At 42.0% G+C, this 60,948-nt stretch overlaps 1 long non-coding RNA gene across 1 annotated transcript; it reads left to right on the top strand.

The window, feature by feature from the left end:
• The first annotated feature begins 2,134 nt into the window (after positions 1-2,134).
• On the top strand, positions 2,135-34,117 carry LOC131325435 (uncharacterized). The gene is made up of 3 exons (XR_009199704.1): positions 2,135-2,331; positions 31,279-31,389; positions 33,702-34,117. It is a non-coding gene; the product is annotated as an uncharacterized LOC131325435 (long non-coding RNA).
• The last annotated feature ends 26,831 nt before the right edge of the window (positions 34,118-60,948 follow it).

Below are 60,948 nucleotides of genomic sequence, written 5' to 3'. Positions count from 1 at the left end.
CTTCTCCAGATGCTTCACCAAACATATTCAAAATCTACTTTCCCTTCTCTCAATTCTTTAGATTTGCTTCCGAGAGTACCAACGAATCATCCGCAAAGAGAAGATGAGAAAGAACAGGCCCTCTATTCCTAACACGAATTCCCCCCAATTCTCTGTTTGAAACAGCTGGAGACAGTAAGGAAGATAGAGAATCTGCAGGAGGAAAAGGTAAGGAGAAAGAGGGTCCCCTTGCCTCAAGCCTCTAGATGGTGTGACCTCAGCTGCTTTTTTTGCCATTTGCCATAATCGAGAAATTAACTGTAGTAACACAGTGCATTACCCAATTAATCCATCTATCATTGAAGCCCACGATACGCATTGTGTCTTCCAGGAAACTCCATCTCACTCTATCATAGGCCTTACTCAAGTCCAGCTTCAAAGCCATGAGAGCTTTGGGGCCTTTCTTCTTGTGTTTAATGTAGTGAAATACTTCGTGAGCAATGATGATGTTATCGTGGATCTGACGGCCCTTAATAAAGGCAGATTGCTCCTGAGAAATGAGAGAAGGTAGTTGCTTGGCCTCTGAACCTCGCCTTCAAATAAGGTTGAGAAAAACCCCAAGCGTAGGGCTAGATCGTCGGTAGCATAATAAACCGGTAAGAGCGGGATCGTACCACAGGGAATTCGAATATAACTTAATCAGATTGTAGGTTTTATATGGTGGTTTGTGGCATTTAAGACGGTCAACTTGGTTTTGCTTTGAATGGTGGAAAGGCTAAAGCAACAGATTAGAAAAGAGCTTTATAAACTAAAAGAGGTAAGTCTAGGGATCGTCTAACCCTTGACTTAGGCCGTTACCGGTTCTCGATTATAACTCAAGCAAGAGTCACGACCGCGTGCTCACACCCGGAGAATTTAGCTTTAATGACTACATTTAACGAAAGATGTGATTAAACGGAGACGAACTAACTTGTTTTTAATATTTGTCGAACACATAGGAGGCCACGAGCCATCGGAAAGCTGCTTACCAAGACCGCTTGACTAAACATCTTATCAAGGAGTTAACACCCCTTGTTTAGACCAAAAATGCAAGTTAAGTTCTATTCCGAAAATCATGCTTTTAAGCCCGATGATTCAAGAACCAAATGACAACCTAAGTCCTCGAGAAAGAGTATATCCCGAGACTCAGTCTAACGACTACTCACACATATTTAAAGCATAGAAGAAAGCATAAAAACAAGACATGAAATTTAACCGAAGAAATCGAAAATAAACTTGATATTACCAAGGATCTAGTCCGTACAAACAACTTTAATAAACTAGAAAAGAACAAACGAGAAGTACTTACTAGTGTTCTTGAAGAAATGAACTAAGAAAGCTTGGAGACCATTAATGGAGTTCTTAGTTCATTTCTTCAAGACTGTATCAGCTGGTTCGTACCGGAATTTGAGGGTTCCGATTCGGATATAGGCCGGTACAATGGGGAGACTGTAAATCACAGGTGAACCGGCCGATTTCCGATACGTATCGGTCTGCAACGGATTTTTGTGGACCGGTTCGGGAAAAAAACGTTTCAGAATTTTAGCAAAATGTGGGCTTAACCGCAGTGCGTCCGCGAGGCTCAAATCCCGAATTTGCACCCCCCATGCGCGAATAACTCGTGACGCGCATCCGGTTAACTAGTTTCCGAATCTATTTTCCAAAATTGCCGTCCATTTTCCTGAGCGTTTGAGACCTCTCCTTGAATCCTCATTCACAAACCCACTAAAGTGCAAATTTATTTAAAGTAGATAGAAGTTTTGTAACTTGTCAATGTGGGACTAGAGAAAAACACCATGTTTTACAAATACACATGTTGCAATATTATTTTCAAATTTGTAAAATCTTATTGACTTGCGGGTTTTGATAAATTATCGAATATTTCACATGAAGAGAATGGGCTATTACATGTCTTAAATTAATTAAAATGTGATAATTTAAGCCAATGTTGGGGGCAAAAGCCGCAAAAGTATATTTTTCAAGTTTTATACATGTTGCTAATGATTTTTAAAAATTCACGACAGAGACACCCGATTCCCGCGACGTATCACCGATATGTACCGATACCGATATACCGCGACGGCAACCGATACCGCGATTTAAAACTATGCTCCCCACCGCTCCAAATGCAAACCCACCCAAACCCCATTCCGCCCACACCTCCATCTTCATTTCCATCTCCAAACACCCAAATTCCGCTGTACTTACCCGGATCGCCAGAGTTTCCGCCCCCGGACGACCTCCTGCAATTCAAACACCCACTATACCTCCATACCGCCTGACATTCGGCAGCTGAAAAGAATTAACCCGTAAGTGCAACTTAAACAATTGTCTAACCCCATCTCTATCTATATACATACACCCATCTGCATTTAACTTTGCTTTCCTAAAGAATCATAGCATAACGCACACCAACTACTCCATAGAATTACACAACTTTAATTGGTGTTGGATTAAAAAAACTTCCTACCCTCCTAAGTACCAAAAAAGGGGAGTTGTTGTATTTACATTAGTGACCTCAGTTTTAGGTATGAGATCAGTTCCACACAGTGGTGCGCCCAAGTTGGTTTCTATGGGAACTGAGACCATTCTCCTATTTTCTTCCATCTTCGATATGTCTATATGATCACAAGTGGTTGCATCTTTTTCTGGTATAGCTATAGCCGTGAGAATGGTTTGGGGCTTTTCACCCGTGTGAATTTAATCTTCTGAACTCTGAAGAATTTACTCAAGCCTCTGTTTTGTGTTTATTATATTTTGAATGGTCCTTTTGTATCCTAGGATAATTAAAGGGTTTATTATTGTTTTATTCCCGTGCTTCCAAATGGATGACAGCATAATGCACACCAATTGTACAGTGCAATTATGCAACTTTAGTTGGTGTTGGATTTTAGAACGTCCTGCCCCTTTAGGACCCACATAAAAATAAAAAAAAATTATGCGTGCTCGAACTATAGGATTTGAGGGCTTTTAAAACACCGACTGTCATGTGCACTAACTGTTTGATTTAATTTCTGAACAGTTTTGGGTGGTGGTTCCATTGTTTCATTTCATTGAAACATTTAGTACACTATAATATTGTGCCGCTTTGGCGATGAAGGAGTATCAGTTGCTATTTATCCAGGGAACATGTCAGAGTAATTTAAAATCATTTATCCTTAAGAGGAACTTCCTCTTTGTTAGAGTAATTCATTTCTGTATAAAATAAGGATTTAGAAATGCAAAAAAAAATAGTTTCCTTCAAAGCGCCGAACAACTTCTTTAGGTTACTTCATTATATGCATTTAAAACAACATTTCCAACAAGACAAAACTTTTTCCTAATCATGTAATAATCAAAAATGACTGATGTAGCACTATAGATTACTTTCTATTCATATTAGGTTGGTGCCTATTTGGGGTTGATTATAAGATGTGAATTCTTACAAATACACCATGTAAGGTTTTGATGCTATGGAATGTTTAGGGCTTCATATTTACTTGTCAAGATTACTTAGCCCGGTCAATTCAACTACACACAAAAATTGCTGACATAAAGAGAAAACACTGTGTGGGGGCTCCGTTCCGGATGGTTCGTACTTTCAGAATGTTGGTTCGAAATTAGCTCCTGGCTCCTGGCTCCTTGCTCAGTCCTGCAAAACGAAGCACGACTAAGAGACCACGCCGGAGGTTCTCCGGGATGGCCCTCCGGTGCAAGAGTCAGTTTGCTTGCAAGGAAGAGTTAGGAAATGAGAGCTAGGGTTTCGTTTGAGCGTACTCCTTCCAAATAGGCATAATGGGATATTTATAGGGAACCCTTAGCTTGGTCTCCAAGATTGCACCAACACTCAACACGCGTCGGCTGATGTCACTGTTGCATCACGTTTAGGATTTTACAACCGTTTTCATGATGAGCTGGCACCTTCACGTGCCACCATCATTGTTCCCATAACCGTTTGGATGATGTCACGACCATCATCATTGCCATGGTTACTGTTCTGATGCGGATGAGCTGGATCGTCGGCCAAGCTTCGCTCGGCACCGAGCATGTTGTGGGACCTTCGGCAGCTATCCAAATGAACGTATCCTCCACCCCGAGTAGGTGCAGGGAATGGAGCATTAAGGGAAGTGGTAATTAGCGGGACCCTCGGCTCCAAACGTCCAAAGAAAGATGTCTTGGAGTTGAAAGGAATACTGGGTCACGTCCGGAAGCTGCTCGAGCCATTTGCTCGGCCTGCTACAATAGCCCCTCAACCCATGCCGAAGCTCTTTAATTGGTTTGGGTTGATTTAAGATTTGGCCGAGCTTGAACCTGCGACAGATTAATCCGAGCCCCACATAAGGTGACAGCTGTCGAGAATTTGAACGGGTGTGTCAGTTGAAAGGATGTCTTGGCAAACGAGGAGACGGCTGGCATGGGTAAGGACTTCAGTCGCCACATGTCACGTAGTGGTTGGCGAGGGGATCGGCGGTGAAATGATGGGCGGGAAATTCGAAAAGCCCCGCTTCGTTTATAAATACCGGTGAAGGAGGAGAGAGAAAGTTCTTCTGCACTTTCTCTCTTTAACGCTTGGAGCTTCTCTCTCTACAACCCCGTTTCAAAATTCGATTCGAATCCAGAACTTCAACTTCAAGCCTTATTCCAACAGAAATCTTCAGGTATGTCATCGATTCCTATTGTTTCACTTTTTCCCTTTCTTTTCATGCACATTTTCTGGGGTTTTGGGGGGTTTTTTGTACTGTAGGAACAGTAGAATACTAGGAAAAATGATGATGTTCATCCCTGAACTCATCTTGTTCTTCCGAGCCCCCATAGGATGTCTAGGGCTCGCTGAACGATTTCTTCTGATGGGGATCAATAACCGAACGGTCCCCAATTCTCTGATTTGCCGAACGTAGGAAGAAATTCAGAGCCCATTATCGGTTAGCCTATGACTCGTGAGCCGATAAGATGAACCGAACTTCCAAACAGTTTTCTTTGCCGACGCAGATTTCAACTGCTTAATACCCTTCTATTCTTTTCCTAGGTCTGGCTCACGAGGTCATCGACGTGTCTTCAGACTCGGATTGCTTGGAAACCGAATCCGATCGTCAATTCATCAGCGAACTTCTCGAGCTGCGTAGGTTGAGAAGTGGCCGAGCGATTGAATCAACTTCAACAAGGATGTCGGCGACTTCTCCTGTATCCGACGACTCTAACGCCGAGGGCGATTATGAGTATGCCGCCGACGACTTCCTTACGGAGCCCGAGATAAGTTTCTCCCCAGAAACCCAATCTGAAACCGAGCCACAGGTGGGGCAAGAAGCCAAGTCAAGGCTTATGTCAGGAGCCGAAGCTTCAACATCGGCTCCGAGCGACGCCGACCTTTTTGACAAGGGCTTGCTATGTCCTTACGCTCACTATTTCAGTGGCAGCCCTGGGGAGTACGCAGCATTCCGAACGAAATACAATATTCCAGACGATGTTCTGATTCATAGAGTTAAGAGCACTGACATAAAAGACCATAGGGATCACCGTCCCGAGCATATAACAGTGCCTCTAATGGCAATCTGCGAGGCCGGACTTCGGTTCCCTTTACATCCTTTCCTTAGGGAGATCCCCTGGAAGTTCAGCCTGGCCCCTCACCAGCTTGCAATAAATAGTTACCGTATTATCATGTCGGTGATAGCTCTGATCGAGAGCCAGGACCTAGACTTTACCCCGACCGACCTGTTTTTTACATACACCATGTCCAGACATGGCAAATTTGGCCGTCGGTATTTGTCGACGCGTCCCAAAAAGGAACCACTGATAGACGGACTTTCGGATACCGACAAATGGGCTGATTTTTACCTCGAAGTGCATGGAAACTTCGAGTTCGGCGACGGTCTCCGTCGGTATGCTGTTTCGAAAGTGGCTGATACGAGAGGTAATAAGACCGAACGTGCTCAATTCTTTTATTAGGTTTATACTTTTGTCTTCTTTGCTGCTAAGGGTATTTCTTGATTGGTTTTTGTTGTGTTTGCAGAGCTCGGCCCAATTTCCAAGGTTCTCAACACCAACTCTCGGGGGAAGGCGAGCGAGACGCTGCTTGCTCAGGTTTGCCGTCACGCTCCGACCCTCCTTGATTATCGACCCTCCTACAAAGGTGTGCTGAGGAGGAAGGAAAAAGGGAAAGAGGTCGCTCCGAGCAAGAAAAAGACATCCAGTGCTCCAGCTGCCGAGGCTGTACAAAAGAAGAAGGGAAACTCCAACGCCGTCGGAATTCGAAAGAAGAGGCAACAGGGGGGAGTGAAATTGCCGAAGATTGGATTTACAGCAGAGGAGTGGCTTACTCCGTTCGATTCTACCGAACTTCTCTAACCTTCCTTTGAAGATATGTCAAGAAGGAACATTCCAAGGCCTGTGATCCCAACAAAGTCGGCTAATCTTGGCCGAAGCCGAAGCCGAAGCTCTTCTGAGCAGCAGGGTCAGAAGGAGAAAAGACAGAAAACGTCAGAGGACATTGTTCTGCCGACCATTTCTCAATCTGTGCCACTTGACACAGTTCCAGCCCCTTTATCAAAGGATCAGGGGAATCTTGTTGAACCACATATCGATCTTACTGATCCAGCCACCGAGGCCGCCGTCCGTCGCCAGTTCAGCCCTTCGTACACTATGCCTGATGGCAGGGTTCTCCTTCAGAACGACTCAGTCAAAGAAGAGCCGAACCTTGCTATCACACTTCTGAGGGGGCTGGCCCTGCCGAGGGATTATGATCAGGTTCCAACCGACCTCCTTCCAGGTCTTGGTGAGATGTGTTCTTATCTCGTTCAGGTTTGTTCCCTTCTTTCTCTTCTCTATCTTTTTCCTATTTATTTCCTCTCTTATTTCACTTTGCTCTTTTGATTAGGCTGGGCAAGCTGCGCTGAAGGCGTATGACAAAGCTTCCAAAGTCTCTGCCGAACGGGAGAGGTATAGGTCTGACCGAGATTCCTGGCGAACCAAGTTTAGGATCTCGGAGCAGCAGGTCAAGGACGAGGAGGTCGAGATGGAACGGTTGAAGAAGGAGCTTGCTGAGATGAGGGTCGCCGCCGAGACTGCTGAGGCCAAAGTGAAAAAGCTGAAGGGGGAGGAGAAATAGAAGATTACAGCTGCCGACGCCCGTGGTTATGAGGCCGGGATTCAAAGAGCCACCCTAGAGTACACCCAGGTTGCTCATAGGATGGTCAATGACGAGCTTGAAGCTCGGCTACCTGACTTCTTCAGGCTGGGATATGCTGCCGGTGCCGACGCAATGGCTAGTGTAATGGCAATTCAGCTCGAGTCTGGCTTCCTTAAGCAGCTGCCTGAGCCAACCGTGCCTGATCTTGACCTTCCTTATACTGAAGAGGAATGCCACCCCTTGCCTCCCGAGGATGAAGACGAAAAGATGATTGAAGCGCCTGTGGCCAATCAACAAGAGAAGGCTGGAGATGATGAGAGCCATCCCAAGGCTCAAGACAAAGTTGCTGAAGATACTCCAGCTTAGGATTTTCCTTAAGTTTTTATTTTGTTTCTGAGTATTTTGAACTTTGTTTTTTGGACTGGATGGCACCGAACATTTGGAATTTTGCCATGCCAGATGTAATAGTTTTAAGGGGGGTCGGCATCGAACGTTTTACCAAGCCGAGCCCTCTTGGTAGGAGTTTCTGAATTTCAAGTTTATGTTTTAATGACTTAGAAGAAATTCTCAACTTTGTTACTGTACTGAATATTTCTCTATGCCTTAGAAATATTTTCTGATTTTGGCCGCCGAAGGTCAAGCAACCTTGGCTTGTTTTCAAGGTTTTGGTAATTACTCATGATAGCCCCTACTTTGGTGTAAGGCTCGGCTCAAAATGCCAGTCTTATGCCAAGGTAATAGGTGGAGTAATTGTTTGATGTGGCCATTTAGTTCAAGTCAAATTATGAACATAGCCGTGCTGAGGACAAACTTTCAGGTTCATCTATTGTTTTGTGTTTGGACTTCAAGTTGTCCGAGTTGTTTATGATTTACTTGTAACAGCCCCTACGCTGGTATAAGGCTCGGCTCAAAATGCCAGCCTTGTACCAAGGTAATATGTTAAGTAAATATTTGAAGTGGCAATTTGTTCAAGTCAAATTATGAACATAGCCGAACCAATATGATTGATCGAGTCGTGGCTGGAAATCAAATTGTCCGAGCCATAACGTGTTTGTAGTAAAGAAATCCGAACGTAGCTGTAATTGTCAGAATACCGAGCTTATAGCGATCGAAGTTTGTACATTGTAATCAAATGTAGAGAACATTGATGCTTCAGAAGTAGGATAGACTTTCCATTAAATAAAGATGGTCAAAACAAGTACAGTATTTTTGAAAGAGAAAAGTAATAGACTTGAGGGCTGCTGTGATAGATTGAGACCGATGAGAGACTTCAAAGGTAGGCCTTCCTGAGGTTCAGAGCGTTCCAGAGGTTCTCAATTTCCCTTCCTTCTTTGTCTTCTAACTTATACGAGCCATTGCCGACCTCTTTAATCACCCTGTAAGGTCCTTCCCAATTCGGTTTGAATTTTGTCTTCTGGTTGGCTCGGATAACCTTCCGCCAGACCCAGTCGTCGATTCTGAACTTCTTAAGCCTTACGCTTCGATTGTAGCCCCGAGCGACTTCCTGCTGATAGTTGGCTAACTTGAGCTGAGCATCGTCTCGCTTTTCTTCGGCTAAAATAAGCTCGGTTGCCACTGCATCATTGTTGGTTTCTGAATCAAAAGTTTCAGTGCGCAGGGTTGGGAACCTTGATTTGAGTGGGATGACAGCCTCCATGCCGAAGGCCATTGCAAAGGGAGTTTGGCCAGTGGAACGTCTTGGAGTGGAGCGATAGGCCCAAAGGACCCGAGGCAGTTCTTCAGCCCATTTTCCTCGTTTAGAGTCCAGCCGACGTTTGATACCAGCGCAGACAGTCTTGTTCGTGGCTTCGGCCTGGCCGTTGCCTTGGGGGTAGGATGGGGTTGAATTGAAGAATCTAATTCCGAACTCAGCACAGAGTCCAGTTAACTCTTTGCCCACGAATTGGGAGCCGTTATCCGAAACGAGTAAGGCACGCCGAACCTCGTGACGATGTTCCTCCAAACGAATCGACGAACGTCTGCTTCAGTCGTTGTGACTAATGGCTCGGCTTCCACCCATTTTGAAAAGTAATCCGTTGCGGTGATCAAAAACTTGAAGTCCCCAGGGGCAGTTGGAAGTTTACCAACTATATCCAAGCCCCATAGGGCAAAGGGCCAAGGACTAGTGATGGGTTTGAGAGATTGAGCGGGCTGTCTTGGTATAGGGGAAAAAAGTTGGCAAGGCTTGCACTTTTTGACCACTTCTTCACAATCCTTCTTCATTCCTTTCCAAAAGTATCCTTGACTGAGAGCTCTTTGACAGAGGGAGCGCCCACCAGAGTGACAACCGCAGCTTCCAGAGTGAAGTTCGGTTAAAATAATTGGGACCTCGGTTGGATGAACCACTCTTAGATATGGCCCCGTGAAGCTTTTTCTGTAGAGTTGGCCGTGCTCAGAGATCCAATAGTAGGCTGCTTTACTGCGTACACGGTGGGCCTCCTTTTTGTCCGAGGGTAGCGTATCGTCTTTGAGGAACGAGACGATTTCATCCATCCAACTTGGGCCGAGGGAAATGTTGAATACTTCTTCCGAGACTTCGAAGCTTGGCTGGTGGATCTCGCCGAGGCTGATGTGTCGGTATTCAGATGCTTTGCTTGCCGAGGCCAAACTTGCCAGAGCGTCGGCATGAGCGTTGTTCTCTCTATTGATCTGTTCGATTTGGAATCCTTTGAACCCTCGGATTAGCTCTAGAGCGGTAGCTTGATACTTAATCATTCTTAGGTCCCGAGCTGTATAATCACCTGTTACTTGATTGATGATCAGCTGAGAGTCGCAGAAAACTTGTAGGTCTTCAACTTGTAAACTTGCCGCGGCTCGGAGACCAGTAAGCAGAGCTTCATATTCGGCTTCGTTGTTTGTGGCTTGGAAGTTGATTGTGATAGCACTTTCATGAAGGATGCCACAAGGGTTTACAAGGACAACCCCTGCACCCGCGCCATTGCTATTTGATGCCCCGTCAACGTGCAACTTCCAAACGTCTCCGCTGAATAAGTTCCAAGCTTTCCGAGCCTCTTGTTGTTCTACCATCCCATAATTAGGCTTGACCAATGTTTCCTTGTTCGGGCTTCCAGGGGTGAATTCAGCAATGAAGTCTGCCAATACTTGGGCCTTGATTGCAGTTCGAGGCTCAAAGTGGATATCAAAATTTGCTAATTCGACCGCCCATTGAGATACTCTGCTTGATAGGTCAGCCTTCCTCAGGAGATTTTTAAGTGGAAACTCTGTAAGAACTATGATGGGGTGCTCTTGAAAATAAGGGAGCAATTTCTGAGCTGCTGTAACCAATGCTAGAAGAAGCTTCTCCAATGGCAGATATCTAGTCTGTGCTGGGAGTAAGGTTCGGCTAGAAAAGTAGATTGGTTGGTCCTTAAGGCCTTCCCGTCGGACACGTGCCGAGCTTACGGCATGTGGAGAGACAGCTAAATAGAGATGGAGAGTTTCAAAAGCTACTGGTTTGACAAGAAGAGGGGCCGAACAAAGAAAAGATTTCAGCTCGGTGAGGGCTGCATCGTAATCTTCCGTCCACTTGAAACTTCGTCGGCTTTGCTTCTTAAGAGTTTGGAAGAAGACATGGCATTTATCTGACGAGCGGCTAATAAACCTGTTGAGAGCCGCTGCCATCCCTGTTAGCTTCTGAATTTCCCGAGGAGTGGATGGTGGTTTTAATTGCTGAATAGCTGAGATCTGGCTCGGATCCGCTTCGATACCACGCCGAGTAACAAGATAGCCGAGGAACTTTTCCGAGCTAACTCCGAAGGCGCATTTATCGGTGTTAAGCCGTAGCTTGTGCTTCTTCAATATTGCAAAGACCTCGGCAAGATGAGATAGGTGGTTCTCGGCTTTCAAACTTTTGACGACCATATCGTCAATATAAGCTTCCATGATCTCTCCGATGAGAATTCCGAACAATACGTATACCATTCTTTGAAAAGTGGCCCCCGCATTCTTAAGGCCGAACGGCATAACCAGGTAGCAGAAGAGGCCCCTGGGAGTGATGAATGCCGTTTTTTCCATATCGTCGGGATCCATGGCTATCTGGTGGTATCCTCTATAAGCGTCCAGGAAACTCAGCCGAGCGTGACCCGCCGTTGCATCTACCAATTGATCAATCTTTGGAAGGGGGAGGCAGTCTTTAGGACAAGCATCATTCAAGTTGGTGTAGTCCACGCAGACTCTCCATTTTCCATTCTTCTTCTTTACCACCACAGGGTTCGCGAGCCAAGTGGGGTATTGCACTTCTTTGATGGCGCCAGCCTCGAGGAGTTTGTCCACTTCTTCATTTACTGCATTGGCATGAATAGTGGCCGACCGCCGAGGCTTCTGAATCACGGGTTTTGCTGATTTTGAAACGTTGAGGGAGTGCTTGATGAGCTTTGGGTCAATGCCTGGCATATCATACGGCGTCCAAGCGAAAACTTCAATGTTGCTCTTGAGGAACTGCAAGGTTTCTTCACTCTCGACTTGGGGCAAACCAGCGCCGAGCATGAAATATCGTGATGCATCCTTGTTAAGTGGGAATTTGATAAGATCCTCAATTGATTTCTCTTCAGGAAGAGATCCGACGTCTTCGAGGACTGGTTTGTCAGGGACTTCAACCCAATGTACTCTTTTGGAGCTTGATGACTTTTCAATGGCCGAGACGTAACATTGTCTGGCTTGTAACTGGTCTCCAAATAGATCTTCTTGTTTGCCGTTAGCGCCGATGTACCGGACCACCTGGTGGTAGGTTGAGGCGACGGCTTTTATTGAATGGAGCCAATTTCGTCCAAGGTTTGCGTTGTATGGGCTCGGTGCGTCTACAACGACGAACTCTTGATTAGAAGCAACCGAGCCCGTAACAACAGGGAGGGTAATCCTTCCGAGAGGCCAAACTGGAGTGCCATTGAATCCAATTAAAGGGACTTCAGCCGGGAGAAGGCACGATTCTGGAATTTTGAGCTCCTTGAAGAGAGACAAGTACATTACTTCTACCGAGCTTCCTTGATCAATAAGCACCCTTTTAACAGAGTGAGTTGAGATTTGGATTGTGACCACCAGAGCGTTGCTATGGGGCGTTTGGACACGTTGTAGATCTTGCTCGGTGAAAGTGATTGACCAGGGACGCTCAAACAATTTGGTTCTTTTAGGAGCACGATTGATGGAAAAAATTTGGGTAACTTTCTCAGCTTTGACAAGCTCTTGACGAAGCTGTTTTGCTGCCTCCTTTGTTGTTGACCCATGAATAATGTTGATTACTCTGACTGGACGTGGAATAAGGTTTTGCCCACCAGCGTTCGGCTATCTCCTCAGCATTTTTGTCCAGTCAATATGATCATCAAGAAGTCCTTGTGCTGCTAGATTTTCCAAAAGTGCTTTATAGGGAGCGCAAGCCGTGGTGTAATGTCCGAGCTCATTATGGTACGAGCATCTCTTTCGACTGTTGTTATTGCCTTCTTCTGTGTTCAATTTGGGAGGGTTCGGCCAAACAAAGAACGGTTCCCTCTCTATCGTACGGAGGAGGAAATAAATTGGCTCTTTGAAAATGGTGGTTTCAGCTATATAGTCATGGGCTTTTGGACCCTTTTTGTCTGCCACGTTGACTGTGTTGACCTGCTTCTTCGGCTGGACAGCGACCACAGGCTTTGGTGGTGCGATTTGGGGCGTGGGGATATGAAGGCTTTGAGGTACGATTGAGTTTTGCCCTCCTTGGAGTTCTCGCTCGGCGATGAACTCTTCGTAGGAACAGAACTGTTCTACCGTCCTCATTAGCTCGTTCGTTCCATGAGGCGCCCTTATTGCCAGCTCATCCAAGATCTTGCTTCCTGTTTCCAACCCATTCTTGAAGTTCCTTGCTGCCCAGTATTGATCAACACCGGGTATTTCGTTAAATAGTTGCCAATAACGTTCGGCATATTTCCGAAGCGTTTCGCCAGGCCTCTTCCTCATCTGTGCCAAGGCATCTTCTTCCTTGGCTTGCTTATTGCTAGTAATGAACCGATAGTTAAAAGCTCTTTCAAGCTCTTTGAAACTATGGATCGATCCAGCCTCTAATTGGTTGAACCAAAGCAGGCTGAGGCGCCCAAGACTCGACGGGAATGCTTTGCACATGATGGCGTCGTCGTCGATGACACATGAAATGGTGCTGTAGGGAGGTATTCCTGAACAGGTACAAAACAAGCCCGAGCACGGTCAAAGAAAAAGTCAACACGCTATGGACCAGTGACATGAGAAGTCAATGGTCCAGAGAGGTTGTATGATTCTCGGTGCAATGACACGAGATGTTACTGGACCAAATACAAGGAAAATGACATGAGATGCCACTGTTCAAGAAACTTGTTCGGCAAGAGAAAGCCGAACAGGAGGAGAGCTCCTTAGAAGGGATATGGTCCAAAAAGTTTCCCTAGGACCAGTTACATGTGAAGTAACTGGTCCAGGCCATCTGTTCGGCCATGAGATGGCCGAACAAAGAGAGAAGTCCTATTAGAGGGAACATTCTAGAAGGGTCCAGAATCACTGGTATTCCATTAAGGGATGAGATCCCAAGAATATAGGATCTAAGAAAGATACCCAACGAGTATGGGATGTTCGGCTTGTTATGGAAAGAGTCCTACAAGGATTAAGGAAATAAACTGATAAGGGAACGAGAATCCAAGAGATCCTAGTTTTCCTATACGAGGTAGGAAACCTAGGGCAATATGGATACTTGGGCAGCAAGCATCCATAAATCTATAAATAAGAGGTAAACCTAGAGGTAAAAGGTACGCAATACATTGCATTATTCGTTATTTACCTATTGATAATTAGGGTTCCATTAGGAAATACTAACAAAGGCATCGGAGGGCCTTTGCCACGAGAGGCAAAGGTGCACTCACTCCTTGTCTGTTTTGCAGGATAAGGGTTTCATTGACAAAGTAGGGTTACGTTCAAGAGGCACGTGAAGCCGCTGCATTCCAGTGCTGTTCAGAGCACTACTTGAATTTGTCCACCTACAATTGGCGCCGTCTGTGGGAAACGAAAGAGTTCCCTTTCAAATACGACCATGGTGGAAATAGATCCAGCAACACCACACGATCCGAAGGACATGTTAATTGGAGGAGGGGATAAATCTCCACCCGGGGCTCCGAGAAAGCCCGAAGGAGGACACAAGAGGACCACGAGTAAGGGCCACCCCCTTACCATCCACGGCAACTCCAAAAATAGAGATGGAGAGACGGCATCGAAGTCCACGAGAAGGACTAAATCCCATCAAGGGGACGAATTGATTGCACACTCCAGGAGTGTATACCGTAGCGAAGACGTTTTGATAAAAAGAGACAAGAGATTGAGGAGTATGCTCGTTTGATCAAAAAATGAGAACATGAGATCAGTGAACTAGAGAGGATCAGGGAACATCCGGAGGACTCCGGACTATCTTGAAGAAATTCTAGAGGCAGTGAATATGCTTTGGTACAGTACAAAAAGGCTCTTTCACGAGGAAGAAGGAGCAGAAGCAGAAGTCTGACCCCAAGGCGACATAAAGCTTCTCCACGAAAAGGAAGGAGTAAGATCCGAACACCCGAGCAAAGGAGGGTATCTCCGAGAAAGAGGAGAAGCAGAGGTCGAAGCTCTACCCCCGAGGAGGAAGGGAGTAGGAAACATCATAGGGACAGGTACGAGAGACCTGATTCCGATTGGGAAAGAACTAGATCCAAGAAAGGACCAGAGAATGAAACCATGACTGCACGGGAAGCAGCACGGAAAGCACTTCAGAATATAGCATCCTCCCCTTTTGGAAAAAAAGTTACAGGAGGCTAGATTGCCGACCAAGGTAAAGCACGGAACGTTCATCCTCTACGAGACAGATGCTGATCCCGTGGCCCATATACAGCATTACCAGCAAGCAATGATTATGCATGAAGGAGATGATGCAATCATGTGCAAGATGTTTCCGTCGAGTTTAGGGAAGGTTGCTTTGTCTTGGTTCCACAAATTGGGCTCACGCTCCATCCGAACATGGGTGCAGTTGGCCGAGGAATTCACTGCACGGTTTTTGACGAGCAAGAAAGCTCCCAAAACCTTTGAGAGTCTTTCTTTTATGAAGCAAGGAGAGGACGAGCCGATTAGGACATATACAAACAAGTACTGGGAGACCTTCAACGAGATTGAAGGTTGTAGCGAGGAGTATGCCATTGCCACTTTCAAGACAGGTTTGCCTGTTCGGGGGAGCTACGTAAGTCATTAAACATGAGTCCGGTGCAGACGCTGGCAAAACTAATGGAGAGAATTGAGCAGCACGCCAGAAACGAAGATGATATTCTTCGGGAAGATGGCAAGCTGGCCGCCGAGCAAGTAAAGGGACCCACAAAGAAAGCAGAAAAGCCAGAGCCCAAAACCTATCGTGAAAGGAAGGATTATGGGCAAGCAAAGAAAGAGCCGTACAAGGACAAACAAGCTCCGGATCCCAAATCATTCTTTTCAATAAACACGGCCTGGAAAGAGCCCATTTACAGGATTCTTTATTGAATAAAGAATCAGCCTTATTTTAAATGGCCTCCAACTCTAGGTGGGAATAAAGATGCAAAACGTGCTACGAATCAGCACTGCAGCTACCATAAGGATTGGGGTCACATGACTGAGGATTGTGAAATGTTTAAACGGCATCTTGATGATTTGGTCTCACGAGGTTATCTCAAAGAATTTATCCAAGAAGATTCCAAGGATAAAGACAAGGCAATGGAGTTGGATTACGAACAGAATCCAAAAGGAGTAATCCATATGATACATGGATTAGCCGAACCTTATACGAGAAATGAGATGAGATTGCTTCAGAGACAAGTGAAACATGACCAACATGTAATGCAGTTGGGAAAGAAAAGAGGGCGCAATGAAGGGGCAAGCAACGAAGACATAGTTTTTACGAATGAAGATCTGGGAGGAGTCCAGGTACCACACAACGATGCTTTAGTCATAACCCTACGAGTTGGGGAATATGATATGGAAAGAATCCTGGTGGATTCAGGGAGTTGCACCAAAGTGCTATACTACGATGCATTCAAGAAACTGGGGCTCACTCAAGAAGATTTGGTACAATCAGTAACTCCATTGGTCGGATTTGGGGCAGGAGCAGTTTGGCCATTAGGAAAGGTAACTTTACCTGTTCGGGCTGGGACAGTGGTGCTACGAACCGACTTCCTAGTGGTGGATGTACCGTCCTCCTATAACGTGATTATAGGAAGAACATGGTTGCACAAGATGAGGGCAGTCTCCTCAACTTTCCATCAGATGGTAAAGTTCCCAGGGTCTAATGGGATTGAGCACATCAAAGGTAACCAAAAGATAGCCCAACAATGTTTGGTGTCCATCATAAAGAGAATCCATAATCCCCACCATGTTAATACTATGGAAATTCCGGATCTGCCGACCATTGAGGATATTGGAAAAAACCCAACCGAGAGGGTAGTTGAGGATTTGAAGAAAACACCGATCAACGAGATTGATCCAGATTGGTATTTTCTGGTCGGGGAATCATTGCCAGTAGAGGAAGAGAATGAATTGATAAGTTTCTTGAAGACTTATATCGATGTATTTGCCTGGACACCAAAAGAGATGCCTGGGGTAGATGCGGACGTCATCTGCCATCATTTGAACATAGATCCACAGCACAAGCCGGTCATTCAGAAAAAAAGAAGGGCAGCCATACAGCATGTTGACGCTGTAATTGAAGAAGTAGACCATTTGTTAGAAGCCAAGGCAATAAGGGAAGTTTATTATCCAGAATGGCTATCGAATACTGTTGTTGTCAAGAAAAAGAATGGAAAGTGGCGAGCCTGCGTAGACTTCACAGACCTAAACAAAGCCTGCCCGAAGGGTAGCTTTCCACTTCCAAGGATAGACCAACTCGTTGATGCCACTGCAGGGTACGAACGAATGAGTTTTCTCGATGCATATCGAGGATATCATCAAATTGCCAATGTTGGGCCAGATCAGGAGAAGACTTCTTTTATTACACCATGAGGGTTGTACTGCTACAATGTCATGCCCTTTGGATTGAAGAATGCAGGGGCAACGTATCAGAGATTGGCAACCATCATGTTCAGAAATTGCTCGGCAAAATTATGGAGGTTTACATAGATGACATGGTGGTGAAGAGTAAAGCTGGGCAAGGCCATATTGCAGATTTGACAGAAGCTTTTGAGATTTTGAGGAAATACAAGTTGAAACTCAACGCCTCGAAGTGTGCATTTGGAGTCGGTTCTGGAAAGTTTTTGGGCCATCTTGTAACTCTAAGGGGAATAGAGGCGAATCCCGACCAAATAAAGGCCTTACAAAATCTGGAAAGTCCTCGGACAATGAAAGAAGTCCAACGGTTGACTGGGATGGCAGCAGCTCTTAATCGATTTATTAGCCGGTCAAGTGACAAGTGCAGACCTTTCTTTCAGCTGTTAAAGAAAAGGGAAGGGTTCAAATGGGGAGCAAAATGTGAACAGGCCTTCCAGGATCTAAAGGGATATTTGGCCTCTCCTCCCCTTCTTTCGACTCCAGAGCCAGGTGAGTCCCTAGTTTTATACTTAGCTGTTTCTGAGCATGCTGTGAGTGCAGTCCTCTTGAGAAACAAGGGATCCGAACAAATCCCTGTTTATTATGTGAGCAAAACATTGTTAGATGCGGAAACGAGATATCTGCCCCTCGAGAAATTAGTCCTGGCATTAAGGACAGCAACCAGAAAATTGCCACATTATTTCCAGAGTCATAAAGTTGTGTTTTACACTGAGTTCCCGTTGAAATCACTGCTACGAAAGGCAGACTTCTCGGGAAGGATCTCAACTTGGTCCGTAGAGTTGAGCCAATACGACATTGATTATCAGCCGCGCACAGCAATCAAAGGTCAAGTGTTGGCTGATTTTGTGGCAGAATTCTCACCCACAGTAGCACCTTTGCCTCCTACGAGAAAGGAGCATGAAGCAACGCCACCTGTAACGAAGAAACAGGAATCAGTCGAACAAGATCCCTTGGAATGGAAAGCTGTTTGTTGATGGGTCAGCTTGCAACACCGGTTCAGGAATTGGAGTTGTTCTTTTACCCCCTGAAGGATCAATGTTGGAACTATCTGTTCGGCTAGGGTTCAATGCATCAAACAACGTGGCAGAGTACGAGGCACTCTTAGCTGGTTTGAGAAGTGCAAAAACCCTAAAAGCAAAATGTGTTAGGGTGTATTCTGATTCACAACTCGTAGTCCATCAACTGTCCGGGCAATATGAAACCCGGAGCGAGAAGATGGCGGCCTATGTACAAGTGACCAGAGATCTGCTCGATACCTTCGAAAGGGTGTATATTGAGCAGATAAGTTCTGGAAAGAATGCTCATGCAGATTCATTGGCATGGTTAGCCGCAGCTGTACCATCTGAGTTTAAAAGGAAAATAGCCGTAGAGTGTTTGACTGAGCCGAGCATTGGGAGAACCGTGGAAATGGTCTTGGACGTGAACTAAGGACCAAGTTGGATGGACCCAATTGTGGAGTTTTTACGAGATGAAACACTCCCTTTGGACAAAAAAGAGGCTCACAAAATAAGGACCAAATCTGCTCGGTTCTAGTTATCCCCAGAGGGAAAACTGTATAGGAAGTCTTTTACAGGACCCTACTTGCTTTGTGTGCATCCTGAGATGGTGCAAAAGTTCCTCCACGAAATTCATGAGGGAACTTGTGGAAGCCATGCTGGTGGTCGATACATAGCCCACCGATCAATCACCCAAGGATATTGGTGGCCGTACATGCAAGAAGATGCTAAGGTGTACGTTAAAATTTGTGAGAAGTGTCAGAAATTTTCACCAATGATTCGAACACCAGCCGAGGACCTGGTGCCGCTGACAAGTCCCTGGCCGTTTGCTCAATGGGGAATGGACATAGTAGGTCCACTACACAAAGCAACTGGGAATCGAAAATTCCTACTAGTTGCAACAGATTACTTCACTAAATGGATCGAGGGAGAGCCATTGGCCAAGATCACTGAACCTATGATAGAAAGGTTCGTGTGGAAGAGCATCATAACTCGCTTTGGGGTACCTTATTCGTTGATTACAGACAATGGGTCACAATTTCAGAAGAAGTTCAAAACTTTCTGTGCCCAGTATGGTATAAGAAATTACTATTCGACTCCAGCCTACCTTCAAAGCAACGGACAAGCTGAAGCTTCTAACAAAACAATTCTTGATGGGATCAAGAAGAGGTTGGATAAAGCAAAGAGGAAATGGCCTGATGAATTGCCATTGGTACTTTAGGCATACCGAACAACGCCTAGGAGGTCTACGGGAGAGACCCCCTATTCATTAGCATATGGAACAGAGGCTGTTATTCCATTGGAAATAGGTCTGCCGACCAACAGGACCACTTTGGTTGAAAGTGGAGGAAATGATAGAGCCTTGGAGATTGAGTTAGACTTTGTCAAGGAACGACGAGAGCGGGCCCTGGTGCACTTGGCCTCATACCAAGAGCGGCTCATCAAAGGTTATAACAAGAACGTACACCCACGAGAGTTTGGTGTTGGAGACCTTGTGCTACGAAAAGTGCTCGGCAATACTAAAGTGGCTAATGAGGGAAAGCTAGGGGCAAATTGGGAAGGCCCATATCGAGTTACAGAAATCGCGGGCATTGGGGCTTATCGATTGGCAGACTTGGATGGGAATCCAGTGCCAAGACCTTGGAATGTCCATAATCTGAGAAAGTTTTTTATATGAAATTTTTTTTTATGCACATCGTGATTGTGTGAGAGTTATGAATAAAACTCTCTTGTGTTCTAGTTTTGTTATTTTAGCTGCAAAGGGTACGAGTAATGCCCTCTTGAGTTTTACAGTTTATTAATGAAGTTACTTTTTTAGTATAACTGTTGTGTTCTAGGTATTTGTTTTAAATATGAACTACGAGATTAGTTTCCCTCATTCGTATTGGGGAGCAGGGTATACATTTAAAGTACGTGAAACTTAAAATCACTGCTTATGATACGAACTTGTGTGATTGTGAAACTTTTAAGTACGTGAAACTTAAATGCAAGTACGAAACACTTGTGAGAACGCAAGTACGAAACACTTGTATGATGTTCTAAGTACGTGAAACTTAACAAATACGAGTTTGAAAACACTTGTATGAAATTTAAGTACGAGAAACTTGGACAGACATGCATAAACTTTAAACAAGTATATGTTAGCCACGAAATATTCAAAGTACGAGAAACTTAAACCCTTGTGATGCATACGAATACATGCATAGAGCATACGAGAATATGCACAAACAGTTCAAAGCATATGAGAATATGCACGAACTTGGAAGCATAAAAATATATATGCATAAGTACGTGAAACTTCAAAAGTACGGGAAACTTACAAATCAAAGACAAGTACGAAATACTTAAAGAGTTTTCAGCACAGTATTCTGACATCACAAAACCACAATTCGAATAGGTGGCAAAACAGATTGTCAAAACACATAACGATTGAATTTATTCGTCTTCTGTGAGATCTTGGACAGCTGCAGGAGTAATTGTAGGAGCTACTGGTGCAGCCAGCTCTTCTATGGTATTCTCATCTTCAAGTGGACCACCACTGACTTCCTTTTGGCCAGGGTTGGTCATATCATTCTGTGGCTCAACTTCAGTAACAGGTGGCTCAGACGTCTGCACATCTTGTTCTTCATCTCCCTCCTCAGTAATGTCCTCATGTTCACCAACAGCTGCGCTTGGTAGTTCAAAGTTGGTCCAGAGTGGAGATGACTCAGGAATCTCAGCCTTAGCAAGGCAAGCAGTCCAGGATGCCACCCATATTTGGTCTTGAATCCCAGGCATCTGGTTCGTGTAGCTGTCTGTAGCTACCTTGATTCGCTCATTGTATCCCTTTTCCAATGCAGCTTTGGCTTCAGTCTGGCTTGTTTCAAGTTCTTTCAAAGTTTGTGCGAGACTATCCTCAGCCCCCTTCAGTTGTCCCTTCAAGCCATCTGCTACCCCCAGGGCCTAGTTTTCTTCTCTCTCAAGCCTGATGATGGTACGTTGAAGCTTGATGTTCTCACTTACAAGTTTGGCACGTTGGGGTTCGGATTGGCTGAGTTTCTGAGCCATGGCCACCATTTTTTGCATCACCTGGAATGTTCAAGAACAACTGTGATAAACATAAATATCAAACGCTATATACGCTATGGTTACAAAAAGAAACTTTACCTTGGCGTTATGGGACATGAAAGAGCTGAGGAGGTTGTCAGGAGACATTGCAACTTCTTTTTGCATATCCCCAGGCAACAGAAAGGCCTGGGACAATGCAAGTGCAGTCCCTTCAGTCTCAACAGTGTCCCGAGCAGTGATAGCTCGGTTCCCATGAGAGAAAGAGGGAGCCCATGCTGGAGCAGGAGATGAGGAGGATGGTGGGGGTCTTTCTTGGGATTCTTCCACCCGTTGACGTTTTTCTCTGTGGAGGGCTTCAATTTCTTCTAGAGAAAATCCAGGAGGAGCATCAGTTTGAGTCTGGATACGACGGCCACGACCTTGACCACCTTGGCCCCGAACAGTACCCCGACCCCGACCAGGAATGGTTAGGAGGCTGCCTAAATCAATTGGCCGGTTCATCTCTGGAGGTGAGAGGGTATGGCCGCTGGAAGACGAGTTGGATGTGGAACTAGAAGCTTCCTCAGCAAGAGGGATTGGTTCGTCAGAGATCGGAGGTGTCCGAGAACGCCTCTCTTCTTGTTCGGGGACTGGTCTTGAAGGACCAGCTACTGCAGGGTTATCGGCTGCTCGGGTTCGCCGATCAATAAACCCACCGTATGAAGCTTTGTAGCTGAGAAGTACTTGAGCTGCTCTTGCTCGGCCTGCAAGGTATGTCCCTTCGCCGTTGAATGCAAGTGCTCGTTTGATATCAGCTATGTGAACTTGTGGGGTTATGATGTTATAACCACGGTTAATATTTGATGCTAAAACAAAGCAAAGCACAGATAATTAGAAGCATGAAAAAGCTTTTCCTATGAAAAAGGACACAACATATGAATTAAGGGGAAAGCACTAACGTGGGCTCCCGAATATGTGAGGGGCATGGAAACCAATCACTTGGCTGTCCTCATTTCTGGGTTCGAAGTTGCCCGTAACGATCAGAAAGTCGTCATCATCCCCTCAAGCAGTGTCAGGGAGTTCAAGGACTAGCTTCTTTCTAGAATCCCTACTTTTCAAATAATATGTAAGGGCATCCCTGGTTCTGGAGATACTATATAAATGGTGAATGTCGTATAAACCTAGAGAAGTCCCTAACATCTGGTTTAAGGCATTTATGCCCATAACTACTCGAAAGAAATTAGCCGAAACCTGCATTGGCGAAAGCCTATAATATGCTAAGACTTGGCGGAGCAGAGGGGCTAAGGGAAACCTAACTCCGCCTTCAACAACGGCTACTACTGGAATGTGAAGAGTGTCGAAATCGAAGCTTTCACGAATGGCATCCTCAGGAGCCAAAACAGTAGCTACGTTGTCAGGAATCCCATATCGAGATCTGAAACTAGTCATGGTTTGAGGGGTATTACAGTGTCTCCGAAATCTTCCCATTTCCAGAAAGGTTTTTGGGGTTCTTTGAAGTATAAAAGAGTAAGGGGTGATGAAACCCTAACAAGAGATTGTAAACAATCCACCAAGAGAAATGGAGCAGTAAGGAGAGGAATGGTGACTTACGAAAATAGTCGATTGAATCCCTAAAAAGCAGAAAGCAGGAGGTCTTGAAATGATGAACAGAGCTTCAATGGCGGGTAAAACTTGAAATCGTCTCTTTCTGCAGAGGGAGTCTAAGAGAGAGATTGGGGTTTTTGAAAATGGGACGAAAACCCAAAAATACCCTAAAAGTTGGTGGCGTACGTGAAACGTCACCCCAGACGCCGTTTGAGCGTTTCGTTTTCCAATAAATACATCTGTTCGTATTTAATGTAAAGCAATACAATGATCGACACGTGTAAAGATTAGGGCTAAAAGCCTGTGACGGCCACACGAAAAGATGATTTTGCCTTAAGCAAAATGATGAAACATTGCACCAATATATGAAATAGGGTGTAGAAACAAAATGAATTTGCTCGGTAAAAGAGCTTTACTCGTCATCTGAGTAAAATATAAACGAGTAAGGCTGGGGAGCAATTGCAGGGAGGTATTCCCGAACAGGTACAAAATGAGCCCGAGCACGGTCAAAGAAAAAGGTCAACACGCTATGGACCAGTGACATGAGAAGTCAATAGTCCAGAGAGGTTGTACGATTCTCGGTGCAATGACACGAGATGTTACTGGACCAAATACAAGGAAAATGACATGAGATGCCACTGTTCAAGAAACTTGTTCGGCAAGAGAAAGCCGAACAGGAGAAGAGCTCCTTAGAAGGGATATGGTCCAAGAAGTTTCCCTAGGACCAGTTACATGTGAAGTAACTGGTCCAGGCCATCTGTTCGGCCATGAGATGGCCGAACAAAGAGAGAAGTCCTATTAGAGGGAACATTCTAGAAGGGTCCAGAATCACTGGTATTCCGTTAAGGGATGAGATCCCAAGAATATAGGATCTAAGAAAGATACCCAACAAGTATGGGATGTTCGGCTTGTTATGGAAAGAGTCCTACAAGGATTAAGGAAATAAACTGATAAGAGAACGAGAATCCAAGAGATCCTAGTTTTCCTATACGAGGTAGGAAACCTAGGGCAATATGGATACTTGGGCAGCAAGCATCCATAAATCTATAAATAAGAGGTAAACCTAGAGGTAAAAGGTACGCAATACATTGCATTATTCGATATTTACCTATTGATAATTAGGGTTCCATTAGGAAATACTAACAAAGGCATCGGAGGGCCTTTGCCACGAGAGGCAAAGGTGCACTCACTCCTTGTCTGTTTTGCAGGACAAGGGTTTCATTGACAAATTAGGGTTACGTTCAAGAGGCACGTGAAGCCGCTGCATTCCAGTGCTGTTCAGAGCATTACTTGAATTTGTCCACCTACAGGTGCTTCTGTAACTGATGAGATGGGTGTATGCCTCGGTCGTGCTGAGGTCAAACTTCTGGAACTTTGGGAGGTGGAGACCTAGCTTCGGCAACGTGGCTTGGATCTTCGTCGAGAAGGGTGATTCTGTCAGCTTTTTCAATTGGTATTCGTGGGTTGGCCGAGGGGGAAGACCTTCCCGAGCGTTCCGAGACTTCTTCGATGCTCAGTATTCTTGTTCCCTTTGTTTTCCTTCTTCCTCGTCTTGCTGTCGTTGAGATCCCCTCTCTCTCTTCTCTATGGGGACCCTTCTGTAGTCATTTTCTGGAAGATTTTCAGTATGATAGACCCTTCGTCGGCTAGGACGATTGTCTTGCCGAACGACCACGCTTACGCTTTTTTCACGGTGAAGCTTCCAAGCGCTTCCCGAGTTTGTTGCTCGTCCTTCATAGGCATTCTCCCGAGGGACTTCATCTTGACCAATATGCTGGCTCTGGGGACCTTTCCCTTTTCTTCGAGGCGTTCGGCTTCTTTGCCGTTCGGATTTGTACGGGACGAGAGCCTGGTCGTTGTCTCGAAATTCCACTGTATCGTAGCTTTGAGAGCCCTGGGAGTATTCGTCTCCAGCCGATGAACTTGAGAAAATAGTATGTGGGCTCCCTTCTCTTCGCCCTTCTCTGCCTTTAAGTCCCGCACCATTGCCGAGACGTTGATGAACTGGGGAAATTTGCTGCCTAAAGCGAGCGTTATCCCCAGCTCGGTGATCCGTCAATTGTGGGTCCAGGCGGTCGTGGACTGAGATTCTTTTTGGCCGTGAATCAACACCCAAAGGAGGAGGGGGTGGCAGATTTCCTCTCCGGCGCCGTCCCTGAGATCCAGAGTGGGATGCCGTAGGAAATTCTTTGGCCTTAATCTTTTCGATCTCCATTCTTAGAATGGCTACATCAGCGTTGGTCTGTTCTTGTTGCTGTTCTAGCATTTGTACGTATGCTAGAGCGTCTTCACTTAAGCCCACTGGACGTTGGATGGAAGAGCTCACGCCTGGTGGAGTAAATCCAAGAGGGTGAGATGGGGAGGCAGCGTTGATACCGGTTTCAGAGGTGATGTGCAAAGAGGAACTGAGGGGTTGAAAAAGAGGAGGTGAGGGTGCTCCGCCCATTTTTGGTTGGAGGAGACTGGTGGAGATCTGAAGGGGTGAAGTTTTTAGGTGCGAAAGAGGTGGTCGAGGTGGAGGAGCCGCCGTGGATCTGAATCAAATTGTTCACGTCGGGTTCACCAAATTGTGGGGGCTCCGTTCCGGATGGTTCGTACTTTCAGAATGTTGGTTCGAAATTAGCTCCTGGCTCCTTGCTCAGTCCTGCAAAATGAAGCACGACTAAGAGACCACGCCGGAGGTTCTCCGGGATGGCCCTCCGGTGCAAGAGCCAGTTTGCTTGCAAAGAAGAGTTAGGAATTGAGAGCTAGGGTTTCGTTTGAGCGTACCCCTTCCAAATAGGCATAATGGGATATTTATAGGGAACCCTTAGCTTGGTCTCCAAGATTGCACCAACGCTCAACACGCGTCGGCTGATGTCACTGTTGCATCACGTTTAGGGTTTTACAACCGTTTTCATGATGAGCTGGCACCTTCACGTGCCACCATCATTGTTCCCATAACCGTTTGGATGACGTCACGACCATCATCATTGCCATGGTTACTGTTCTGATGCGGATGAGCTGGATCGTCGGCCAAGCTTCGCTCGGCACCGAGCATGTTGTGGGACCTTCGGCAGCTATCCAAACGAACGTATCCTCCACCCCGAGCAGGTGCAGGGAATGGAGCATTAAGGGAAGTAGTAATTAGCGGGACCCTCGGCTCCGAACGTCCAAAGAAAGATGTCTTGGAGTTGAAAGGAATACTGGGTCACGTCCGGAAGCTGCTCGAGCCATTTGCTCGGCCTTCTACACACTGGTGAATTCATTTAGTTGTGCTACTTTTCTCACTTTCCTTCTGTTTTTTTTTTCTTGGCAAACGAAACTTTTATATAAGCTCGAAAGGGTACATCGAGAGGATTACAAAAGGAAAGAGAGCATAACTAGCCCATCCAACAAAAAGTTGAACGGACTCAACACCTCAACATGAGCTACAACTTGAGCTTACGAATACCATCAAGAAACACCTTAAACTCCTCTACCGAATAAATCTTGATTGCGAACTTGGACTTCATCCACATTGCAACCCTCGATTTTATCAATTCCCCCACCACCTCAACACTCGTGGTAGCATTGTTAAACACATAGTCATTTCGGGCTAGCCACAAAGACCACAAAGTGGCAAAAAAAGATGCTTCTCAGATATTCTTCTCTAGATTTCGAAATCTGGAGTCAAACCACCATAGAGCCAGATCAGACAACGAGTTCGGACAAACCCATGTAACATGCCACCAATCCATAATAAGGGACCAGATATTCCAAGAGAATTGACAATGCAAGAACAAATGATTCGGGGTTTCGAGATGTAGGGAGCACAAAGGGCAAGATAACGACTGGCCCTCTTGAAGAATATTCCTAGCGGAGAGCACCGATCTCATTGGAACCCTATCCTGAATCGCTATCCACGAAAAAATTTCCACCTTAGGAGGGCAGAGATTTTTCCATAGAGACCCCAAAACTTGGTTCCTGGACTGACCCATCTGTTCCCATTGGACATACACTGATTTTGATGAAAAACGCTTATCCACTGTCCACTTCCACTGGAGCACGTCCCTTCTGCCTTGATCGAGTGTCACCAAATCCAATCTTCGGTGCAATTCCTCTGATAAGTTGGTCTCCCACACATTAAGCCGCCTTTTCCTATATTGTAGTTTCCATAGCATATTCCCTGACCCTTCCTTCACCGCGCTGACCGTGCTCACTATTTGGTTAGATATAAGGAAAAGCCTAGGGAATTCTTCCTTGAGAGATCTATCCCTCAACCAAACATGGTCCCAAAATAATGTGTCCTGCCCAGATTGGACTTGAATTCTAAAACCCTCTGTGAGGACTGATCCAATAGTAGAATCCCTTAGAGAGCAAATATCTCTCCATATATTGGTTATTCGACCGGCCCTGGGTAATTGAGGTAACCAAGCCCCCTGTGCGATATTATACTTTCCTTTGATAACTCTGACCCATAGGGAGTCCTTGTCCTCGTTAAATCTCCACCACCACTTGGACAGCAAAGCAAGGTTTTGTTGAAACACTCTCCTTATTCCTAGCCCACCAAACTCCTTCTTCTTAGTCACTGTTTCCCACTTCAGCATATGCAACCTCTTCTTCTCCACTGTGTCTCCCCAAAAAAATTTTTTTTGAAGCTTTTCAATAGCCTTTGCCACAGTTATGGGAATCTTAAAAATGGACATGAAATAGGTTGGCAAATTGGTGAAAGATGAATTGATAAGTGTGAGCCTCCCACCAGTGGAGTTCGATCTCCTTCTCCATACATTAAGTCTCCTTTCCATCTTTTCTAGAACTGGTTCCCAGGTTTTAGTCCTCCTCGGGTTTGCTCCCAGGGGAAGACCAAGATACTTGATTGGCAGGGCTTCAACCTTACATCCCATAACCTGAGCGAGGGCTAACACATCCGGTTGTGGAACATTAACACCGCACAACGAGCTCTTGGAAAAATTGATTTTCAACCCTGACATGAGCTGAAAACACCTAAGGATCCTTTTAATATTGGTCATCTCCTCTCTATCATTGTTACAAAATAGAATAGTATCGTCAGCAAATTGGAGGTGGGACACAACTACCCCATTGGTCCCAATTCGAATTCCTTTGATTAAGTGCAGCTCCCTAGCTTTCTCCAGCATAATGTTTAGAGCTTCCACCACAATGTTGAAAAGAAAAGGGGATAAAGGGTCTCCTTGCCTGAGGCCTTTCTGAGTTCTGAATTCTTTGGAAGGAGACCCATTGATTAACACAGACATGGATACCGGTGAACAACACTCCTTTATCCACTCACACCATTTCTCCCCAAACCCCAATTTAGAGAGCAAATCAGGCAAGAATTCCCAGTTAACACAATCATAGGCCCTTTCAAAATCAATTTTCAACATTAAACCACCTTGATTTCTTATCTTCCAACTATGAATAATCTCATTAGCAATTAAGACCCCATCCAGAATCTGTTTACCACCAATAAAGGCAGCTTGGGACTCGCCAATAATTGAAGGTAAAAGGGATTTAATTCTGTTTGCTAAGACTTTAGACAATAGTTTGTAAACCAACCCACCATACTAATAGGCCGAAAATCTTTGAAAATCAAAGGGCAATCCACCTTAGGAATTAAAGATACAAAATTAAAGATACAAAGGTAGAATTAATACCTTTAGTAAGCTTTCCTTTGGCATGAAACTCCGAAAAGAACAGCAGGACCAAACTTTTCAAAAATTCCGAGCCTTTCTTAACAAAAGAGAAATTGAAACCGTCAGGACCCGGCGCCTTTATATTACTACGACCCTTCAACGCTGCCACAATCTCCCCCTCCTCAAACTATTTTTCCAGACAAAGAGCTACCTCCAGATTCAACTTCCTAGCGAATACACCCCCCAACGTGGGTCTAGAAGGTCTTTCCTCCATGAAATTGTTCCTAAAGTGCTCGACGGCTGCTTCCTTTATTTCTAATGGGTCTTCCACAACTCTTCCAGAGACCATAATTAAACCCACCAAATTTCTTTTGTATCTGTTATTAGCCACCGTTTGGAAGAATCTTGTATTTCTATCACCCTCCTTGAACCACTTAATCCTGGATTTTTGCCTCCACAACGACTCCGCTAGGCGAGAGAGCCTCCAAAACTCACTTTCCTTCTGTTTTCGATTCATCTTTTCACTTTGAGTTCTGTTCCAGCTATGTTCCTTTTTTTCCTTCTAAATTTTGGATTTTTGGAAGTTGGAATGTCACTACAACACGAAAGGCTTGTAGCGAGGATTTAGTTTCCTCGCCAAACAGCTGATTTCCTCGCAAAATGTATTTGCGAGGAAATTTTTCGTCGCCCGTTTTCCTCGCAAAAGGCTTGTCGCAAAAAGAATTTGCGAGGAAAAAAATTTCCTCGCTTATTCTGACACAATTAGCGAGGAATTTTTTCCTCACTATAGCTTTTCCTCAGTAGACTAATGCAATGTTTACAAAATAGGCGAGGAAATTTTTCCTCGCTAGACTAATTTTTTCCTCGCCAATTATAGTTTAGGCGAGGAAATTTTTCCTCGCTAAAACTCTTGAAACTAAAAAAAGATGGTTCTCCTGCTCGTTTGCTTCTGCGCGAATTCGAACCGTGGCCTCCTGTATGGAGGCATTCACTCCATCCATCACACCAACTTCCTTTCCAGTTCAAACCTTTGCCTTTTTTATATATAAACCTTTTGTACATCCTTTCACCTCTCTAAATTTGTTTTTTTAAACATTTCTCTCTAATTTTAGTCTTTTCGTAGTGTTTCTTTAAACTTATTTTTTAAATCATTAACATTATTCACTTTTATTGAATTTTTTTATAATTTAATATTTTGTTATATATCTTTAATAAATCTTTATACCTTTCTAAATTTGTTTATTTTAACTTCGTTTTAATTCTCTCTAAGTTTAGTAACCTTTTGTAGTGCCTAAATTAGTTTGAGCTGGCACTTTAAATTTCTGCAAATACGATATTTTTTTTGGTGGGTTAATCTGTTCTTACTGTGTATATGCGTCCATAACAATTTTAACTCAACTACAATATTACAATAGTAATAATTTGTTATGTTTCTTTTTAAATGGGGTTAACCTTACATATTTTGAAAATAGATTAGTGATATTTTGAAAATACATTTCGCAATTATTAAGTACTTTATCTTTTGTTTAGCTTTTCATTAATTTTTTTTGTATGAATTAATAATCAGTTATATCTCTATGAAAAGCAATCTATACATCCCATGCATTCTTTTTCTGAAAAGCATATCATTCATCCACAAACTTATAATCCCTATGTCCAGTCCTTTTTTTGGGTTTATAACAGTCAAACGAACAATACGATAGAATTAATGAATGCACTCTGTTACCAAGAGTGTTCTATTTCTTGGGTATTTATATACAAATACGGTTACAAGTGATAAGCTTTACAAAAGATATTGCAAATGATAAAATATAACCACTGAAATATTGGTTACATTATCAGGACTTGTTTTCTTGATCAACTGATTTGCACTGATTGGTTGACATCCCCCCGCAAGCTGATGGTCGAGGCATGACCTTCAGTTTGAAACGCAGTGTCCGAATGCGGGAAGACGCAAGTCCATTTGTAAAAATATCGGCAATTTGATCCTTGGTGCTAATAGATTGAATAGTTAAATCACCCCGAGCGACTTTGTCACGCACAAAATGATAATCAATTTCAACATGCTTTGTGCGGGCATGGAAGACGGCATTGGCTGTAAGATATGTTGCACCAATATTATCACACCACAGTAATGGAGTGGCAGAGATATAAAGACCAAGTTCGAAGAAGAGTGACTAAACCCAAGTTAATTTGGCGGCCACATTCGCAATAGCCTTGTACTTGGATTTAGTTGAAGAGCGAGCAATAGTGCGTCGCTTGCGAGAGGACCTCTTTTCTTGATCAACTGATCATTTGCACTGATTGGTTGACAATAACTATGGGATGAACTTTTTTTTAGCATGTCCTTAAAAATGTTTGTATTCAAACAATAAATTTTAGTACAATTTGAGCATACTGACGTTGTTAACAATTAATTTCAGTTGGGGAAAAGTGAGTTCATATAATTCGTGAGAAACATATTTTTTATTTCATCAATTCAATGCGATTGGTGAGGAAACTATTTTTTTCCGTTTCTCTTTTTTATTTTAATAAATTTGCTAATGATATTGAACTATGTAGTTGATTATCCCTTACCATCGTGATATTAAAGATACATGAACATAATTAATAATGACTTACATATAAAAAATTTAATGAGTCCTAAAAAAGGTGACAAAATATTTTCTCGCCAAAAGGTTACATTTAGCAAGGAAAACAGATTTCCTCGCAAAAGGGTTACATTTGGCGAGGAAATAATAATTTCCTCGCTAAATGTAACTTTTTGGCGAGGAAATTTAATTTCCTCGCTAAATGTAACTTTTTAGCGACGAAATTGAATTTCCTCGCAGATTGTGTACTTTTAGCGACGAAATCTATTTTCCTCGCCATATTTCCTCGCAATAGGCCTTTCGTGTTGTAGTGTGTGCTGGGTAGGAGAAAGCGGAAAAGGTAGTGATAGGAAAGCAAATTGTAGTGGAGGTCTATATTTCTTCTTTTTGGGCTCTAGACATGAGGAAAAAAACATGAACAGGTATCGCAAGAAATGTTTAAGATTGGTCAACAAGAGTTGCACCATTCTTTTTGTTTGGTTCAAAACTTAAAGAGCTGACATTACATTACATTAAATTATATGTTACTCGCGAGTTTTCCTCATTTTGTTTGATATATGTTTGATCTTTTCTTCCTTTTCATATTTTAGGTTGTTGAGAATATATGTTTGCCATGAAGTTTTAAAACTAAAATTAGCATTGGGATTGACTGGTTTTTGAAGGAGTAATGATGTCTTTAGCTTTGGTACTGTCTATCCTGTTCTGCAAGGGAAACATATCTTCGTCTTTGACAATTAAAAAAGAAAGCCTTTTTGATAAATTCCGAGTAAGATGATCGTGCCGCTTTGGTTTCTTAGATGAGTGCCATTCCTAAGACAACGAAGAAAATCCGCGCACCACTCTCACTACTGTTTCTTGATGAACTTGGGGTTTAGTTGCATGAAGACAACTTCTCACTTAGTTAAGCTTAGAATGAAGATTGGCCAATTAAGGAGAAAACATAGAAACAAGGCAGACATTGTAGGCATGGTGGAATTCTTGGGTCAACAGAAAGAATAGTAAATGGGCATATTTGTTTAATTAAAAACAACCATTTTAACTCATATTGTCCTTGAAAGAAAAAGTTAAACAGAGATGTATGTTTTTGCGATGTTGAAAAGAGAAATAGTTCAACTCCATTTTGCTAAAGGAGAGCTGCTTACCAAAAGGAAACAACAGAATAAGGGTCACAGTGTCTAAAGTAGAGGTCCTTATTAGGCAAAACATGAATTCATTTTGCACCTTTATTATATAAGGGTCACAGTGTCCGCTAACATCTACTTCCTATAATATAGGGTGTCTGGTCTAAAATTTAGGGTTTGGGCCCTAGGTTTTTGTAAGAGGAAGCTTGTAAATCGTATATGACCAAGAGAATCCCATTGATTAGTGGATAAATTTAGAAGTGCAACATGCAAGTAAACATTCATAGAGTTTAAGTGTGGGTGGAGCCTCATATTGATTCTCCATCTTCTTGCATAAACCTTGATTAAGCTGCAATAAGGACAAGAGGTAGTTATCATGATAAGATTGCATATCCAAGCCCTATGGTCACTTTGTGCAATAAAGAGCAAAACCAAGAAGATGGAAAAGTTAATGATTCGGATGAAATGATAGTTGATCTATTTCGGCACCCAAGAAACGGAATTGGTAGATGAGGTTGCCCATGGAATCATGAGGGCTTATACTTGGATGATTGGTGGTTTCAATAAGTTAAATTTGGTTTGACCTGCTCGGAAATTGCTTTGTGAAGATGATATATTAATAGAGATCATGTTGAGATCAGTGACTTTCCACGTATCCGAATATACGCACATTCTTTTTGGATTATGTTTAATGGTTGCACCCTTTTGGTTTAACGACCAGAACAACAGTGACTTTCCACGTATCCGAATATACGCACATTCTTTTTGGATTATGTTTAATGGTTGCACCCTTTTGGTTTAACGACCAGAGCAAGATTCGTGAGATTATTTGCCTAAAATATCTATGTCTATACGTTCCCGTACTACCTTAGAAATACGAAGGTGTCTGTCTTATTTTCAAGTTCAAGAATGTCGTTAGCTACTACTAAAAAACCCACAATGCATCCTTGGGTGGATACAACTCTTTAAATAATTGCATGGCGTGACATTGACTGTCAGTGGAACCGCTGCATGAAAATCAGACCAATTGGCAACATGCAATCTGTTTTTTCTAAGCAGTCATACAAACGGTAGTAAGATAAAAGCCTTGTACACTGCACATAGTACAAGCCTTTTGTGCACTAGAGATTTAGCACCAATAAAAACAGTTTTGACATTACTATTTCACATTCTGTTTCTAGAGCATACAGTTTAAGGGTTTGTTTCTTTTAATCGAAGTGTGAAGACATACTAATTTTCATGTATAGGCCAAATCACTGAACAACAATCATGTTTATAGCAGTCAGTATTTTCAAAATGCCTTATGCTATGGACTGGTTTTGCGAAGGTAAATGGCTTTTCATTTTCTGTTCGTTTTACTTTTCTTCTATGAAAGAGCATTGGCAGATGCCACATACTTATTTGTCATTGTCTCAATATGTAGCAGTTACAAATGGCAACGCATCTGTTCCGTAAAGAGATCACAAAATACAACTCTCTCTGGCATCCTCAAGAACAAATCTTAGTGCTTTTAATTGTGATCCATCCCCTGGTTTTGAAAACCACATTAACCTATTTCTTGGATTGTTTCTGTTGATTAGGTCACTTATTTTATCCTTAAAATTTTTTGGCAGCGATGTACAAGAATTGGAGGATACAACAATTAGCCTATTCGGTGGTAACTGATGTGCTAAAAGAAATATGAGAAGATTGGATGGAAAGCAATCAAGCGACCCAGTGTGAAAATTGATGGAAAACGACTACAATTCTACCAGTACCTAGGAAGATGAGAAACTTTTCACAGGGACTGTATGTAAAGCACTTTCTACTGCTATGCAGTTAACTATCAGGGTTCTTGGTGCTGAAAGTATGTTGTTTATCCTTAGAATTTTGTTTCCAATGTCTTGTATTCTACAGTAATGCTATTGGTAAGGAGTCATGAGCAGGTCCGACATTGTAGTCAACTGGGTTCGGTCTCAAGGTGATGTTTATAAATATGGGATTTGATAAGGAAACTTCATATGAATTCCATAGCTGTTTATGCTCAAAAGTTTGTGTTTTAATGTTCAGTAGAAGTTGTTGAAACTATGACACCGGGTTAAGGGTTGGATTAAAATATTTAAGAAGGGCTCGTTCATTTTGGGTTGTATTCGTCCGAGTGCCTACGAAACAAAATATTGCTTAATTCAATGACTTTCAATGTGTATCTAATCGGGTCATATAGATAAATATCACGTGCAAAGCACATGCACTTATAATAGTTTTACAAAATGGACGTTTATTAAGGGATAATTCAAAATGGAATACTGGACTCTAAATAGAGGACGGAAGGAGTATGTCTTAAGAGTTCTTCTACCACCACACACATTCACATACCCATACTCATACAAGAGTGGAGCCCGCACACACTACACACCTAGTGTGTGGGCCCCACCCTTGTTGTGAGTGAAGGTATGTAAATGGGTGTGGTGTTAGAATTATTGATGCCTTAAATGGTTAACTATACACATTTTTAATTCAATAAATAAACAACCAAGGGCAACATGGTAAAAAAATCAACCCATAATCCATTTTGATGGATACCCCTAAATATTACTTCTGTTGCAAAATGTATTACTCCCTCTGTTCGTTTTCGTTAATCTTTTTTGGAAGTCTGTGTTATTTTCAATTGTTTATATCTTTCAATATGGACTCCAAAAAATATACAATATGAATCTATCAAAATAGATCTCAATTGGTTAATAATTCTAAGTTTTTAAAATTATGAAAAAAATAACACTTTTCAAATTCACAATACTTGCCCTTACTCAATTTCAGCAATGCCCGAATTGAGGCCACCCCCAACACCACCCGCGCAACACCACCGCACACACACCACCACCCCCGACCCCCCCCCCCCCCCCCCCCGCACCAAATTGGTTAATAATTCTAAGTTTTTAAAATTATGAAAAAAATAACACTTTTCAAATTCACAATACTTGCCCTTACTCAATTTCTGCAATGCCCGAATTGAGGCCACCCCCAACACCACCCGCGCAACACCACCACACACACACCACCACACACGACCCCCCCCACCCCCCCAAATTGGTTAATAATTCTAAGTTTTTAAAATTATGAAAAAAATAACACTTTTCAAATTCACAATACTTGCCCAGATGTAACGATGTGATGTTTAAAAAAATTGGGGTACAATTTATAGAAAACCTAAAGATATACGTACATTATATATACCCCACATATATGCCAACGTCTGTGTACAATACATACATGTCTCTATAAAGATGCATTCATATGCATGGGCGGCTCCACAATATCCTGAGGGGGTTCACTAATTTTTTTTATACATTTGAATATAATTTCATTTTTTTTCCAATACTGTCGGTATTGAGTCATTCATATGTAGTCAAAGTAATTGAAAATTCACTAAATTTTTGGGTAGCTAGATAATATAGCTCAACAAAACAACCCAATAAAATTTTCAACCAAAAAAAATATGTTAGAGCTTTTTATACAAAAAAAAAAAAAAAAAATCTTTATGTTTTTGTCACCATTAAACTAAAATCTTGAGGCCGCCCCCTCTTCATATATCTAAATCTATCATGATAAAACCCACCCAAATTCCAATCACTCAAAATAAAACAATCAATTAGAATCAAACATACCCAAAATTTGAAGCCCTAATCTATCAATTAGAACCAACCAAAACGTAAATTTGCTTTCGAACGTGGCTCAGCAGCTCTGGTGATGAGCGGTATTCTTCTTTATCTTTGCCTTCGTCTTCATCCCCTCTCCCTCTCTGTGTGTGTGTGCAGTAGAGATGCAACACAGGCGAGGTACGTGAATGGGGGTAGAATGGTCTTTGTCTTCGTTTTTTAGTCCTGCTGCAAAAAAGGGAGGGATTACAAGTGGGACCAGGACTATATAGTTCCTGGATTATACCCGGGCTCTATGGAGCTTAACAAACGGGCCCTTAAAGTCATATGTGAAGGTTACCCGTCAATTCCTCCCTTAACCCTTTTGAGCTCCTCTTTGAGGGCCTCATTCTCCAACACCAGTTGCCTGACAGCTCTCTTGTGCTCCTCCTGTAGAACTCTAATATCTATCACCAGTTGCTTGTTCGTTATCTGTATCTTTGTGTGCTTCTCTTCAAATTTTTTTTGCTGCTCCCGAAGAGATGCCAATTCACGTCTCATGATGCCAATAGAGAGGTTTTTGACTTCAAGTTCCCTCTCAAAGACCGCAATAGCCTGTGCATGATCTTCGTTACGGGGTGCAACACTGGAGCCTAGGAAGTTGAGGAACTGGGAAACTACCCACCATATAGCCTTTTCGTCGGCTAGTGCTCGCTTCTCGCCATCCAAGGCAATTTTTGAATCCTTTATGATGCTGATGTAAAATAGTCTAACATTCACCGCAACATTAAGTACCCATATTAAGACCCCAAACCAATTTAAATTGGTCTCCAACTCCATAACTTTCCTTGCGACAAAGTAGAGTAACCTCTGAACAAACACTAACAGTTTCTTGATTGCGCACCAAAAAAATTTGAGCACGATTTTAATTAACCAGCACATCAAAACGAACAGAGACATTTTTTCTGTGCAGAAAAAAAAAAATACAAATGTGTCAATGAATGAGAATTGATAGGACATGTGGAGGACATCGTGAATAAGATAATATATATTGCAAAAATCTATTTGCAGTGAGGTCAAGTGTCTACAACACTTTATAATGTGTATTTCATGCTTAGTAATGGTATAAAATAGTTCTTACACTATAATAAAAAATGGTAAGTGGATATTTAGTCATATTTTATTTGAATGTAACTTCATTTTGAATTGACCCCAACGAAGGACATTGTTTCACGTCGAAGTTGATGATTCTAATGATACTTTTATTTTTAAAATGTCTCTCCCTAACTATAGAAAAAGATAAAATAACAAAAAAAGACACACAAAAATCCCCCCACTCAGAAACCTCAAAGTGCAAAAAAAAAAATCTCATAGTGCAAAATTTTCACAACCGATGACAAAAATGAACAAGTAAATTCGTAGGGTGCAAAACCCAAACTAATGAATGTACAAGTTAAAGTCCAACTAAATTGTGAACCAACTTCCACTAGTTCTGGGCCTTGGCTTTCCTTCTGACTATGCTTATTTCTGCCTTTGTACAAGCTCCGCCCTTGCATGGGATTAGCTATTTGTGTTAAAGTACTAGATAAGAACTTAGGCCATCCACAGTGGTATAATAGAAAATGAATAATCAAAAGTTGATACATCAGCTTTTGACTATTCATTTAAGAGGTTACTAAGCTTAACAATGTTGAAATCCACAATAGTCACTTCTAGTCCACAACCAAAATAAGTGATCCACTGCAATTTCACTCCTCCCCCCCTCTGTTTCCCGCTATTCACCTCCCTCCATTACGTTTTTTTAGGAAAAAATATATCGATTCCCTCTCTTAATTTTGTGAAAAAAATCAATGACTTCCTTCCCTCTTATTATGAATTTTTTTGGATGATCGAGAAATATGAACTTCACTTTTGGAGGAAAAAAAGAGAAACAGTTTGTGGGTAAAGAGAAGAAGATATAGAGCAGGCAAAGAACAGAATAAGAAAATACCAATTGAAACACACGTCTATCCAAATTTTGGAACCAGTTAACTTATGTAGGGTGGGGTCAACAAATTTTAATTATTGAAAAAAATTGCTAATTTTGATTATTCAAAGCCCAAAATTTGATTATTTATAAGGATGTAGCTAAGTTTGATTATACCATTATGAGCCATTTTTTACACTAACATTGTTAACTTTAAAAATAATTGACTTTTGATTATACCACTGTGGATGACCTTACATAAGAGAAAATTAGAAATACTATTTTTTACAATAAATAGGGAGGATAATTCGTAGGAAAACAAACCACTTGTGGAGGAAATAATGAAGCGTAGCCGTTTTAAATAAATGGGCATTTTAGATAGTCAAAATCAAGGTTCTCTCTCTCTCTCTCTCTCTCTAATATTGCTAATCCATCCAAAGTTCTAACACACTTATCAAACAGACCCCAAGTTCTATCAGACCAGGAATAAAAACACATGGTACTCTTTAGAAAACTTTATGAGATTGCCCACTCTATCGCTTGTTCTCTAACTTCCAAATTTACTTTTTATCATCAACATTTAAGAGTGTTAATTTGTGAAAATGTAGATACTTGTTTCTTTGACTTTTCAAGGAACACAAACAATTTGAAATATCCAAAACTAAGATTGGTGGGAAAAAAGAAAAAGAAAAAGAAGGAACGGTATCAAAATTAACAAGAAGATCGAATAACTACCTTGATTTCTTGGTCTTCGGAAGTGGTTGGGCAGAGGGATTTATTGCTGGGATATGATTATATATCTTTTAGGGGGGGAGGGGGGGGAAGGAGAGAGATTATATGTTTTTGCTACAATGTTATATGTTAGTGAAGAATATATATATATATATATATATATATATATATATATATATATAGAGAGAGAGAGAGAGAGAGAGAGAGAGAGAGAGGAACTGTGGAGGAAGTTGCGGCTGGTCCACAGTCGAACTGTGAGGAGCTTAAAAAAAAAAAGGAAAATAATTTTAAATAGGAAAAAACTTTTATGTGGTTGATAGGGTAGCGGGCTTATGGAGAGAGAGAGAGAGAGAGAGAGAGAGAGAGAGAGAGAGAGGGTGTATGTGTGTGGAGATCCAGAGAAAGCTGCGGAGGATCTGCAGTCGAATTGCGGATTGCTTGAAGAAGGAGTTCTAAAATTTGGGAAACTTTTATGTGCATGGCAGATATTTTAGCGGGCTTCTATTGACGATTTCTCAATTGTTTCCATACCCTTATTTCATCTAATGGGGTGCTGTAGTGCACCATTCGCACTACACCAATCCGACCGTCTATCTTCGCAATGGACGACTCATATTTTAATCTGAATTATGGACATTTAAATTTATAGGAGTTCGAATTAAATTTGAATCGCTCGTGCAGGCCGGATCACCCGCACTATACGACGTAGTGCGACAGCACCCCCAATCCTATTGATATATGCAATTTATCATAACATTTCTCCTTTTTGTTGTCATATAATCCCTCTATACGATTGAAAAGTTTGTTGTGTTTGGATGAATTTTTACAAAATTTTTTGAGAGTAAATGAGAATAATGATTGGAGATAAGGGGAATGAATGAAGAGTAATGATTGAAAGTATGAATAATGAGTATTTTTTAGTTGAAATTTTTTTTTTTAAAAGAAAAACGAACAATGCATTGATTTTCCAAGAATTCTCCTCACCTCCTAGCATTAAATGAGGATGATACGTTCTCCAATGAACAAATTTTATAAAATGGACAAAGGCACTAACGGAACTTCTATGATTCAACTTACTACTTGACAAAAAATTGTGACAAAAAAAAAAAAAAATCAAAAGGAGGATAAACAAAGAAGGACCGAGGGAGTAACATATTAAAGGCGTGTTTGCTATAGTTGTAGATACAAATTTTAAACTTTAGTTTCAGATTCTGCTGTAGATTTTAGATTTCAGATTTTAGTAAAAGTTGAAAAACATATTTGTTGTAGCTGCAAGTTTATGATAATTTCTCTCTCCTATTTAAAAAATTGTGTTGTAGAATCCAAAAGTTATTCAAATCCAGCTTTGGATGTTTGAGAATTTCTTTCCTTTTTTAGGTTTCTCAAAAGTTGTAGATTCTTAAAATCAGTTTTGTAGAATTTTTAACAAACTTTCTAAACTGATTTTTAGAAGATAGAATCTAATAATCTGTCAAAATAATTTTTCACAATCACCAACTAATAAGTCTTTTTCTTTTTAATTATAAGACAAAAACGATCATCCCATATATAAAGAGTTAACCAACATTCATAGCTACTCTGGCCAGTTCATGAGCAGCTTTTACATTGTCCCAGGTACTTTCACAACCTTAACATGCAGAAGTTTAGAGCATAAAGCAACAAAGTCCAAAAGAATCGGCCTAAGAAAGGGATTAGCTTGACAAGGCCTCCTAATCCTTTTTACAAGCTCTAAGATGTTGATCAATCCCTGCCAAAGCCTCTACCATATATCTCGAAGTTAGATCATCATAAATCTATTTTCAAAACATCTATATAAAATACACTATTTCATATCTATTGTGCATTCATGCTGAAAAGATTTCTTTTTTTGTAAATAGTTATTTATTTTTATTTAAACCAACTTAGGTGATTCTAATGGCATTTCTTTAATTTATAACCAGATAAAATAGGTTAAACATTAATTTCAAATGCAATTTTGTAAGTATCATGCATATTCATTCATATATATATATATATATATATATATATATATATATATATATATATATATATTTATTTATTTATTTAAACCAACTTAGGTGATTCTAATGACATTCCTTTAATTTATAACCAGATAAAATAGGTTAAACATTAATTTCAAATGCAATTTTGTAAGTATCATGTATATTCATATATATATATATATATATATATATATATATATATATAGTGTGTGTGTGTGTGTGTGATATAGGGCAATTTAAAATTTTAAAAAATTTGTTAAAGATGAAAAAATTTAAAAAGGAGTATTTAGTGCTTTTAGGATGATCTTATATAAATATTTACAAATTTATTCATATTATTAAAGCGATGACGAAAAAACTTTAAAAATTAACCAAGAATCTATAATACTCTTTGTATTTGGCAAAAAAAGAAGGTCAAACTCACTTTTAAAATTAAAAAATAAAAGTGATGCCTCTTGTCATTCAAAATCTAATATTAAATATATCTCAAACTTATGACGACAAAAATTTCATTCCATAAAAGGTAGGATAATTCCATCAAAAAATTAGAATAATAACACATATTATTAATCCTTCAAAAGAATCTGTTAGATACAATATAGAATATACTCCATTCGTCCATTTTTAAATGTCCACTACAGTTCCGCATGCCATTTTCAAAGGCTTATGTCTCTCCACGTATATTATATTTTTAAAATCATTGTCATGTAGAAATGATTGAGACCTATCAAGCAAGATTCATGTGACATATTTTTAACAATACACATATATTGAGAGATATAAGCAATTGAAAATGACACGCAGAACTGTAGTAAACACTTTAATAGGGACAGAGAGAGTAACATGTTTCAACAACAAAAAAATGTTGTGCTAGTAAAAAATTAAAGAAGAAATTAAATAGGCCTAAATGACAGACTTATTTAGGTGTCTATCCATATGAGTTTAAATACTTATGTTCACATCTTCGAAATGCGTTCTTGGCGTACGAAGCTTTCTAGGGAAGATCCAGTTTATCAGTAGATTCATCTCCAAGCTAACTCTAACCTGCGAGCCGTTATTCTGTTTGCTCAAAAAAAAGGGTCCCGTTCGAATGGACAGAGAAATGCTAGGTCGCCTTCGAATCTATTCAGAGGTATTTGTAGAGCCCCCCAGTACTAATGCCGCTTGCGCCAGGCCGACCATTGATTCTTTATCTGTCGGTCTCTCCAACAGCCATGGGATGTCTACTAGCGCAGGAAGGGAGCAATGAGGTCGAGAAAGCTGTTTACTATCTGAGCAGGAAAATGGTAGGGTCTGAGGAGCGCTATACCCCTCTGGAGAAGACATGTTGGGCGCTGGTTTGGGCTACCAAAAAGCTTAGACACTACATGCTAGCCTATTCGGTGAGACTGATTTCTCGGATGGATCCTATCAAGTATTTGTTTGGGAAACCCGCGCTCACCCATAAGCTAGCACGTTGGTTGCTTCTGCTGGCTGAGTTCGAACTCCAACACGTCACGAGAAAGTCTGTAAAGGGGCGTGCCGTGGCCGAATTTTTGGCCGATCACCCGATCGACGGCCCAAAAGACGCGGATTTCACTTTTCCTGACGAGGAGGTGCTGACGATGGTCGAGAAAGTATGGACGCTCTATTTTGATGGAGCTGCTAACCAAAAGGGGTTCGGGATCGGAGTGTTGTTGATCACGCCCGCCGGCGCTCACATTCCACTCGCTTTCAAGCTGAATTTCGATGTTACCAATAATCAAGCTGAGTACGAGGCCTGCATTATCGGAATGGAAACTGCTATGGCTTTAGGGGTCGATAAGCTCGAAGTAATTAGAGATTCAAACTTGGTGGTCTCCCAAGCCAATGGAGATTGGAAAGTTTGTGAGGAAAAGCTAAAGCCTTATCACCAAGATTTGGGCTAGTATTTCTAGGCGTTCAGGGTGAGAGTAAACCCTTGGCCAGTGGAGACAATCCTCCTTGGGTGCAAATTTTCCAAGTTCAAGTAGTGACTTCTTAAGTTAAAGTTTCATCCACCCTTAACCTTACGCCTTTGATTTTGACCCAAAACCCTCCTCAAAAGAAATGTGGGTTCCACTCTGATTTTGACCCAAAATAATTTAGTTTTGACTCAAGTAAGTGTTGTGCGGAAGCCGAACAAACAGACGGTGATTACGAATATTGAATTGAAGAAATAAAAAACAGATTTGTGAAGCAAACCAAGCTAATCAAACCAAATATGAGAGAATGAGAGAAAAACCAACAAAAGGAGAGAGAGACACACAGACATATGTGGTTCGGCCCTACTTTGGAATGTAAGTCTAGTCCACGGGTAGTTGATCGATGGGTTCACTAAATAGATACGAATGCTCAAAGAGCTACAAAGAAAAAGTCTGCAAAATTCTTCTACCAAAAGCCAAAACAAAGAGGTAACTCTCTCAAACCCTAACCCAATACCTAATATTTGCTCTCACACCAATAAAGAGGTATAACAAGTGTATTTATACTCAAAGACAAGTTGCCTTATAAGTCTCCTAACCATATTGGGACTTTGGAGCCCCCAAAAAACCCTAAAACAAAGTTAAAACCCACATATTCGTACTTGTTGGTCCGGACCAACTCAGATCAGCTTCGGACCACGGAAGCTGCAAGCACTCCGACCCATACCGAACACTGGTCCGGACCAACCAAGCTATGAACTCCACATCGAGCCAAAATCCAACAAAGCCAATCATCACTGGTCAAATCCTCATATTTTAAAGCTTGTCGAAAAGATTACTCATGTCAAAAAACAAGTAAGTCGCATATCGTTTCATATGATTTCAAAACACATTTGTCTTTAAACATAACAATATTACCACACCGAATCAGAATCCATCCATTCATCTCAAGAAAAATGCTTTCTGAAATTATATTAATCGATATCCAATTAACCTAATATTTTATGTGGTTTTGTTATCAATGAACTCAATTTGAATCATCAAAATGGGCTCAAAAAAGACCAAAAATGGACACACCGGACAATCAAATATATTTTCATGAACCAGAGAAGATCCTCTCCCCATATATAACAAACACTTTTAAAAATAACTAATCAATTTCAGATGCTCTTAATAGTTGGGTTTTATATCGTTGTTCTAATTCAATGTTTTTAATTTGACTTTTGTATTATTTATCACATCAATTTATACTATCTATCTTCTATATATATACAAATGTGTTTTCCCTTTAAAAGCGGGAATCGATTTCAACACTCCCCTTTTTGATATACACACTCCTTTAAAAGCATCCAAATCCTGGTTTTTTAGATTTTTAGTTTTTTTTTTTTTAAGAAAATTGAAGAGAGAGAGAGGGAGGAGGGGAGGGGGTATCAATATAGAGGAAAAATTATTCTATGCCCCGGCGGTGCCCCAAACTCATTCTCCAACACAAATATGTCTTTCATTACACACAATGAGAACAATACTGGCTTGCATCGAATGAGTCAAGAAAAAAATTAAACTGCCTTTTTTATCAATTAACCAGCATATATTGTTTCCGTTCAATACACGGGATGAAAAAACAGTCAATGTAATTTTTTTTAACCCCTACATCGAACGGGCACTACGCGAGTATAAGTGATAATAATGGTATGCAAGTAATTAACGTTAGAGACATCAGGGAGTGGTTGGCTGATAACCACTTTGAAGAAGTCTACTCTTTTTTCTCCTATAAATGAGATCATTACCTTTTTATGCGTAACGAACTAACGTTACATTCGGATAAAAAAAAAAAACTGACGTTACAATTACTGGCTATATATTATCTGGCTGTGCTCTACTCGGAAAATTAAAAGCTTTTGTTGCTTATTTTACTGGCTATATATTATCTGGTTGCTTTCTGTTGATTATTTTGAGTGTAGGGAAATTACAATGGTTCGTGAGCTTAATTCGTCACAAAAAAGAGAACTAGAAGGTCGTTGTATTTTGGAGAAAGAATATCATTCAACCCCGTGCAAAAGAGGGTGTATATATCCTTATGAAGGAGAGCGCAATCGCGTGCCTCGACCACCTCACAGGCTATTCTAACCTTTCTCTACTAATATTTATTTTCTATATTAATTTGGTTGATTTTAATTATTGTTAAGGCATTTGTTTTCTAGCAGAAATTTCTTAGCTAACCATATAATTTAGTAATTTACCCAACAAGACTCAGCGATTGCAAGTCTTTTTCAAATTGATACTATTGTGATACTTGTAATAACAAAGCAGAGGTTTCGGCTGTCTCTTAATTTCACTCTTAAGACTTCAAATCACATCTTAAAATGTATCTTATGCAAAGCAAATGACATCTACGTATATGTGTATTATGTATTAAATGCATAGAATCACCTTCTTGTAAACATCAAAAGAAAAACTACATGCAATCAGACTCCAATCAGACAATCAAACATATTTTCATGGATTGGAGAAGATCCTTTCCCCATAACTAACATTTTTAATACTTAAAAATAAGTAATCCATTTCAGATGCTCTTAATAGGTGGGTCATCGCTGTTCTAATTTAATACTTTTAATTTGACAGTTGTACTATTATTTATCACATCAATGAATTATCTATACATCAATCAATCAATACATACCCTATACAAATGTGTTTGTACCTCTCAAGTTTCAAGACTCCAAAATCTCATTCATAATTTTCTAAAAAAATTTGGAGAGAGAGAGAGAGATATTTTGGGAGAATTGAGAAAAAATTATTCAATGCCCTAGAGACATTTTCACGTGGTAGCCTATTTCATCTCTACACTATACATTTGTGTGGTTTACACTACAAAGCGTCGTGACCCCACAAATGAGATAGGACGTGGTTGGTACGTTGATAACCACTTTGATGAAGTCTACTGGTTTTTCTCCTAGGAATGAGATCATACCGTTTTTGGAATAACGAACTAACGTTACAATTACTGGCTATATAACCACTTTGATGAAGTCTACTGGTTTCTCCTAGGAATGAGATCATACCGTTTTTGGAATAACGAACTAACGTTACAATTACTGGTTATATATATATATATATATATATATATTACTCGGCTGTGTGCTCTACTCGGAATATTAAAAGCTTTTGTTGTTTATTATACTCCATACTTGAGGTTGCTTTCCGTTGATTATATTTTGAGTCTAGGGAAACTACAATAGTTCATGAGCTTAATTTACTGTACAAAAGATAACTCAAAGGTCCTTCAATTTTAGGGAAAGAACACCATTCAATCCTATGTAGAAGGGGTGTATCCTTCCGAAGGAGAGTGCAATCCGCATGCCTCAACCACTCCACAGGCCATTCTAACCTTTTCTCTATTGATATTTTTCTTTTCTACATTTGGTTTATTATTATTCTTGTCCAGGCATTTATTTCATAGTATAATTTACCCAACAAGACTAGGAGTGATTGTGAATTTTTTCCAAATTGATATACTACAATTCTGATACTTGTATCTCCTACCTCTTGTTATGCACAAAAGAATGACGATCACCACGCGAGGCAAAGGTCTCTGCTGTCTCTTAACTTCACTCTTCAGACTTTAAATCGCATCGATCTTAAAGGATTTTTATGCAAAGCAAAGGACATCTACGTTAATGTGGGTTATATATTACATACAGAGAATCACCTTCTTGAACAATTCAAAAGCAGAAACTACATGCAATCGGGCTCCACAACTACATCTCCATATTTTTTGGGCCTTAGGCGAACTTGTAGCATAGAGTCCTAAGATTTTTTTTAAATAATAAATAAATGAATATGAAATAGGAAAGCATTTATGGTCACTCCTCCCATATGTTGTCTTTTTCTGTAAGTCATGTCATTATTTCGATAGAAAATAATTTTTGCTCAGAATTTTTTTTCCAGCAATAAACAAATCTCATTGAAGGTTTTAAATTGATGCCAAAAAATTAAATATATATATGTTATAAGCATTTAAAGAATAACATGAAATACGAAAAAAGAAAAGAAAAGAAAGAAAGACAAACAAAATGGAATGGGAGAGTACGTCATTCTCCAGAAAATATGTAATCTCTCACATATAACCTCTCGCACATGGTCTTTGTCTCTATCTATCTCTCTTTTCCAAAAGATATCCACATCCCAGCAATAAACCCCTGTGCCTTAACCACTGTAGAAGACGTACAAAGCAATTAAGGTAGTAATACTAGTTGTTTATTATTTTTGAACAACCCAAAATTCGTTATACTTGTTGTTTATGGCTTCATAATATTAGTACTCCTTTCATGTCATAGTTCTTGTCCACTGGTCTATTTTGGTTGGGTACTTCAAATCTTTGTTGAAATGTGTTAGAAATTGACGCAACAGAAACTCAATTTCGGATTACCTCTAAGTCATTCCTATGGAGGTTGACCACCATTCCTGCCATCGCAATCTCCATCTCGACCCATAACCAAAGAAGTGGATGACTCCGGGGTTTGACCTCCGTTGGTCGTTGTCTTTTTCATGGTTGTTCTCGTAGTCTTGGTGGGTAGAGTTGTAAGCAAAATCTTACAAATCTCAGAAATGGAGCCCCTGGCTAGCCAAGAAAACCAAGTTCATTGAACTTCTTTTTGTCTCTACAATATCTCTTCGTCTCGAATAACCACCAAAGAATACATAAACTCTCAATTTCACAAAGCCTCTGAATTGCATTATTGTGTTCTACGAACGTAACAGTGCAATCAAGAGGTTTTGTTACATTGAAAGTAACCTCTCCTTTCGTGCTTATTTGAGACAAGGAGATATTTTGGACGATAAACAGAGGCTGAATGAACTTGGGATATTTGGTCTAGCCACGAGCTCCATTGCTACGAGAACAACAATAAAAAGGAGAATGACCAACGAAGGTAAATCCCCTAGGTGATATTCTTAGGTATTGCGTCGAGGTAGAGGTCGCGATGACAGAAATGGTGGTCCACCTCGAGAGCAAGTGAGTGGTTCGAGGCTGGTTGTGTCTATGGTAATGGTGGTGGAGTGGGTTTGGAGGCGGTGGAGTCTTTGGTGGTGGTATAAGTGGTCGTGGTTGAGTTGTTGCTGCCAATTTATCTTATTTTGGTCAACCTCAAAAGAAGAGTGAGTCCCTCTTTTTAATTTATTGCAGTAATCGAGACTTCAAATACTGAGTTTGGTTGCTGATGCCATTTCGGTAGAGGAGAAAGAAAGCTCTCTCTCTCTCTCTCTCTCTCTCTCTATCTGGAAGAAAAGAGAAGTCCAGTGTATCGGAAGGAGGATGTGGGGTCCATGGATTAAGTCTCTTCTCTCTTCTTGTTCTGCTCATACCGTGCACTCATTCCTTCCACCTCCCCGGCATTGCCCCTCACGATTTCGAAACGGTCTATGTAGGTGGACAAATTCAAGTAGTGCTCTGAACAGCACTGGAATGCAGCGGCTTCACGTGCCTCTTGAACGTAACCCTAATTTGTCAATGAAACCCTTGTCCTGCAAAACAGACAAGGAGTGAGTGCACCTCTGCCTCTCGTGGCAAAGGCCCTCCGATGCCTTTGTTAGTATTTCGTACTAGCAATCAAACCCTAATTATCAGTAGGAAAGCAATAAGAATGCAGTATCTTGCGTACCTTTTTCCTCTAGGTTTACCTCTTATTTTTAGATTTATGGATGCTTGCTGCCCAAGTATCCATATTGCCCTAGGTTTCCTACCTCGTATAGGAAAACTAGGATCTCTTAGATTTTCGTTCCCTTATCAGTTTATTTCCTTAATCCTTGTAGGACTCTTTCCATAACAGGCCGAACATTCCATACTCGTTGGGTATCTTTCTTAGATCCTATATTTTTGGGATCTCATCCCTTAACGGAATATCAGTGATTCTAGATCCTTCTAGAATGTTCTTTTCAATAGGACTTCTCTATTTGTTCGGCCATCTCATGGCCGAACAGATGGCCAGGACCAGTTACTTCACATGTAACTGGTCCTAAGGAAACTTCTTGGACCATATCCCTTCTAAGGAGCTCTCCTCCTGTTCGGCTCTCTCTTGCCGAACAAGTTTCTTTGAACAGTGGCATCTCATGTCATTTTCCTTGTATTTGGTCCAGTAACACCTCATGTCATTGCACCGAGAATCGTACAACCTCTCTGGACCATTGACTTCTCATGTCACTGGTCCATAGCGTGTTGACCTTTTCTTTTGACCGTACTCTGCCTCGTTTTGTACCTGTTCGGGAATACCTCCCTACAATTGCTCCCCAGCCTTACTCGTTTATATTTTACTCAGATAACGAGTAAAGCTCTTTTACCGAGCAAATTCATTTTGTTTCTGCACCCTATTTCATATATTGGTGCAATGTTTCATCATGTTGCTAAGGCAAAATCATCTTTTCGTGTGGCCGTTACAGGCTTTTAGCCCTAACCTTTACACGTGTCGATCATCGTATTGCTTTACATTAAATACGAACAGACGTGTTTTTTGGAAAACGGAACGCTCAAACGGCGTTTGGGGTGACGTTTCACGTACGCCACCAACTTTTAGGGTATTTTTGGGTTTTCGTCCCATTTTCAAAAACTCCAATCTCTCTCTTAGACTCCCTCTGCAGAAAGAGACGATTTCAAGTTTTACCCGCCATTGAAGCTCTGTTCATCATTTCAAGACCTCCTCCTCTCTGCTCTTAGGGATTCAATCGACTATTTTCGTAAGTCATCATTCCTCTCCTTATTGCTCTATTTCTCTTGGTGGGTTGTTTACAATCTCTCGTTAGGGTTTCATCGTCCCCTTTCTTTATACTTCAAAGAACCCCAAAAACCTTTCTGGTAATGGGAAGATTTCGGAGACACTGTAATACTCCTCAAACCATGGCTAGTTTCAGATCTCGATATGGGATTCCTGACAACGTAGCTACTGTTTTGGCTCCTGAGGATGCCATTCGTGAAAGCTTTGATTTCGACACCCTTCATATTCCAGTAGTTGCCGTCGTTGAAGGCAGAGTTAGGTTTCCCTTAGCCCCTCTGCTCCGCCAAGTCTTAGCGTATTACAGGCTTTCGCCAATGCAGGTTTTTGCTAATTTCTTCCGAGTAGTTATGGGTATAAATGCCCTAAATCAAATGTTAGGGACCTCTCTAGGCTTGTACGATATTCACCACCTATACAGTATTTCCAGAACTGGGGACGCCCTCATTTACTATTAAAAAAGTAGGGATTCTAGAAAGAAGCTAGTCCTTGAACTCCAAGACTCTGCTCGAGGGTATGATGACGTCTTTCTGATCGTTACGGGCAACTTCGAACCCAGAGATGAGGACGATCAAGTGATTGGTTTTCATGCCCCTCACATATTCGGGAGCCCACGTTAGTGCTTTCCCCTTAATTCATATGTTGTTATCCTTTTTCATAGGAAAAGCTTTTTCGTGCTTCTAATTATCTTTGCTTTGCTTTGTTCCAGCATCAAATATTAACCGTGGTTATAACATCATAACCCCACAAGTTCACGTAGCTGATATCAGACGAGCACTTGCATTCAACGGCGAAGGGACATACCTTGCAGGTCGAGCAAGAGCAGCTCAAGTACTTCTCAGCTACAAAGCTTCGTACGGTGGGTTTATTGATCGGCGAACCCGAGCAGCCGTTAACCCTGCAGTAGCTGGTCCTTCAAGACCAGTCCCCGAACAAGAAGAGAGGCGCTCTCGGACACCTCCGATCTCTGACGAACCAATCCCCCTTGCTGAGGAAGCTTCCAGTTCCACATCCAACTCGTCTTCCAGCGGCCATACCCTCTCACCTCCAGAGATGAACCGGCCAATTGACTTAGGCAGCCTCCTAACCATTCCTGGTCGGAGTCGTGGTACTGTTCGAGGCCAAGGTGGTCAAGGTCGTGGCCGTCGTATCCAGACTCAAACTGATGCTCCTCCTGGATTTTCTCTGGAAGAAATTGAAGCCCTCCACAGAGAAAAACGTCAACGGGTGGAAGAATCCCAAGAAAGACCCCCACCATCCTCCTCATCTCCTGCTCCAGCATGGGCTCCCTCTTTCTCTCATGGGAACCGAGCTATCACTGCTCGGGACACCGTTGAGACTGAAGGGACTGCACTTGCATTGTCCCAGGCCTTTCTGTTGCCTGGGGATATGCTAAAAGAAGTTGCAATGTCTCCTGACAACCTCCTTAGCTCTTTCATGTCCCATAACGCCAAGGTAAAGTTTCATTTTGTAACCATAGCGTATATAGCGTTTGATATTTATGTTTATCATAGCTGTTGTTGAACGTTCCAGGTGATGCAAAAAATGGTGGCCATGGCTCAAAAACTCAGCCAATCTGAGCCCCAACGTGCCAAACTGGTCAGCGACAACAACAAGCTTCAACGCACCATCATCAGGCTTGAGAGAGAAAGAAACCAAGCCCTGGGAGAAGCTGATGGACTTAAAGGACAACTAAAGGGAGCTGAGGACAGTTTACATCAAACTCTGAAAGAATTGGAAGCGAGCCAGACGGAAGCCAAAGCTGCTTTTGAGAAGGGGTATAACGAAGGAATCAAGGTTGCCACTGAAAGCTACACAAGCCAAATGCCTGGAATTCAGGACCAAGTTTGGATGGCTTCCTGGACTGCTTGCCTTGCAAAAGCAGAGATTCCTGAATCATCTCCCCTGTGGACCAATATGGATTTACCAAGTGCTGCTGCTAGCTATGAGGAAAATATTGCAGAGGAGAGGGCTGAAGAGCAGGTGGTGAACTTGTCTGAACAACCTGTTACTGAAGTGGAGCCACAGAATGATATGACCAACCCTGGCCAAAAGGAAGTCAGTGGTGGTCCACTTGAAGATGAAAATACCACAGAAGAGCTGGCTGCTCCAATAGCTCTTACAATTACTCCTGCAGCTGTCCAAGATCTCACAGAAGACGAATAAATTCAATCGTTTATGTGTCTTGACAATCTGTTTTGCCACCTATTCGAATTGTGGTTTTGTGATGTCAGAATACTGTGCTGAAAACTCTTTAAGTATTTCGTACTTGTCTTAAACTTGTAAGTTTCCCGTACTTTTGAAGTTTCACGTACTTATGCATATATATGTTTATGCTTCCAAGTTTTGTGCATGTTCTCGTATGCTTTGAGCTGTTTGTGCATATTCTCGTATGCTCTATGCATGTATTCGTATGCATCACAGGGGTTTTAAGTTTCTCGTACTTTGAATATGTCTGTCCAAGTTACTTAGAACAATTCACAAGTATTTCGTACTTGCGTTCTCACAAGTGTTTCGTACTTGCGTTTAAGTGTCACGTACTTAAATGTTTGAAGTTTTACACAAGTGTTTCGAATTTGTGTTTAAGTGTCACGTACTTAAATGTTTGAAGTTTTACACAAGTGTTTCGAACTTGTGTTTAAGTGTCACGTACTTAAATGTTTGAAGTTTTACACAAGTGTTTCGAACTTGTGTTTAAGTGTCACGTACTTAAATGGATATCCTATACCCTGCTCCCCAATACGAATGAGGGAAATTAATTTCGGAATTCGTATTTAAAATAAATACCAAGAAAACAACAATTATACTAAAAAAGTAACTTTATTCATAATCTGCAAAACTCAAGAGGGCGTTATTCATACCCCTTGCAGCTAAAATAACAAAACTAGAACACTAGAGAGTTTTATTCGTAACTCTCACACAATCACGATGTGCATAAATAAAAATTTATTCATATAAAAAAACTTTCTCAGATTATGGACATTCCAAGGTCTTGGCACTGGGTTCCCATCCAAGTCTGCCAATCGATAAGCCCCAATGCCCACGATTTCTGTAACTCGATATGGGCCTTCCCAATTCGCCCCTAGCTTTCCCTCATTAGCCACTTTAGTATTGCCGAGCACTTTTCGTAGCACAAGGTCTCCAACACCGAACTCTCATGGGTGTACGTTCTTGTTATAACTTTTGATGAGCTGCTCTTGGTATGAGGCCAAGTGCACCAGGGCCCGCTCTCGTCGTTCCTCGGCAAAGTCTAACTCAATCTCCAAGGCTCTGTCATTTCCTCCACTTTCAACCAAAGTGGTCCTGTTGGTCGGCAGACCTATTTCCAATGGAATAACAGCCTCTGTTCCATATGCTAATGAATAGGGGGTCTCTCCCGTAGACCTCCTAGGTGTTGTTCGGTATGCCCATAGAACCAATGGCAATTCATCGGGCCATTTCCCCTTTGCCTTATCCAAACGTTTCTTAATCCCATCAAGAATTGTTTTGTTTGAAGCCTCTGCTTGTCCGTTGCTTTGAGGGTAGGCTGGAGTTGAGTAATAATTTCTTATCCCATACTGGGCACAGAAAGTTTTGAACTTCTTCTGAAATTGTGACCCATTGTCTGTAATCAATGAGTATGGGACCCCAAAACGAGTAATGATGCTCTTCCATACGAACCTTTCTATCATAGGTTCAGTGATCTTGGCCAATGGCTCTGCCTCGATCCACTTAGTGAAGTAATCTGTTGCAACTAGTAGGAATTTTCGATTCCCAGTTGCTTTATGTAGTGGACCTACTATGTCCATTCCCCATTGAGCAAACGGCCAGGGACTTGTCAGCGGCATCAGGTCCTCGGCTGGTGTTCGAATCATTGGTGAAAATTTCTGACACTTCTCACAAATTTTTACGTACACCTTAGCATCTTCTTGCATGTACGGCCACCAATACCCTTGGGTGATTGCTCGGTGGGCTATGGACCGACCACCAGCATGGCTTCCACAAGTTCCCTCGTGAATTTCGTGGAGGAACTTTTGCACCATCTCAGGATGCACACAAAGCAAGTAGGGTCCTGTAAAAGACTTCCTATATAGTTTTCCCTCTGGGGATAACCAGAACCGAGCAGATTTGGTCCTGATTTTATGAGCCTCCTTTTTGTCCAAAGGGAGTGTTTTATCTCATAAAAACTCCACTATTGGGTCCATCCAACTTGGTCCTTGGTTCACGTCCAAGACCATCTCCACACTTCTCCCAATGCTCGGCTCAGTCAGATACTCTACGGCTATTTTTGTTTAAACTCAGATGGTACAGCTGCGGCTAACCATGCTAATGAATCTGCATGAGCATTCTTTCCAGAACTTATCTACTCAATATACACCCTTTCGAAGGTATCGAGCAGATCTCTGGTCACCTGTACATATGCCGCCATCTTCTCGCTCCGGGTTTCATATTGCCCGGACAGTTGATGGACTACGAGTTGTGAATCAGAATACACCCTAACACGTTCAGCTTTTAGGGTTTTTGCACTTCTCAAACCAGCTAAGAGTGCCTCATACTCTCCCACGTTATTTGATGCACTGAACCCTAGCCGAACAGATAGTTCCAACATTGACCCTTCAAGGGGTAAAAGCACAACTCCAATTCCTGAGCCGGTGTTGCAACCTGACCCATCAACAAACAGCTTCCATTCTAAGGGATCTTGTTCGGCTGATTCCTGTTTCTTCGTTACAGGTGGCGTTGCTTCATGCTTCTTTCTCGTAGGAGGCAAAGGTGCTACTGTGGGTGAGAATTCTGCCACAAAATCAGCCAACACTTGACCTTTGATTGCTGTGCGCGGCTGATAATCAATGTCGTATTGGCTCAACTCTACGGACCAAGTTGAGATCCTTCCCGAGAAGTCTGCCTTTCGTAGCAGTGATTTCAACAGAAACTCAGTGTAAACCACAACTTCATGACTCTGGAAATAATGTGGCAATTTTCTCGTTGCTGTCCTTATTGCCAGGACTAATTTCTCGAGAGGCAGATATCTCGTTTCCGCATCTAACAATGTTTTACTCACATAATAAACAGGGATTTGCTCGGATCCCTTGTTTCTCAAGAGGACTGCACTTACAGCATGCTCAGAAACAACTAAGTATAAAACTAGGAACTCACCTGGCTCTGGAGTCGAAAGAAGGGGAGGAGAGGCCAAATATCCCTTCAGATCCTGGAAGGCTTGTTCACATTCTGCTCCCCATTTGAACCCTTCCCTTTTCTTTAGCAGCTGAAAGAAAGGTCTGCACTTGTCACTTGATCGGCTAATAAATCGATTAAGAGCTGCTGCCATCCCAGTCAATCGTTGGACTTCTTTCGTTGTCCGAGGACTTTCCAGATTTTGTAAGGCCTTTATTTGGTCGGGATTCGCCTCTATTCCCCTTAGAGTTACAAGATGGCCCAAAAACTTTCCAGAACGACTCCAAATGCACACTTCGAGGCGTTGAGTTTCAACTTGTATTTCCTCAAAATTTCAAAAGCTTCTCTCAAATCAGCAATATGGCCTTGCCTAGCTTTACTTTTCACCACCATGTCATCTATGTAAACCTCCATAGTTTTGCCGAGCAATTTTCTGAACATGATGGTTGCCAGTCTCTGATACGTTGCCCCTGCATTCTTCAATCCAAAAGGCATGACATTGTAACAGTACAACCCTCGTGGTGTAATAAAAGACGTCTTCTCCTGATCTGGCCTGAACATTGCAATTTGATGGTATTCTCGATATGCATCGAGAAAACTCATCCGTCCATATCCTGCTGTTGCATCAACCAACTGGTCAATCCTTGGAAGAGGAAAACTATCCTTTGGGCACGCCTTGTTTAAATCTGTGAAGTCTACACACACACGCCTTTTTCTGTTCTTTTTCTTGACGACAACAGTATTTGACAGCCATTCTGGATAATAAACTTCCCTTATTGCCTTGGCTTCCAACAAATGATCCACTTCTTCAATTACAGCGTCAACGTGCTGTACGGCTGCCCTTCGTTTCTTTTGAATGACCGGTTTATGCTGTGGATCTATATTCAAATGATGGCAGATAACATCTGCACTTACCCCAGGCATCTCCTCTGGTGTCCAAGCAAATACATCGACGTAAGTTTTCAAGAAACTTATCAGTTCATTCTCTTCCTCTTCTGGCAGTGATTCCCCAATTAGAAAATACCTATCTGGATCAGTCTCGTTGATCAGTGTTTTCTTCAAATCCTCAACTACCCTCTCGGTTGGGTCTTTTCCAATATCCTCAATGGTCGGCAGATCCGGAATTTCCACAGTATTAACATGGTGGGCATTATGGACTCTTTTTATGATGGATACCAAACATTGTTGAGCTATCTTTTGGTTACCTTTGATGTGCTCAATCCGATTAGACCCTGGGAACTTTACCATCTGATGGAAAGTTGAAGAGACTGCCCTCATCTTGTGCAACCATGTTCTCCCTATAATCACGTTATAGGAAGACGGTACATCCACCACTAAGAAGTCGGTTTGTAGCACCACTGTCCCAGCCCGAACAGGCAGAGTTACCTTGCCTAACGGCCAAACTGCTCCTGCTCTAAATCCGACCAAAGGAGTTACTGATTGTACCAAATCTTCTTGTGTGAGTCCCAGTTTCTTGAATGCATCGTAGTATAGCACTTCGGTGCAACTCCCTGAATCCACCAGGATTCTTTCCATATCATATTCCCCAACTCGTAGGGTTATGACCAAAGCATCATTGTGAGGTACCTGGACTCCTCCCAAATCTTCATCCGTAAAAACTATGCCCTCGTTGCCTGCTCCTTCGTTGCGCCCTCTTTTCTTCCCCAACTGCATTACATGTTGGTCATGTTTCACTTGTCTCTGAAACAATCTCACCTCATTTCTCGTATAAGGTTCGGCTAATCCATGTATCATATGGATTACCCCTTTTGGATTCTGTTCGTAATCCAAATCCATTGCCTTGTCTTTATCCTTGGAATCTTCTTGGATAAATTCTTTGAGATAACCTCGTGAGACCAAATCATCAAGATGCCGTTTAAACATTTCACAATCCTCAGTCATGTGACCCCAATCCTTATGGTAGCTACAGTGCTGATTCGTAGCACGTTTTGCATCTTTATTCCCACCTAGAGTTGGAGGCCATTTAAAATAAGGCTGATTCTTTATTCGATAAAGAATCCTGAAAATGGGCTCTTTCCAAACCGTGTTTATTGAAAAGAATGACTTGGGATCCGGGGCTTGTTTATCCTTGTACTGCTCTTTCTTCGCCTGCTCATAATCTTTTCTTTCACGATAAGTTTTGGGCTCCGGCTTGTCAGCTTTCTTTATAGGCCCCTTTACTTGCTCGGCGGCCAACTTACCATCCTCTTGTAGAATGTCATCCTCGTTCCTGGCGTGCTGCTCAATTCTCTCCATCAGTTTTGCCAATGTCTGCATGGGACTCATGTTTAGAGACTTACGCAGTTCCCCCCAAACAGGTAAGCCTGTTTTGAACGTGGCTATTGCGTATTCTTCACTACATCCTTCAATCTCGTTGAAGGTTTCCCAGTACTTCTTTGCATAAGTCCTGATCGGCTCGTCCTCTCCTTGCTTCATAAAAGAAAGACTCTCAAAGGTTTTGAGAGCTTTCCTGCTCGTCAAGAACCGTGCAGTGAATTCCTCGGCCAACTGCACCCATGTTCGGATGGAGCGTGAGCCCAATTTGTGGAACCAGGACAAAGCAACCTTCCCTAAACTCGACGGGAACATCTTGCACGTGATTGCATCATCTCCTTCATGCATAAACATTGCTTGCTTGTAATGCTGTATATGGGCCACGGGATCAGCATCTGTCTCATAGAGGATGAATGTTCCATGCTTTACCCTGGTCGGCAATCTAGCCTCCTGTAACCTTTTTGCAAAAGGGGAGGATGCTATATTCTGAAGTGCTTTCCGTGCTGCTTCCCGTGCAGTCATTGTTTCATCCTCTGATCCTTTCTTGGATCTAGTTCTTTCCCAATCGGAATCAGGTCTCTCGTACCTGTCCCTATGATGTTTCCTACTCCCTTCCTCCTCAGGGGTAGAGCTTCGACCTCTGCTTCTCCTCTTTCTCGGAGATACCCTCCTTCGCTCGGGTGTTCGGATCTTGCTCCTTCCTTTTCGTGGAGAAGCTTTATGTCGCCTTGGGGTCAGACTTCTGCTTCTGCTCTTTCTTCCTCGTGAAGGAGCCTTTTGGTACTGTACCAAAGCATATTCACTGCCTCTAGAATTTCTTCGAGATAGTCCGGAGTCCTCCGGATGTTCCCTAATCCTCTCTAGTTCTCTGATCTCATGTTCTCGTTTTTTGATCAAACGAGCATACTCCTCAATCTCTTGTCTCTTCTTATCAAGAACGTCTTCGCTACGGTATACACTTCTGGAGTGTGCAATCGATTCATCCCCTCGATGGGATTTAGAGTCCTTCTCGTGGACTTCGATGTCGTCTCTCTATCTCTATTTTTGGAGTTGCCGTGGATAGTAAAGAGGTGGCCCTTACTCGTGGTCCTCTTGTGTCCTCCTTCGGGCTTTCTCGGAGCCCCGGGTGGAGACTTATCCCCTCCTCCAATTAACACATCCTTTGGGTCGTGCGGCGTGGCTGGATCTACTTCCACCATGGTCATATTTCAAAGGGAACTCTTTCGTTTCCCACAGACGGCGCCAATTGTAGGTGGACAAATTCAAGTAGTGCTCTGAACAGCACTGGAATGCAGCGGCTTCACGTGCCTCTTGAACGTAACCCTAATTTGTCAATGAAACCCTTGTCCTACAAAACAGACAAGGAGTGAGTGCACCTTTGCCTCTCGTGGCAAAGGCCCTCCGATGCCTTTGTTAGTATTTCGTACTAGCAATCAAACCCTAATTATCAGTAGGAAAGCAATAAGAATGCAGTATCTTGCGTACCTTTTTCCTTTAGGTTTACCTCTTATTTATAGATTTATGGATGCTTGCTGCCCAAGTATCCATATTGCCCTAGGTTTCCTACCTCGTATAGAAAAACTAGGATCTCTTGGATTCTCGTTCCCTTATCAGTTTATTTCCTTAATCCTTGTAGGACTCTTTCCATAACAGGCCGAACATCCCATACTCGTTGGGTATCTTTCTTAGATCCTATATTCTTGGGATCTCATCCCTTAACGGAATATCAGTGATTCTAGACCCTTCTAGAATGTTCTCTTCAATAGGACTTCTCTATTTGTTCGGCCATCTCATGGCCGAACAGATGGCCTGGACCAGTTACTTCACATGTAACTGGTCCTAGGGAAACTTCTAAGACCATATCCCTTCTAAGGAGCTCTCCTCCTGTTCGGCTCTCTCTTGCCGAACAAGTTTCTTTGAACAGTGGCATCTCATGTCATTTTCCTTGTATTTGGTCCAGTAACACCTCGTGTCATTGCACCGAGAATCGTACAACCTCTCTGGACCATTGACTTCTCATGTCACTGGTCCAAAGCGTGTTGACCTTTTCTTTTGACCGTACTTGGCCTCGTTTTGTACCTGTTCGGGAATACCTCCCTACAGTCTACTCTTTCTCTCTCACTCTGATTATTTTTGTTCTTCATGATTGCAATTCAATTTCATACCTTACAAGGATAACATTGTCCGATCTCTTATGGATGAAATAAACTTCCGTTGGGTGTACGCATACTTTCATATAATGCATGCGACAAAATTGAGTTGATTCACATCATTTTGGTTCTTCATGAGTTAAATTCAATTTATACCCTAGAATTTTTAAATTTTCCGGTCTTGGATGATTAGGCCGGCTTTGGGCCTGCACATCGGGCCCCCAATTCAATACGGTTAAAGATGAATCAAGGAAGAGGAATCTGGAGGTGCCTGATTGCCCAGCATGTGGAGAAGATCCGGAGACATTGGAGCACTTATTTTTTCAATGTTCCTTTGCCAAACTATTGTGGTGGGCTTCCCATCTTGGATTTGACTTTGGTGTGGAAGCCCTTATACCTGTTAAAGAGTGGTTAGCAGAGCGGCTTAAAGAAGCTCTGGATAAAGGTTGCAATTTGGTACTCCATTCTGTTGATGTTGGCCATATGGTGAGTTACGAATTATGCGTTATTTAGAGGGAATGCGTGTGGTTTTGATGAAGTGCTTGCTCGGTTTGGTGCTCTACAGAGTAACGTGCGGCCTTGTTTGTTCTGGGGTCTAAAAACTCTTGGGCACGGTCTCCAATACTGTTGAAGGGGTGTTTATCCATACAACAGGGAGTGGAGAAGTTGAGGCAGGGGGTCATGTTATTTCATAGCAGATGGTGTGTGGGATGCCGACTCAAAGCGTGGAGCTATTGCCTGGGTGAGGGATAGCAATGGCAATGGTATTGTTACTCAAGACGTGACTAAGGTGATGGTTCTTTTAGCAGGAATGGTGAAGGCTTTGGCAGGGATTGATCAAAATCTTAGGAGCAAGTATGCATCCAAATTAAGTGACTGTTTAGAGCTTGTAAAAAGGATTAGGTGGCTTTGTCAAGCTAATCCCTTTCTTAGGCCGATTCTTTTGGACTTTGTTGCTTTATGCTCTAAGCTTTTGCACGTTAAGGTTGTGAAAGTACCAGGGGACAATGTAAAGGCTGATCATGAACTGGCTAGAGCAACTATGAATGTTGGTTAACTCTTTATATATGGGAATGGGATGATCGTTTTTGTCTTATCTTAGTAAAAAGAAAAAGACTTTGTAGGGAGGTATTCCCGAACAGGTCCAAAACGAGCCCGAGCACGGTCAAAGAAAAGGTCAACGCGCTATGGACCAGTGACATGAGAAGTCAATGGTCCAGAGAGGTTGTACGATTCTCGGTGCAATAACACGAGACGTTATTGGACCAAATACAAGGGAAATGACATGAGATGCCACTGTTCAAGACACTTGTTCGGCAAGAGAGAGCCGAACAGGAGGAGAGCTCCTTAGAAAGGAAATGGTCCAAATTGCTTCTTTAGGACCAGTTACATGTGAAGTAACTGGTCCAGGCCGTCTGTTCGGCCATGAGATGGCCGAACAAAGAGAGAAGTCCTATTAGAGGGAACATTCTAGAAGGGTCCAGAATCACTGGTATTCCGTTAAGGGATAAGATCCCAAGAATATAGGATCTAAGAAAGATACCCAACGAATATGGGATGTTCGGCTTGTTATGGAAAGAGTCCTACATGGATTAAAGAAATAAACTGATAAGGGAACGAGAATCCAAGAGATCCTAGTTTTCCTATACGAGGTAGGAAACCTAGGGCAATATGGATACTTGGGCAGCAAGCATCCATAAATCTATAAATATGAGGTAAACCTAGAGCTAAAAGGTACGCAATACATTGTATTATTCGATATTCACCTACTGATAATTAGGGTTTCTTTAGTACGAAATACTAACAAAGGCATCGGAGGGCCTTTGCCACGAGAGGCAAAGGTGCACTCACTCCTTGTCTGTTTTGCTGGATAAGGGTTTCGTTGACAAACTAGGGTTCCGGTCAAGAGGCACAGAAAGCCGTTGCAGTCCAGTTGATCCGAAGCATCAATTGTTTTCTTCCCCCTACAGTTGGCGCCGTCTGTGGGAAACGAAAGAGTTCCCTTTGAAATACGACCATGGTGGAAGTAAATCCAGCAACACCACACGACCCAAAGGATGTGTTAGTTGGAGGAGGGGATAAATCTCCACCCGGGGCTCCAAAAAAGCCCGAGGGAGGACACAAAAGGACCACGAGTAAGGGCCGCCCCCTTGCCGTCCATGGCAACTCCAAAAATAGAGATGGAGAGACGGCATCGAAATCCACAAGAAGGACTAAATCCCATCGAGGGGATGAATCGATTGCACACTCCAGGAGTGTGTATCGCAGCGAAGACGTTCTTGAT

This window comes from Rhododendron vialii, chromosome 5a, assembly GCF_030253575.1.
Source record: "Rhododendron vialii isolate Sample 1 chromosome 5a, ASM3025357v1".
Taxonomy (NCBI): Eukaryota; Viridiplantae; Streptophyta; class Magnoliopsida; order Ericales; family Ericaceae; genus Rhododendron; species Rhododendron vialii.
This window is presented reverse-complemented; position numbering and strand designations above follow the sequence as displayed.